Source organism: Stylophora pistillata, chromosome 2, assembly GCF_964205215.1.
Source record: "Stylophora pistillata chromosome 2, jaStyPist1.2, whole genome shotgun sequence".
Taxonomy (NCBI): domain Eukaryota; kingdom Metazoa; phylum Cnidaria; class Anthozoa; order Scleractinia; family Pocilloporidae; genus Stylophora; species Stylophora pistillata.
Genome location: NC_142520.1, coordinates 37,175,923 through 37,242,304, shown reverse-complemented (window position 1 = coordinate 37,242,304; position 66,382 = coordinate 37,175,923). Strand labels below are relative to the sequence as shown.

Below are 66,382 nucleotides of genomic sequence, written 5' to 3'. Positions count from 1 at the left end.
CCAAAACACGCGGTCGCAATTCTCGGGGAATCATTAGCCTGGAACCCCGTAAAAGCAGCCCACCATATGTACACAATTCATTCTTCACATGCAGGTATGCAGGTACATTGCACTGACTCCAATCTCCTGTTTGGACACATTCTTTGATGAGGTTCAGCTCCATATCCTCAGCTGAGGCTTTTTCTAGTTCAGCAGGTGTCAAAGCACAAGGAACACTATTCTCAACCACAGCATGCACAAAGTCATAATCTTCTCCGTCGTTACCTTGGAACCCACAATTTAGCCTAGACAAGGCATCTGCGATGTTGGTCATGCCTGGTCTGTAAACAACCTTAAAGTGATAGGCCTGTAGGCGAAGGACCCACCTTTCCACACGGGCAGAAGTCTTCGATTTCTGAGAATAGATGTACTCCAGCGGCTTATGATCCGTCTCAAGCTCAAACTCCCTGCCGAAAACATACATATTAAAGCGTTCGCAAGCCCATACCAGGGCTAAGGCCTCTTTCTCTGTTTGGCTGTATCGCCGCTCCACATCAGACAGGCGTCGCGAAGCATACCCAATCACACGCCACTCACTTCCATGTAGCTGGGTTAAAACCGCTCCAAGCCCCACCGGTGACGCATCTGCCACAATTCTTGTTCTGCTGTTTACATCGAAGTAAGCTAGGACATCCGCGTGCGTGATCAGCTCTTTTAACTTCTCGAATGCCAACTGTTGTTCTTTGCCCCATTTGAACTCAGTATTCTTGTGGGTTAACCTCTGAATGGGTTCTGCAATGGATGACAGATCTGGGACAAACTTAGACACAAACTGGGCAAGACCGAGGAAAGATCTGGCTTCACTAACATTCTGTGGAGGACCTGCCTGTCTGATTGCTGCGACTTTCTCTTCACTGGGTTCTATACCGGTCTGTGTTACTTCGTGACCAAAAAATGTCAATCTGGGTAATCTGAATTCACATTTGTCTTTGTTCAGTGTCAGACCTGCTTCCCTCAATCGATCGAGCACAGCCAAGAGCCTCCTATCATGCTGCTCCTCCCCTTGTCCGTGAATTATTAGGTCATCTGCTATATTAGCCACGCCCTCACAGCCTCGCAATACGTCCCGGATGATTTGTTGGTACTTTTCAGGTGCTGAGGTGACACCAAACATGAGTCGGGTATATCTATAGAGACCACGGTGAGTCACGAACGTTGTCACATGTCTACTCTCCTCAGCAAGAAGTATCTGATGAAATCCCCACTTCAGATCTACACGACTGAATACTGTGCTACCATTAAGATCTAGAAGCACCTCCTCTATTGTAGGGATAGGCTGACGTTCCCTCACGATTGCCTGATTGGCACACCTCATGTCTACACAAATCCTGATATCTCCATCTGCCTTGGGTATAACCACAAGTGGTGAGACCCACCCTGTTGGTCCATCAGGAACCTCCTCTATAATTCCACTCTCCAACAATTCATCTAGCTTTCTCTCGACTTTCTCTCGTACACCGAATGGAATCCTGCGGACTGGCTGCGCCACCGGCTTCACCGAATCATCGATATTTAACTTCAACTCGTAATCCCTAAGAAGCCCAACACCGCTGAAAAGTTCTTTGTACTTTTCTTTGATATCAGCTTCTGTATTGACGGCATTAACGGCATGGCTAGGCCCAAGTCGTAGCAAACCAAGTTTCACTGCTGTTTCTCTGCAGAGGAGACTTCTGCCATCTCCATTTATAACTACAAAATCAGCTTTGCAGGTCACACCAGTGTCAATGGACATTATATCTGCTGTAAGTGTTCCAAGTGTTGGCAATGGCTTTGTACTTCCATAAGGAAATAAGGCTTTGGCCTCCTTTCGGGTCTGACACTGGATTTTCTGTGACTTAAGCCACTCCCAAGTTCCTTGGCCTAAAAGGTTGCATGTTGCTCCTGAGTCAACAAGGACATTTGGCAAATGAGTACCTCCAACTACAACAGTTACTATTCCACTCTTTTGGTCAGGCTTATCCTCCACTGAAAACACATAGTTAGGTGTTGAGTCTTGTCCTGATTTAGTGCTACTATCAACATAATTTGTGTTTGTCTTTCTGCCTCTTTCATTCATACTAGATGTATTTCTCCAATCACGCCGACCGTCACCTTGTCTTTGCCCCATATGGGAATCCTTAGCGAGCTTCTTACAACACTTGACCTTGAAATGTCCAATTTCTCCACACTGAAGACACTTTCTACCTCGAGCAGGACATCTCCAATCTCTGGCTAAGTGATCCTCTCGACCACAATTGAAACAGCCCCTCTTCTCGCTACTAGTGCTCCCTTTTAAATTTACCACACTGTTAACCTGCTCTGAACTTATGTCGCCTCCCCTTGCCCCATCGTCAACAACAGTGTTCACTTGTCCTGAACCACTGTTAGCCCCCATTGCTTCCATCTGCAAATTAACTGCTTCCTGTGCCCGAGCTGTAACTAGTAGATCATTCAAAGTAACACTGCCTTCCTTTTATAAAAATTTCCGACGCAATTTTGCCGAGTAACATTTGTCAATCAATTGATCCCTGATGTACTCATCTTCCCGCTCTCCAAACTCACACGAAGCGGCTCGTAGTCTGAGCCGACAAACAAATTGATCGACGGTTTCTTCATTACTCTGACTAATTTGCCGAAACAAATGTCTCTCAAACGGTACGTTAGCTTTAGGAATAAAATAGTCATCCAGTACCTTGAAAGTTTCGGCGTAGTTCTTCTTTGCACCATCAGGCACCAGTGTGAAATAAACTTCCTGTACATCGAGTCCAGCTATGTGAAGTAACAGGCCACATTTCTGCGAGTCATTCGTGATCCCTTTACCAAGCGCGTATAACTGAAACGCTCTTTTCCATTTTCTCCATCGCTGCGAAACCGAATGCGGATCTCCTTTAACTTGAAAAGGCTGCAAACTGCCTACTTCCACAGCCACTGGGGTCGACACCCCACTACTTGTGCTCGCCGAACCGCCATCTCCCTCACTCGATTCTCCGCCAGGCATTGCAAAGAAGTATGTCCCCTCCAAACACAAAATGGTAAAAAGAAACTAGCACAAGGACATTCCTCTCCATCCCATCCTCGTCGCCAGATGTGATATTCGGATATACAGCGATAAAAACCCTCGATGTCCTTTGATTTGAATATTTTAATCAACACACTACTCACATGGCAGCCAACGAGTATCACAACAACAACTTTCCCTAGGCATCACGGGATGCCTACAAACACAACCTTTTCGCACTTCCGGTACAATACACTACAGGCAGTAAGAGTTAAAAATGCCAGGCAGCAAGAGTTAAAAATGCCAGGCAGCAAGAGTTAAAAATGCCAGGCAGCAAGAGTTAAAAATGCCAGGCAGCAAGAGTTAAAAATGCCAGGCAGCAAGAGTTAAAAATGCCAGGCAGCAAGAGTTAAAAATGCCAAGCAGCAAGAGTTAAAAATGCCAAGCAGCAAGAGTTAAAAATGCCAAGCAGCAAGAGTTAAAAATGCCAAGCAGCAAGAGTTAAAAATGCCAAGCAGCAAGAGTTAAAAATGCCAGGCAGCAAGAGTTAAAAATGCCAGGCAGCAAGAGTTCAAAATGCCAGGCAGCAGAGTTAAAAATGCCGGACAGGTCCCTTTTTAGAAAGCGTTTTTGAAAGGAATTGATATAAAGATCACGTTTTGAATTCGTCGATTGGAAAATTAGGAATATCATGTCAAATTTAACATCTTACTCCTCTGCAGAAAATAAGGAAATTCAAATCTTAATGAAGGACTGTAAAACTCAATGTTGATTGCTGATTGCTTTAAAGTTTCGCTTTCTTTAGGTGCGGGGAATTACAAAAAATCTTCCCTCGGTGGCGCTTGTTCAAAAAACTTATTTAATAGTACTAAATTCAGCATTTTGGACCAGCTGGAAACATTAGCGACGTCTTTATGCCTTTCCAGTTTTCGAGGTGAACAGAGCAACATACTGTATATCACAGTTTCATACTAGAAATTAGGTAAAGAAACAGTCCACATGAAAAGATTCAGGCGACAAGCGCATTGTATACTCACTGATGAAACTAAATCTTGAAATTGATTCTCTGGTCTGTTTCAAAGCAGTGCTATTTAGTTTTTAGATAAAAATTTAGTTTACCTTGACCAGGATTAAAGCAAAACTTGTTCTCCATAAATATAGAGCTGAGAAATTTTAGAAGTGTGGGTAAATAAAGATTCTTATGAAATATAATTTTCCCTTGAGTATATTCAATTAAGCTCATCGGCTTACGTTTCAAACAGCAAGGTTGTCATACATCTAATTGCTATCGAACAAAGATGCTCTCTTTTATCAATGCATCATAACTAAGGTTACGATACAACCGTTTGTCTGCACCAAAATAATATTCAACACGAAAAAAGAACTTTACTGTTTCTGTTTTGACTTCTAGCAAGCAATAAATTTAACGAAATGTGTGCCAGACTTTAAGTGATATCATGGTTCCGTTTACCCCGTTGCTAAATTATGGCAACGATGAAAATGTTTGTCTAATGTTAAAAGGAAGTCGAATTGGAGTAAAATAGCTTTGGTATGTTCTGCCTACAAACGTATATTTATAATTACTAAGGTTGCTCTAGAAGTATTTTGAAAACATGTCCCTTTCGTTTTTCATAATTCAATGTTTTACTGAGGTGAACTCAGCCTTTGGCTACGTAAAATCTAAATAACTCTAAGGAGCGTTAAAATCTTCCATTCCATTTGTCCGCGTTGTATAATTTTAGTCTGGAAATTTTCATTTGTTCCGGAGTAAACAAGATTCCACCATACGAAAACGACATACTAAACACTTGTATGACTACACAGATGAAGCTACATACAATACGAATTTAAGTTAATTCTGGAGCAAGGTAAGCCGCAAATATAGCATAATTCTACGGAAAACCAAAGAGACTTACAAAGTTGTTGAACAGTGTTGACGGGTTGCACTTGCTTCTTAGCACGAAACTAACAAGTTAATGGCTGTGAATTACATTTACGTTAATGACGTTGCAGGTGTGACGGGTTCTTTTCCATCATCCAACGTACTCAAGTTCTCTACTCATTCCTCGCCTATCTTCCAACCGCTTTGTCACCACAGGTAAATGAAAACGGTTTGCTTTGAAGTGACAGATCTTGAATGCTAAGGATGAGTATCATTCCAAAACAAATTTCTTATTCTATTACAGTCTCGCTTTCACTTTTTGTTTTGTTTTACTTTTTTTTTTTTTTAATTTTCAACATCGTTAAAGTGAGACATGCGACTGAACAATAGCGCAGCAATTTATTTAAAAAAAAAAGTGTCATTTGAAATGACAAAAACGGTGTGGTCCTGATAGCTTCTATTCCCAAAGAAATTTATGCTTGAATTTTAAATTTAGACTATGTGCGGGTGGCCTAACTTCTGAAATTGAAAACACATTAGACAAACTTGAGTTCTCATGCACGAGCAAGCTTTTTCGACAGTCTTCATTTTCTTGTTTCTTTTCTTATCCTGAAGCTATGCAAATTCTACAAAAATTTTAATAAAAGAATTGTGAAATGATTTTAAATAAAGTTCTCTCAGACTTCGTTCACAGTTCAAGATGTTATCAAATGTTATTTAACCTAAAGCGCGGTAACCTTTCTATATTAGTTTTAATGCGCTGGTTAATTTTGAACAAATGGATAACTTTATGTTTGGCGAGTATATCAATAGTGTTGCGTTATTGTTGAGGTTATATCGCCGAAAAATTCAAGAAATCTCAACTTGACTCGCACTTGACAAGCAGGAAAAATCTTCTTCTTCTAGATGATGATGGTTCCAAATGCGAAGTGTAAACGATTCTTGCACTAAGAAAACTTTAGAAGAAATCTTCTCGTCTTTTGGCCATAAAAAATAGCGGGATATAGATCCCGAAGTAAGCCCGGAAACTATAACAAATAATCCTTTATCACTTGACCAACATTTATTTATTAGATAACTGAATTCCTTGTCCAATTACAACACAATCAAATATCGGATGAGGCGAATTTTGGTAACTTTTGAGATATAAAGAGCAACATATTCATTACTAGAGCTTTCATATCATATAGAACTAATCATGCAGAGGTTCAGGTAGCAAACCTACAATAGAAAGGAAACTAATTCTTAGAGTCGGTTATCCGCTTTCTTGCAAAAAACCCTTTAGTTTGTTTGTCGTCAAAATTGTACCATATCCTCATTTGAGAGTTAAGCCAGCTTCATTATTTTAGTATGCAGCACTAAAGGAGTAACAGGAAAAAATCAATGCATAATGATTTGAAATTTGCTAAGGAGCGCGCTATTCAAATCATCCATCGATGTATTATATATGATCCACTCTTACCTCTCAAGATGCAAAGTCCTTTGGCTACTCACTGCTTTTGAGTTAAAAGTGCTTTCTTTCATAACAACACTGTAGCTATAGCTACGAAATAAACAGTCGGTTTCCAGCCAAAACGATCATTAATTTTACAAGAGGACTTCCATCTTCTCTCTCAAGTTTCGCAAAGATGATTCAGTTTTCATCACGTTCCTGATAACATATCCTTCGAGTTTTCCAGTAATCTAGTGTTAAGACATGAAACTCTACTTCGCTTTGATAAAGGATCGCAATTAAAAAATAAGAAAAGAATCTCTTTAGCTTCAAGGAATGTCAAGCCTTAGATTGCATTAGGTATCCGCAAAACTGCCCTTAACGTAAAGCAGTACTTCTATGGGTGTTTTATTCAAGATAAAATCGCATCATTGAATACAATCTCGCATTCTGATTGGTTAAGGAAGCGAGGTATTTAGCGTGGAATTGCGAGTTGAAAACGAGGCTAAGTGACATTGTTTCGCATCTGCGTAAGCATAACAACTATCGTCAAATTACGTATGATGCACGATCCTCGCAGTAGATAGCGCTATTTAAGCGAACCACTGACCTCTGCGATACTAGTGCAGCGCTCTACCAATCGAGCTAACAAGCCAACTGGGAGCAGGCCGTTAAGTTGATTCGTAACAAACCCGTGAAAGTGATAAATCAGATACAATGAAATATATGAAGTTCATATATTTTGAACTGCGGTATTAGAAACGTATGATGCACGATCCTCGCAGTAGATAGCGCTATTTAAGCAATAGCGAAAATCAGACCTGAAAAAAATCAGACCTGTACGGGATTCGAACCACTGACCTCTGAGATACTAGTGCAGCGCTCTACCAATTGAGCTAACAAGCCAACCGAGAGCAGGCCGTTAAGTTGATTCGTAATAAACCCGTGAAAGTGATAAATCAGATACAATGAAATATATGAAGTTCATATGAACTTCATATATTTCATTGTATCTAAATATATGAAGTTCATATATTTAGTGTTCACAGGATTTTCACGCTTTCGCGTTGTCGCGAAAGCGTGAAAATCCTGTGAACACGGCCCAGAAAAAACAATCTCCAAGCTAACAGGTCACGCAAACCCGGGTTCAATATACACCTACAGCCATAATCTTTTAGAAAAACAACAAGCAAGTTGGCTGAGTTTTCAGTCGTACCATTATGACTGTCACAGCTGCTAACGGACCAATACTCAGACCAATACTCATGGTCTTAAAATAAGTGAGGAGAATTTGCTACCTTTCTATAATATCAAGAAATGGATAGATATTCTAGTCTTCTCGGATAAGGACGAATAAACCGTAGGTCCCGTCACCTGCAGGGTTAGGGGTAGGAAACGTTAATTTCCCACGCACGAGATTACTGTGTGGTGGATATTCTCCCCTGGGTGGGATGGGAGGGAAGGTGAGATCGTTACATGGACTGAAGTGGCTGCCAGAGGCGCCTGATAATGCTGACGTCCGATCTCAACCTTATCATTGTAACTAGACACGTTTGTTGTTTAGAGTGCTTAAGACTTTCTTTCTTTCTAACGCCAGCGGCGGTCCACGCACTGAACTTTTGCGAGAAATTGATGTCAACAGCTTTGCACTTCTATCAGTAGTTGGTAATAACACAACAGCAATGAATAACGGCAGTGATGGTCTAACAGCTAGAGTTCTAGGAGGACTGTTCATCGATGTATCGTTGAACAACTCTCCAGTGAATATTTCCATCAACTTTCAGTCGAATGCTCATCCCAACGACTCAGTTAATGGCAGTCGCCTGTAGCGAATTTCTACAAATAAAAAGATTAAAGTTTTTGGACTTTTCATGAAACACTTCTTTCTTTTTAAAAGAATAAAATATCGATCAATACACGTATTTACAGTCACTTCAAGGTACTCATCTTATATTAATCACGATGTTAAACTTTCAGTGTTTTCGCTTGCACACTTCATTTCTTTCGTTTTGCCACAAAAGAGATAAAATGTGTAAATTATTTTCCTTCTCGAGCAAATACAGTGGAAATTTAAAAAAAAAGATGTTAAAAAAAAACGGCTTGTAAATTTAGTGAAATACCACCATTATCCTTAAATAGTGTGAAGCTTGTTTAAAAAGTTTGAAACCGAATGTAAAAACACGGTTCAAATAAAAGATGTCGGAGGTTCTAACGTGCATGACTGACGTTGCTCCTTATTCGCTAACGCAATGACAGTTCTGACATTTGACTTCGAAATGGCTTTTTGGGGCGCGCGCCCAGGATGAAAACAAACAATATTATTGCTGTTTTCTGGTTTTCCTATTTTAATTCAATGATGCGACTCAAGGAAAATTCATAACCTGACTCGTGAATTCCGCGTTAAATTGCACTTGAAAACCGATATGGCACTCATCGCTTCACAATTCGTGCGATATCGGTTTTCGCGTGAAATTTTAATGCGGAATTCCCTCCTCAGGTAATGAATTATCCCATAATATACAAGGGAAGATGAGGCACTTTTCAATGGCTGAGAACGGGTGCACTTTTCATGTAACACGAGTGAGATAGTCCCGTGATTATGGCTTCTATAGTCCATTTCGAATGGTATGAGCCTGCCCCCTTAAGTTTTGACCTTGCCTTTCCTCAATGAATCAGTATCTTAGTAACCTTGCTATATTGTTATGATTCACAATATAGCAAAGGTCGGAGACAGAAGCTTTTTTCTATTTGATGGCAAATAAATTTATTTAGGACTCGCAAATAGAGAAAAATGCCATGAAAATTCAGTCAAACAAGCGAAAATAAAGATATTTTATAACCACAAATGTCTAAGCTGGACAGTAAATAGTCAACGACGATAAAGTTTTTTCGTGCCAATATAATCAAGCAGCAAATTTTGAGGTTTGTAGTTCATCAAAAAATTTTTGAATGTGCTAAAATGTTTTCAATTATCACGTACTTGAATTTCATGCCTTCTTTTTTAAACACCGTTAAATAGACCCGCAAAGGGTTAACAAATTTTGTTTTCTACTAACAACAGCCTCGTCATACTTATTGAGAAAAATGCGTTTTTTATGATGATATCACCCAAGCCAATAGTGTAGGATAAGAAATATTACTAGCTTCATGCAGCACATTGTTGGTGTTTATCAACCATGAAGAGTTTTGCCTATTCTTCTTATAATAAAAAGTGAAGCCGAAAAAAAAAAAAAAAAAAACCCGTCGCCAAATGCGTTTTAGATTACAGACATGACAGGTACTAGAAGGTATTAATAAATTTTATTTACACACAAAACTTTGGACCGAAATATTAGAGGCTCGATTTCGCTTTTTCCGGGTTACCCTTTCATCCGTGGGAGAAGCTCAAAATTTTCAAATTGCCCTTAACACAGTTAAAAATCTCATTAAGTGTGACTTGCGACTGAGTAATGGCACAGAAATTTTGAGAAAAAAAAGTATTATTTGAAATAATTAAATAGAGGAAGAATTCCCAATGTAATGCAGACTTTTAGGTCTTGCGTCCCTTTGTTTTAGTAGTAGTGGTTTTTTATTTTCATACGTAGATGGTTGAAACCTCTCAAGCAAACTTTACTGCTTATGTACGAACGAGCTTTTCTTAACAGTCTTTTTACCCTTGTTTAGTTTCTAAGACTAAGTAAAATTTAGGCAATTTGTATCTACATAGTTCTCAGCATGACAATGAAAATAGTCGCCGAAAGAGAATTTCAAGTTAGTTAATGACGCTGCAAATATTGAAGTTTCTTTTGTCATTGTGTCATTGAAGTTTTTACTATGGTTGGTTTGCAAATTATTTTTTTTATAATTCAGTTAAAAGAAAAAACTGAGAAAAATACAAAAAAAAAAAAAACAAACAAACAAAAATAACAACAGCTGCTGTTCTTCCAACGGATTAGTCACCACAAGCGTATATTTTGTTTTAAAATTACTGACATGACGATTTTGAGGAAAGTATTATCAATAACAATGGCATAGTCCTTTTAGTCCTAATAATTATTTTAGTTCAATTTTAATGTTAGACCTGTGCGGGTGGTCTAAGATCTTTAAATCTCTCCAACAAACTTTAGTTCTTATGCGCGAACAATTACATTTTTGTTTCGTTTCTAACGTTAAAAGTAATGGAAATTGGGCAAAACTTTCAGAAAGAGAATTGTGAATAATTTCGTCGCAAGCTTTTGGGACATGGCGTTTATCTCACTAAAGAGACTCTAAGGTTTAAGAGATCTCATTTTGCGTCTTTCGCGGGGTCCTTTCGACAGTTCAAGATATTATCATAGGTTATTTTACCTGTTGCGCGGTAGCTTTCGAATATCCCTTCCAGTGCACGGGCAAATTTTGAGCAAATAGAATTGTCTTCTCGTATTTTTATTCAATTATGCGATTCAAGGAAATCGTTACCTTACTCGTGAATTCCGCTTTAAATTGGTCGCGAAAACCGATATCGCGATATGAACGATATCGGCTTCCACCTGCAATTTAAAGCGGAATACCATAGTCAGGTTTTCCAAAATTATTGATTCCCAGTGTCACCAGTTAAGACAGTATGAGTTTTACCGCAATCCTTGTAAGTACGTTTGCTCTAGATCTTACGTACTGCAGTCTTTTTTTCAGAGTAACGTAATTAAGTACACTTCAATTTGTCACTTTATAGCCGGAGAGGATAAACAAGCAAATCATATTATGGGTAGATTTGCAGCTCATATCAAGGAATGGATTTATTACCAGGCCTTTTTTGGCCACTGTTCCGACACTTTCATCTATAGAAGAATAAGGAAATATTTGCTTGCAAATATAATTTTTATGCTTCTTCTTCCCACTGTGTACTTTTTATTTCTTTGGGGGGCCTGGGACTTGGGGTGGCATTTATTTCGATTATAGCCAATACCCTTTAGGATACTTGTGCTTGCCAAGTGACCAGGCTCCCATGTGAGCGTCACTTCGTTTCATCTTGACGGTGGTTAAAGACGCATTTTTTCATCCCTCCTCCTCTCCTTGTCCCAGCCACTCCCCTTTTTCAGATCATTAGATTGTATTTTTGGCGTTTCATGATTGCCCTCACCTTTACTGGGCAAAACTTTGTATCAAGGATTTGATTGAACAGTATTTTTAATTAAATGCGGCTCTGGGGTTTTGCCCATAGCCATTTACTCCATTTGTTGATTAGTTATATTTTTGCCCAGTAAATATAGCTCAGGCAAGGCAGCATTTTTGGGTTGTGCATATAATTTATAAGGGAGAAAAGGGATAAATGATAATCTTGCGACGTTAGCCGTCAAGCAGAACCTGTCTTCGGAGCTTTTTATCATGAATATCCAATTTTGAAAAATGTCTATTAAATCGCTCTTCTTAGCTCCTACAGATAACACAGCAATAATCCTCCTCATCATGATCTTTATTGGAGACGTTCCCTTCCCACTCCCCTCCCCCACGTTTCTTAGCATGTACATTGTAAGGATAGACTCCTAGGCACTAATAAAGGCAGATACTACAAGAGATGCCTTTTTGTGTTTTTATTTACTCTTCGGTAAAAACTGACAATTGATCTCTAGCATTAGATGAGGTAACGTTCTTGAAAATTAGTCAAGAAAGATGTTCAACACAAACTTCATTGTTACAGTGTAAACAGAGATTAACTTTGCCTGGAGACTAGTTTTCAGCTGAGTCTCAAAAGTGATCCATCATTTTGCTATTTTTTTTCTGTTCTCTTTTCTACTTTTTTTTTATTTGTTACTTTTGTTTGGTGTTTAACAACGTTACATTATATTTCCATGTTCAATTCTAGAGTTTTCCTAATAACACTCACCTGAAACTGGTCCATGTAAGGCAATGTATTTATAATGAATTACACAACTATTGTTAAATAATGACATTGTATGTAAAATATGCTTCCATTCGATTCACAACTCTTTAAAAAGGTTAGCCAAAAATGGCTCAGCTCATTAACTTTCCTTTGCAAAGACAACCAAAATACTTCGTTATTTGATTCGTTGTTAACAAATTCGCCTATGTCATGACCTATTTGCTGTGTTTTCAGGTATCTTCTTCTAAACGCGAGATAAATGAACATCAAACAAATCGAAGTCTAGTCATATAATGTTGAAATACGGGCAGTGGCCTTTTAGGATTCTTTGCATAATTTTGTATATCTAGCTCTTCCCTAAGGTATCCGCACCCACAAATCGATTAATGAAAAGGCAATTTTCGTGGAACCGTTAGCTTCATATTCAGTCTGTACCACAGTAGCATGAGTTACAACTAGGTGGCATTTTAAGTTCCTAGATGAGGTACGTAGTATCCACAGTTTTTTACAGAAATCGTGTTTGAATATCTGCATCCGGTTTGACGATCACTAAAGCAGACCGTCCTAGCAACTTCACCATCTTCAACTGTAGGATGAGCACCATCCAACCAGCCTGACCAGTCTGTTCCACATCTGTATGCTGGCACTCTCTTTGTTGGCATTTTTGATTCTGCAGCTCCCACAAAACGGTACCATCCCTCAGGGAGTTGGCTGTCGTGAAAGTGATGACGACGTTTTCTCTCTTCTAAGTAACTGATTTTTCTATTTGCGTCACTTAGGTTTTGATAGTTATAACGTGGGTCAACTATAAAGTTAAAGTTAAGTTGTAGGTAAAACTGGACGGTTTCTTAACATTTTGTGAGTCAATCAGTCCAATAACAAAAACAGATGGTGCTTGTTCTTTACAAAAAAAGGAAAACAAAAAGAAAAGCATCTATGCGTTAAGTAAAATGTGAAGAAGTATTGCGTTGGGCAATGACTATGCAACAAGGAACTAAAATTATGATACACACAGCACCGGATGGTTGGGTGTTGTAACGTGTTCGCTAAGACAGACAGTGAAACACCAGAGACTCTAAACACAATATTTATTCTTGTAAGCCGAGTGCACATCAAACGAAGCGAACAAATACATCTGGGAACTCAGATGTAAGGTAAACTGTATAAATGAACTCAACATACATGAATTAACATCGTTACATCTCCCCCCGTTATTCAAAGAGGAAAGAATAAACAAGGAAAAAAACTAAATCGTTTCTTAGAGTCGTTGTTCGGAGAATATAAACAACATAGGTAAGTGTCAGCATGTATAGTCATGGAGGTACGCTGGTCTACGTAGGACTCTTCCCCGAGCGCTACATCTTTCTGGACACGATACATCATCAGCTGGAGGGTTCGGTGTTGCTTGTGGCTTGAACACCTCTTGGGGCTTTGATTCAACGACTGGTGGTACCTGTTCAACTTTGGTCAGGGGCAGGGGACCACGATCGGAGCTAGGTATCTCTGTGTCAAGAGGTGATTGTTTAGGGAGTTCGGCTGTGAGACGCAGGTGTCGGCGGTTCCTACGATACACCCGTCCATCGTCAGTGGTAACTTGGTATGAGCGTACACCAACTTGTTCTTCAACCGTTGCTTGGGTCCATTGTTGTTTATATTTGGGTGGATTGATACGTACGGTGCTCCCTGTGGCTGGAGTTCTTTGGTACCACTTTTGTAATAGAAGGCTTGTTCGTTCTTCTGGGCCTGAAGAAGCTGGGAAGTGGCGTCAAATTCAGGTTGTGTCAGTAGTCGCCTAGAGGTAGGTAGGAGGGTTTTGGTACGGCGGCCAAAGAGGCTCTAAGCCTCTTAGCACGTAAGTACAAACTGCTAAGCTCTAACAAAGGCAGATACTACAAGTTTTATATGTTGTTCTTTTTGGTATCTAATAAGGAAAAATTGACAACAGTAAAGATATGCAACATTTTATTACGGTGTAAACATAGACTGACTTTACCTGCAAAACAGTTTAAAGTTGATTGCAAAAGTGATCCATCTCTTTTTTTTTATTCTAATTTTTTTTTCTATTTGTTACTTTATTTACCATTTTCTTACTTCTGCATTTTTTTTATCAATAATCACCTGAAACTGGTGATGTTTGGAAAATGTATTGAAAATGAATTACACAGTTGCTGTGAAACGATGTCCGTCTATTTACACCAGTCAAGAAGCTCAGCCAAAAATAACCAAGCTCATATCACTTTCCTCTCCAAAGACCACCAAGGATTCTTGACATTTTGATTCGTTGTTAAGACATTCGCCCGCACTATGACCACTTTGCTGTCTCAGTTCAGGTCTATTCTTGTATACGCGAGACAAATGGACATCGAATGAATGGAAGACTCTTCATAGAATATTGAAATATCAGGCAGTGGCCTTTTGGGATTCTCTTCCTTGGTCCTAATTCATTCTTGATAATAGACTCGTTGCATGATTTTGTATATACAGCTCTTCCTAATCAGTCTACCATTTAAATAAAAAGGTTGGACAATTTCACGGTGTGAAACAATGATCAACAAACTTCAATTTTGATATTAACTTTAACAAAACCGTGAGCAATTGTCGGTGATTTACTCGAAAAGAAAGGAAAGGAGACTTCCGATTTCCAATTAACAAATGGTAAACATGTTTACCATTTGTTTTATAACATAACACTGATACATTATAGCTAAAGAGTTCCCTTTTATTTAACAAATCGTACGCGACCAGAAAAAAACAAGCGCGCGCGGAAAAATAGTCTTTGCATTTGCTCACGTCAGCAACGTACACCCATGGGCAAATGGGGGACGCTAAATTGACCAATCAGAGCGCGCGCTTTACTTTGGTTATGTTATAATTACTTTTCATGATCCATCGGGAGACTCCGATCGATATGAGGGGCTATCATTTTAAATATCATTCTAATCAAATAACCAAATGCAAAAAAGGTCTTAAAAAAAATCTGTAAGTTTGAGATTTTGTCCTGTCTTTCAGATTTTTAATTACATTGCAGATGACTTTTAATTAATTAGATGATGGATTTGTGTGCCACCAACGTTTAAATCGGCTGATAATATTAACGAATAGGATATAACAGGTTAATTACATCACATGTTAAATACTTTATGCAGAAGTCTTGCGAATAAATTAATATGTCCTCTTAATGCGTAAAGTAAATATACCTCACACTCATTTAGTAGCACAGTAACGCATAAAACAACTCGGTGGCATCAAATGAATCAAAGAATATTGAAATACAAGCAGTGGCCTTTCGCGATTCTTTGCATAATTTTCTGTATGCAGCTCTTCCTAAAGTACCCGCGCCTACAAATCGATTTATGAAAAGTCAGTTCTCGTGGAACTGTTAGCTTGATATTCAGTCTGCACCACAGTAGCGTGAGTAACAATTAGGTTGTATTTTAAGTTCGTAGATAAGGTAGGATCCACAGTTTTTTACAAATATCGCGTTTGAGTATTTGCATCCGGTTTGAAGATCACTAAAGCAGACCGTTCTTAAAACTTTACCATCTTCCACTATAGGATGAGTACCATCCAACCAGCCTGACCAGACGGTGCCACATCTGTCCGCTGGCACACGAGTTGTAGGCATTTTTGTTCCTGCAGCTCCCACAAAACGATACCATCCCTCAAAGAGTTGGTTGTCACACAGCACTGCTGCAAAATTGGTTATGTAACTGTTCTTCCTATTGGCATCATCGAGTATTGAGTAATTATAACATGGGTCAACTGCGAAGTTAAATAATAAACTTGACGTAAATTAATTCATCACTGTTGCGACTATAACTAATATGCAAGAAATCCTTATGGTTAAGGAGATTGAAGCTATGCTGGGGCCTGGTCTTGCTGAGGTTGACTACTAAGACCCCCAAAAAGGCTGGACTAAGACGTTTCCACTGTTATTATGAATTGAACTTTCCACGCCTTCTTTCCCGTCACTTGAAAAAAAAAACACCTTTTGGCAGATTGTGTAACAATAAACAAATAATTCGCAGTGAGGTAAATCCGAACGAAACAATCTTAATCCTACGGACAGCATTTTGTGTCAACTTTGTAAAATTAAGAGCAAGACTTCGTCTAAGTTAGGCTGGTCACAGTTGTTTAAAAAATCTCCCGTGTATTTGTGCGAATAAGAATCATATATTGTACCTCGGTATGATTCAGAATTTTCTACCTAAGCATTCTACCTGAGTGTTCATCCCTATTAACTCCATCAATCCTAAAAATTACAATTTCCTTCACTGTTACAGATTAGTTAAAAAAAAAAAATCCCTCTTATTCACTTGCCAAGTTGTTGTCGGACAGTTTGTTATTGGACAGTTCAATAAGCCAATCACATTCAAAGTTATATAGTTTAAATCATCCAACTACAATCTTCGTTCCGTACGCTTACTTTGTCAGTCGTTTGATGCCAATTTTTCCTTTTCTTAATTACTTGGCTATTCTTCTTTTCTCGGAAATTCTAATCTTTAAAAATTAATTGGTAATCATTTTAGACTTCCTGTCATCCAATTCGGTCTATAATCATAATCATGATAAGCAAATCAGACTCCTACTGCGCAGTTGTCAGATTTTGTTCTCACTCTATGATATCATACCGAATTGGACTCCACTCTGCCTAATTACCAGTACTTATAAAAACCATAAGTGTTGGAATAGTAAGAAGTATTTGATATCACTGCAAATATTTTCATTCTTTTATTTTCACGTTAATTAGTCTTCTGGCCTCGACAACATATTTAAAAACAATATAATCCTTCAATAGCCCATTTCCTAAATACCTTCGGCCTCTTTTTCAAAGGGAGTCCTGGTGCAATCCTTTCATCTAATAATACGTTTTTATTCACAAGCAAACCATTCATTTTCAAACGAATGGTCGACTTCCCCCGAGCTCAAATCCATGGTTCTAATCCGTAAATAGCCATCTGCCCTGAATCCTCCCGGTTGAGATTTTAACCACTATGATAAATTTAATCATTGTCCTCAGTTTTGTTTTTGTTTATTATATAAAACATGCCAGTGAAAGCTGAGATCTCAGTGCTTTTTCTTTCTAATGTTAAGGGCTCCAATAAAAGAAATCAATTACCTTCACAATTGCGTCCGTTTCCAGTATATCTGAGCTTACAGGTACAAATACACGATCCGTTGGTGTTCGATGACATTTTTTTCATATGGACACACGACGAAGAAAAACTCAAAAAACTTCTTTAACAAATGTAACTCCTTTGACCCACACATCAAGTTTGAACAAACCACATCAACTACAATCATCCCTTTCCTAGACTTTCAAGTAATCATCAAAAACAACGGCGAACTTAGCACAGACTTATAAACAAAACCTACTGATACCCATCAATACCTAAACTGGACCAGCTGTCATCCACGACACACTAAAACATCCATCCCATACAGCTTGGGCATTGAGGTTACGACGCATGTGCTCTGACAACGAGTTTTTTGAAAAACGAGCACTTGAGCTACACAACATACTGCTTAAACTGCCTAATCAAACTAACACTACAAAAAACACATTATTTGCTCTATTTAACATCAGATCCGTCAGAAATAAAGCTATGGCTATCAAGGATTATGTTGTGGATAACAACATCGATATTCTGGCACTTACGGAGACATGGCTTCGTCCTGGAAAGTACGATGAGTTAGAAATCGGCACATTGTGCCCTTTTGGCTATAGATTTCTTCATGTTCCAAGATTGCATGGCAGAGGGGGAGGAGTAGGCGTGCTGTTTAAAGCCAAGCTCAGAATAAATTCTATACTTACAGATGACTTTCCATCTTTCGAACAGCACTCATCTGATCAAAAGGTGTTATTTTCTACCGTAAATAAGCTCTTGCAGAAATCAACTCCCAAGAGGTATCCTATCTGTCATGACAACGCAGCGCTGGCCAATTCATTTGCTGATTTCTTCTCGGAGAAGATTCAAAAAATCCACTATTCACTGTTAGCTAAACAAGATGCAATCAGCAATGATCTCACTTTGGAGCCACCTACTGAAATTTCAACGTCATTCTGTGATTTCGTTGGGGTAACAGAAAAGCACATTGTGGACTACGTCGCCAAATCTTAAAGGATGCATTAAAGTGCTACTTCCAGTTATTAAGAAGATTGTTAACATGCCACTCGATACAGCTACTGTACCTAAATCCCTCAAGATTGCTATTGTCTCTCCTCTCCTAAAGAAGCCCGGTTCTGATCACGACCAGTTTGCTAATTTTAGACCAGTATCAAACCTAAGCCGTGTCTCTAAAATCATTGAAAAGTCTGTGGCGGTTGAACTTACCGATTACATAACGAAGCACTACTTGGGTGAGATGTTCCAATCTGCCTAAAAAGTTTTCCATTCTACAGAAACCGCCATAGTTAAAGTGCAGAATGATATCCTACGCGCTTTGATACAAACCATTCTATTGTTTTGCTACTACTACTACTCCTACTACTACTACTACTCAACTACTACTACTACTCAACATGCAATTCTGGATATTCTAAATACAATTCAAAACAACATTGATAAAAAATTATATTCCTGTGGCATTTTCATTGACTTGAAAAAGGCCTTCGACACAGTTGATCATTCGAAATTGTTGCATAAATTACACCATTATGGAATTAGAGGATTGATTAATGACTGGTTCTCATCATACTTGTCTGTCAGGATGCAATCAACCCAAATCGGTTCTATTGTCTCTAGCAAAGAGAGAATAGTGTGTGGAGTCCCTCAAGGTTCTATACTTGGTCCGCTTCTTTTCTTAATTTATGTCAATGACATGCATCGTTCCTCTAAAAAGTTTGACTTTTACCTATTTGCTGATGATACCAATTTACTATATGCAGAAAAAGATCTAAAGAAACTTGAAGTTGTCGTCAATGAAGAGATATTAAAGTTGTGTGAATGGCTGAATTCAAATAAATTATCTCTTAACGTATCCAAATCTAATTTCGTTATTTTTCATCCTTATCAACACAAACTATACCGAGAAGTAAACCTTAAAATACTTGATAATAACTCGGAGCAATTGGTATCTCTTGAACGTAAGACATATGTTAAATACCTAGGTGTTCTCATTGACGGTAATCTCTCCTGGAAGCATCATATTAACTACATTTCCACGAAAATAAGCAAAGGTATCGGTATTGTTGCAAGGCTAAGACACTTGGTACCGCTCACTACTCTTATAAACATTTACCGCTCGCTCATTGAACCGTATATTTCCTATGGTCTCGTTGCTTGGGGCCAAGCCGCCAATACTCATCTAAACAAAATCGTCATTTTACAAAAGCGGGTTCTTCGTCTAATGCACTTTTCCGATTATACATCTCACAGTGCTCCTCTTTTTAGTCGTTCGGGAATTCTACCGATAAAAATGCTTTACTTCAAATTGGTTGCCTCTCTGTTACATGACATCAAAAATCGCTGTGCTCCTCTCAATATTTCTGAACTTTTTACTTACTCTGAACAGGTTCATTCCTACTCTACTCGTTTCTCAGTAGCTGGAAGCTTTTATATAAAACAGGCGAGAACAAATCATCAGTTGTTTTCCTTTTCTAGAGTTGGTGCGAAAATATGGAATGGCATCCCCCCTGAAATTCGTAAGCTAAAGAAAGCACCTTTTAAACGTGAGCTAACTCACTTGCTTTTGAAAATTCTTGAAATTGAGGAGATGAATGTTGACTTGCGCTACCTTGACCTTTCTAGCTTATATTTGTATTTCAACTGATTAGCTTTCTCTTTGACCTGTTAAAAACTCCCTTGTGTGACTGGCTCAGTTAAAACCTTTAACATGATTATTACTACTATTATTTATTATTTATTTTTATTTGCTCATTTATTTATTTATTTCATTGTTGCGTGTGTGTGTGCGTGCGTGTGTGTGTGTGTGTGTGTGAGCCTATACAGTGTCTGTTTAGGTAGCCCGCCTAGAATAGCTTTGCTAACTGCGGGCTACAAAAGCCTTTATTTCTTTCATTTTAAAAAAATAAAGTCAATGTTGTTGTTGTTGTTGTTGTACTATTAGACTTATCTGCGGCCTTCGATACGGTAGACCATTCTTTACTGTTGTCAAGACTAGAGCAAAGATTTGGTGTAAAAGGAAAAGTAATCCAATGTAAGTCTTATCTCATAGACCGTGAACAGATTGTACAAATTGAAAACTGTAAGTCAACGTTACGCAAATTGGTACATAGCGTTCCACGAGGATCTGTTTTGGGCCCATTATTGTATGTACTATATACTTCTCCAATAGCTGATATTATTAAGAGCTATGGTCTACAATATCATTTATACGCTGATGACACGCAAATTTATGTGTCTTTCTAGTCCAGTTCGCAAGATGAACTATCAACAGTTAAATCTAAAGTGGAATTGTGTGTAAAACACATTGATTCATGGATGATATTGAACGGCTTGAAGCTCAACCAGGATAAAACCGAATTGTTACTCATCAGTTCCAGGTTTCGTCAATCTCCTATACTAAATTTTTTTGAAGTTGGTGATGAAAAGATTAGCCCAGCTCAATCTACAAGAAATTTAGGAATGTTTTTCGATCAACATCTAACAATGGAGGAGCAAGTTAAAAAGTCTGTCAGGCTTCGTACTATCACCTAAGGAGCATAAGTAAGATACGAAAATATCTCAGTCCGGAAACTGCTGAAATTGTGATTCATGCTTACATTACATCTAAATTGGATAATTGCAATTCCCTTCTCTATGGACTACCTGACCATGTGATTAACAAGCTACAGTCTATACAGAACGCTGCTGCGCGAGTTATTACTTTGACAAAGAAATGGGAACATATTACACCTGCATTAAAGAAACTTCATTGGCTACCTGTTAAGTATCGCATTATCTTCAAAATACTTCTACTTGTCTATAAAGGTCTACATGGCTTTGCTCCAACTTATATTGCTGAACAGTTGCATCAAAGGAATTATGGCTCTCGTGTACTGCGTTCCTCATCACAAATGCTCCTGATGGTTCCAAGAACATTTCGAAAGAACTGTGGTGACCGTGCCTTCTCCATTGCCGGTCCCAAGCTTTGGAACGATTTACCATATTCCCTGAAAACATCTGAATCTGTTGCAATTTTCAAGAAGAACCTTAAAACATACTTGTTCAAAGACGCTTTTTAATTTACGATTTTTTATAATGTAATTGCTATGTTAATTAGTCTATAACTTTGTAAAGCGCTACGGAGAACTAGTCGAGCTTAGCGCTATATAAATGCTTTTTCATTATTTATTATTATTATTAAACGAGGATACAGGAATAAGTTGATTAAAGAATGTATCATGAAAGCAAGGAGAACATCAAGGCAGGGAGCGCTCACAAGCAAACCTATTTCCTCCACTGACCGTGTACCACTTTTAAAAACTTACAACCTAGCACTGCCAAACATCCACAGAATCCTCAAGGAACACCATCAAATACTCTTGACATCGTCCAACACTCTGGCCATATTCAAGGAACCACCTCTCGTTACCTATCGAAAAGGGCGTACTTTAACACAGATGCTTACCCAAAAAAGACTGCGATCGCCGATGGCCACTGACACAACCCCCTCCACTGATGAATCCCCACACAATATAAGCAATCCACACATTCAAGTTCCATCTGACGCTACTTGTACAATCTGTGGCCGATCATTCCAAATAAACAAAAATCTCAAAATTCATTTCTCTCACAAACATAAAAAGCAGAAACCATTGCAGTTTACTCGTCCCGGATTCTGGCCCTGTAGGGCTGACATAAGATGCAACTGCTGCAAAACATACGGGAAATTTACAGGGACAGTTAAAAGGAGCACTACAGGAGAAACGATAACACTGCGACAACACAAGTCATGCAAGACTAGCAATGCGATATACGTGAGAGAATGTAGCAAATTGCAACGATCAGTACGTAGGTGAGACAGGTCACCCAATTTACCATCGTGGCAATCAACACCGTAGCGACATCAAAGGTGGACATAAAAACATACCTCTGTCAGACATTTTAAGAACTGTGGAGCCGATAATTTTAAACTTACGGTTATTGATAAAGTTAGAAGTCAAAATCGAGAAATCAGAAAAGCAAGGGAAAATTATTGGATTTTAAGACTCAATCCTACTATCAATAAGCTTACTACAAGAATTATAAATATTTTAATTGATCTATTTTAGTCACTAGAACACGTTTCGCTGTTATCTATTCTCTTTTTATATTATTACGTCATGACATGTTTATTGTTGACACGAATTTCAAATTTGAATCTTGCTCATGTAATTTGTATGCTCCTGAGAAAGACCGAGACGGTCGAAACGTCGAGCTAATAAACCAACAAAGCTACATTGGAGTTGGCCTCTTTACCATCACATTTCTGCTTTTATATATATATTGGAAACGTATTTCAGGTCTTCAACCCTTTTTCAATATTTGTAGTAATATAGTAGTAATATAGTAGTAAGAGCCCCGTAGTTTTGTAGTTAAAGACGTAAGCTAGTACTCTACAGTACTTAATCTGTGACCGATTATTCTCGGTCTCCCTAATCTGTTGTCTTAGCTTGTTTCATCAATTAAAATTGCCATCTCGGTATATGTCAGCAATACGACTGAGTGGAGTCCAATTGACTCTGTACTCAGACAAGCAATTGCACGACCGCACAACTGGCATCAGACAAGCAATTGCACGACCGCACAACTGGCATCTGATTCGTTGATCACGAAATTATAAATGTTGAAATCCGGCCGGTGAGAGCCATTCACGTTCGAGAACTATGTTACAGTTTTATTTTTCAAAGCTATCATTTATCTCTGTGTCATGATATAAAGGTTTTTCATTTTATGCTTTACAAAAATAAATACTGGAGGTGAACAGGCGTCTCTGAAAGAGGCTATAAGTAGGCAACGGTATCCATGAGAATAAGCATGGATAGACAGTGGTGCTCAATTAACATGCTAACTTGTTAAAAATGGCTGTTTGATCTTAGAGCTATTCTGCCTCGGCATGCCAAAGCAGGCCCATTTGCCTGGTAGGGGAGAGAAGTAAAAATCAGAAATGCGCTAGCGTTTGTATGCAGATCAAGTTTACCTTGGCATGACGATCCGTTTCCAGTGTATCTTTCCATACAGGTACAGTTGTGAGCGCCCTCAGTGTTAGTGCAGTTAGCATTCTCGTCACAAACATGGCTTCCATCGCCGCATTCATCTATATCTACAAGCAAACAATTACAAGGCAATTAAGCGATTCAATTCGCGCAAAAGTATTTGTTTAATTAGCTCGTAACATATTTATGCTAATTTAGTGTTACATCTTGCCACAAACTTCATTTTTTATTTCTCCTTGACAATGGCGTCATGATGACACCGAAACGTCGGTTTTTATCGTTAGTTTTTGCTAGTCTTTGAATTAAATGGAAGTAAAATAAAAAAAGGGGAAAGGAAAGGAAAGAAATCTGCCTCAAACATAACTCGTTTGTCACCTAACAATAACTTCTCAGGTACAATCGCAATGTTCGTGGAATAGACATGATAGAAAAAGTTGCAATACTGCAATTTTCACTTTAAATAGCAACGTGGTGCTTGAGATATATAGGCTGTGGACGATAATTTCATTGGACACGTTGGCACATTTATGCATAGCAGACAGCAGTTTCCTCTACAGTATCTTGGCAAGATTTTCCAGCTCCTTTGTACCCTGCTATACAGGTGCAATTATGAGCGCCGTCAGTGTTAGTACACATCGCATTCACATCGCAGACATTGCTGTCATCGCTGCACTCATCGATATCTGTAAACGAAAGTGACCTGTGAAAGGTGAATTCAGTGCAGTGGAAAGAAAATCTGCCATGGTCCCAAATGACGCGAGCAACAATTTGCTTCACTCTTAGTTAACTCTTATGTACCTTGACATGACCGTCCTTCTTCAAGGTATCCTTCCTTACAGGTACAGTTATGAGAGCCATTAGTGTTGGCACAGTTCGCATTTACATTACACAAATGACTGCCGTTGTTGCATTCGTCAATATCGTTAGAGGAAACCCATAAAATGATGATGTAAATTGGAATAACAGTGTTCATGACGACATTAGAAAGTGCAAATAGTGTTGATGGCAATAATGATGGCACTATATGGATTAATGTGGTATTAGTTAATGTCAAAGGCTTTTTCTTCACCGCTGCACTAAAAAAAGATACGCGCATAACACAGTATTACACACGAGTCCATTTTAGCACACTGATGCTCAATACAATTCTATTGTTGCACTCATCATTATGGGGTATTGAGGCTTTGAAATGATTAAGGCGTAATTGGTAGCTTGATGAGACAATCACTCAGTTTATTATTGAACACGAGCGATATTACTCAGGCAATAATCAATGCAAAACTTGATTTGCTAGGAGCCAAAACCTATGTAATGCATCTGGACATGACATTTGCTACCTTTCTATAATCAAGAAATGGATAGATATTCTATTCTTCTCGGATAAGGACGAATAAACCGTAGGCCCCGTCTCTTGCAGGGTTAGGGGTAGGAGACGTTAATTCCCACGCACGAGATTACTGTGTGGTGGATGTCCTCCCCTAGGTGGGATGGGTGGGTGTTGGCCCTGAAAAGCCCCTATGGGGAGTGGTCAATTAACCTATGTATGTATGTATGTATGTATGTATGTATGTATGTGTGTATGACTGTCTATCCTCAATGTGTCCATTCTTACAAGTACTGTTATAAGAGCCATTTGTGTTAGTACACTCTGCATTCATATGACAAAATTAAAATGGCTGTTATCGCTGCACTCATCGATATCTGCAAACAAAAGGGATCTGTGACGAGCCATTAACTGTAATGGACGGCTGAAAGGCTTGCAAAGGTACTAAGGTAACCACGGAGTATTTTGCCTTATCGTGTAATGCCTACTTTAGCAAACCTTGGCATGACTGTCCGTTTCCAGTGAATCCTTCCTTACAGGTGCAATTGCGAGAGCCCTTAGTGTTGGTGCAGCTTGCATTCTCGTCACAAACATTGCTTCCTTCGCCGCATTCACCGATATCTAGATGAAAATAAACGCAAAGTAATCATATGGAAAAGAAAAAAAACGGAAAATGGAAGGGAAAGAAATCTGGCTCAAACATAACTCGGTTGATACCTAATAAGAACCTCAGGTACAGTCCTGATATTCGTAGAAAAGGCAAAATAAAAAAAGCCGCCACACCGCAGTTTTCATTATGATGAGCAATGGGGTGCTTCAGATATACAGGCTGCCATATATGCATGGGAAACAGCAGTTACCTATATAGTACCTTGACAAGAGTTTCCATCCCCATTATACCCTTCCATACAGGTGCAGTTATGAGAGCCACCTGTGTTAGTACACATTGCACTCACATCGCAGGCATGGCTATCATCGCTACACTCATCTATATCTGTAGACAAGGGTGATCGGTAAATGAATGACGAAACTATTTGGATCAAATTGCATTAATTTCAATTTTTTTTTGCCACCTCTGCACTAAAAAAGAACATGCATGACAGAGTGTTACACATGAGTCAGTTAGGCACACATTAATTGATGCTCAATAATATCATATTGTTGCACTCATCAGTATAACGTGATTCACAAGAAGAAAGTGAAAATAATCGAAACAAATAAAAAAACTTATAGGGTAATTTTAGTGTACCTGAGCATAAGTGTCCATCGCCAGTATATCCCGCTCGACATGTGCATTTGTAAGATCCATACGTATTCGTACAGTTTGCATTCACATCGCAGTCATTGATATAATCTTTACATTCATCCATATCTATAATTTAGCAGGGAAGCACTAGCCAAGTAACAACAACAGAAAACAGGTGTCTATGCTAGAACTGATACTAGCCAATGATACTAGCTAATGATAATGACAATAACAACAATAATTATAGTAAGGATAACTTAAGGAGGCTGCTAAGACTTACCCATGTTAGCCATATCGCAGTAAATCAACACTGACTTCCCAGTACCAGTTGGATCCAGCCAATAATTGCCACTGATGGCGGTTTTACCTTCACTCGCCTTTGCTTCGTGACAAGACAATGCTGGTAATTCAGGGATAGAACCCAAGGGAGCTGCGACGAAGATATGTTTTTTTTTCATTTATAAGTTGCAATTTCTTAAAAGTGAAGCACTGTAGAAACAAGCAGGTTCCTGCAAGGTGCCATGGCCACAAGTTTCAAAAGAATACTAATCACAAGGATATAAAGATATGTAAAGTCTTACCTCTGCCGTTCAAGCGGCGAATGTAAAACCATCCAGGTACTGAGAGGAAATTCTCTGGTCTCGCCTCTTTGGTACGCTTATTTATTTCACATATTTGATATTTTCGATTGTAGTTATAGCTTTGGCACCTGACCTCTTTTCCGCATTTGACATCGCAGAGGTGAGGAGCCGCTACTGACCATCTTTCGAAGACAGGGCGCTTGAGAGCCATACCTTGTATGTTTACTTCTGACCTGCATTGATCATTAGCTGTGACAGACTTCACGGCAAAGGCGAAGAGGAGGGACATTAATTGGCGGAATATCAAATACATGCTTCTCTGCTTATACAGAAGCTGAAAATATTATAAATAGAACTCCATAAGTAGATGTCACATTCTTCTCCTCTACCAGTCTATTTTGAATGGAAAAACCGAGTTTTGATATAAGCCTGGCTGCGTATCAGATGAATGCATACTAATTATAATAAAAGTTGCGAAAACTAAAGATTGATAATGTGAGTACACAGTTTACGTGATGCTTCAAAAAAGAATCTTAAGCACACTTTTATCTTGTATTAGAGTATTGCTTTTCTAGTGAAGATGATTTTAATAAATTAATGAACTCTTTGTTTCATGCACATCATTTTGCCATCTCCACCCGCAAATAGCAAAAGCTAGACGAGGCGGGCGGAGAGGTAAGGTTACAGCAGGCATAACAGGTAATATAATAACTGTAAAGTAACAATCTAACTAACTAACTAACTTATAATCATTGTAATGTAACTAAATAAACTATCTGGATAAATAAGAATTACTGAAAAACAAGCTAAGGTTACAAAATATACAGTCTTACAGAATAATATTATGTGAAGGTGTTGTCTGATCGTCCGGGTGAGTGAAGTCCTGAGAAGGAATGTTGTCGGTGGTAGTGAGCTGACGTTTCCACAACCTGTGCGGAAGTCATCATCAGAGTCAAGTGAATGATTGTTGTCAGTAGAATGTTCTTATTCCAGTTCGTGTGAAATGATCGGTTGGTTTTGCCGTGATGTTATTGGCTGTAAGACTCAAGTGACGTAAGTCAGTCGTGATTGGTCTATTTCGATCTGTCGGTAAAGTTAGGTCGTTCTTTTTCGGTCGTTTGTGATGTTTATGTCGTGAATGAGTCGTTTGTATGGAGCGGGTAGTTGTTCACATCTGTTTATGGGAGTCTGTTCTAAGTTAGTAAACCAGCTTTCCAGAGTCAGTCGTTGAAAATAGTCAGTGCTGTAGGTTAGGCATTGCGCAGAGTCCCAGTCAATGTTGTGGTTGGTAAGACGATGGTGATCAGACTGTTCAGATACCTGACGACTACAAACTAGTGTCATTTGATGTGAAATCACTGTTCACAAGTATTCCACTTCAATTGTCATTACGATGCACTGAGACTGCAATCCGACAATCTACCGACCCACTACCGCTACCGACAGACGACATCATGGACTTGCTAAACATTTGCCTAACGTCTACTTACTTTCAGTAAAACGGTAAACACAACAAACAGTTACACGGCACTGCCATGGGGTCTCCAGTTTCCGTTGTTATAGCAGAAATTGTGATGCAGAACATCGAGGAAAGCGCCCTTTCGACTTGCCGACACAAGATACCGCTTTGGTTACGTTACGTTGACGACACATTTACCGCCGTTCGACACGATGAAATTGACGCATTCCACCACCACCACCTTAACGAACAAAACACCGACATACAGTTTACCAAAGAAGTCGAAGAAAATGGCAAACTTCCTTTTCTAGACTGCCTGGTAAGCCACAACGACAACTCATTACGGACGACAGTTTACAGGAAACCGACACACACCGACAGATTACTAGACGAGTCATCCTACAACCCTACATCACACAAAGCCACAACTATCAGAACTCTAACACGACGCGCACAACTAGTATGCGACTCGACAGATAGCTTATCTGACGAGAACAAATACCTTCACCGTGTTTTTACGAAGAACAACCACAACAACGACTTCATCCGACGAAACACTCACCGACCCACTACCACTACCGAAACAAACGACACCGAAACCCCTACGACTACAGCAACCATACCGTACATAAAAGGCATGTCTGAAAACCTTTCGTGCATCTTACTACCCTTCAATATCCGCGTCGTCCACAAACCCATCACCACACTACGTCAGTTACTAACCAACTCACAACAAGACAAAGACGAACCGAGGAACAGACAGGGAACGATTTATAAGGTCAATTGTTCCGACTGCCAAGCCTCCTACATCGGTGAAACTGGCAGAAACCTCACAACAAGACTGACTGAACACAGACGGGCGACGAGGAAAGGTGATGTCAGCGATCACATTGCTGATCACCATCGACTTACCAACCACAACATTGACTTGGACTCTGCGCAATGCCTAACCTACAGCACTGACTATTTTCAACGACTGACTCTGGAAAGCTGGTTTACTAACTTAGAACAGACTCCCCTAAACAGATGTCAACAACTACCCGCTCCATACAAACGACTCATTCACGACATAAACATCACAAACGACCGAAAAAGAACGACCTAACTTTACCGACAGATCGAAACAGACCAATCACGACCGACCTACGTCACTTGAGTCTTACAGCCAATAACATCACGGCAAAACCAACCGATCATTTCACACGAACTGGAATAAGAATATTCTACTGACAACAATCATTCACTTTACTCTGATGATGACTTCTGCACAGGTTGTCGAAACGTCAGTCACTACCACCGACAACAGTCCTTCTCAGGACCACGCTCACCCGGACGATCAGATTACACCTTCACATGTTACCCCCGGGTTCAAGCCATTTACTGCAGACAGGAATTAAGCAATTTCCGGAACATGTAAACAAAACCTAAAAGCTACCAGACAGGACAAGACGATGCATTCTAACCCGAAGGAATGATTAGTGTTCCACTATGCCTTTAGTCAAATAGTTAAGGTTGAAGTCAGCCAATAATAGCATTCGAAACTGAAAACAAATTATAAAATCAGTGATTCATAGTGTTAGAATAGTCACAATTGGTCATGGACAAAGATCTGCAAAAAGGCTTTACAATCTAAGTCGCGTTACAATTTCTTTTACAGGTCAATCTGAATAACTGAATATTCTTTTTTCTTTTTTTTTCTTTCTCTCCTTTTATTTATCTTTCGCCTTCTTTTATTGCTATTTATTGAAGCTCTCCCTTTTTACACTTCGTTTTCTTGTTATCCTTTTTCTAACTATTATATTTGCCACAGTTAATGCGGAAGTTACGTATGACAATGTTGCGTTACTTTATTGAGAAAGTATGTAAAAAGATGGCCTCTAGAATCGCAATACTGCGTAAGATTCGAGCCTGTTTACCTCTTAAACAGCGACTTCAGTTTTATAATAGCATTATACGCCCTGTTATGTCTTACGTTAGCGTGGTTTGGGAAAATTGCGACAGAGTCGGTTTATAGGGTCTTAAGATTGCAAAAACGTGCGGCAAGAGTTATTTCTTATGCCGATCGCACGATACCATCAGTTGCTTTGTTTAACAAGCTAGGATGGATTCCGTTTTATGAGCAACATAAGATAAATAAATGCATAATAATGTATAAGCGAATTAATGGGCGTTTGCCGAATTATCTAAATGAACACCTAATTTTGAATAATAAGCGGCACTCCCGCAACACTAGATATTCAAGCATTAATGCTGTATGTCCTAAATACAAAAGAGAATCAGAGGGAGGACGCTCTTTCGCTGTTTTGGCTACAAGACTGTGGAATAGTATACCTATTGAAATTAGGAAACTAGATTCTATAGCATGTTTTAAGAAGAACATGTTTGCCTAGATTTTTAAGGAACAACAATGTTTGCATCATTTTACTATTTAATAATATTTTCTTAATTGAATCTTGTCTTATTTTAAATGCTTATTTTAAATGTTTACATATTTTAGCTTACATATTTATCTTATTGTATATAGTTGTGTAATCTGTGAGGGCCACAAGTTTATTAGCCTCTGGCTATTAAGTGCTACCCTCTTTAAATAAAGGCTTTCATTCATTCATTCATTGTCCGAGTTTTTGCGGGGCTCGGCCCGAAAGCTAGGCCCCGGATGACCACAGATGGCTACCAAGCTCAGCGTGATGACCATAGCTTTCATGCAAGATTTTCACGGTGTGAAGAGTGTCATTCGCAACCTCACGGACATGGATACAGCTTTTAAGGTCTACGAGGTGACTGCCACGGTCAAAGGAAACAGGAGTAAGTTTTTGTTTTGTTATACATTTGTTTTGTATAATTCTGTTTAAATAATTCGGTACTCCGGCCACCATTGTAGTCCATTAAATTATAGTTTTTGTTATTTTTCGATTTAGCTTTCGTTACCACACACTCGCATGCATTTGCTTTTCAACACCTAATCAGGGTGCACTGTGATAGAATTTGATCTTAAAAACTGTGTACGTAACGACTCTGTGAAGGAACTTGTTATTCTACGCCGTGACGCGGTATTTGCAAAGCTGCAGTAAGGTAGTTCTGCGACCACCATTATGATTACTAATATTAATATTACAATTGGTATTGTTATCATTATTATATCGTTTTTGTTTATTCAGAAGCTTTTTGCTCGTGCAATGACCATTTTTTATCATGAAATCGCATAGCAATTTTGCTTAACATCGCCATTAGCTTCACAACTTGTGGCCAAACTATCGCTCTTTCTTTGTCTGTCTGTTCCTTTTAAGTTTAATTGTTGTTTTTGTTGTTGTTTGTGTGTGTGTGTGTGTATGTGTGTGTGCGTGTGTGTGTGTGTGTGTGTGTGTGTGTGTGTGTGTGTGAGGGGGAGGGATGGGGGTGTCTGATAGTGTTTCTCGGGCTTAATATTATTTTATCAATCCTCTTTGTTTTTTTTTCTGTATGTCTATTGGTGCTTTTTGAGTAATCGGCTTTTGAACTGACAGCTGCCTTTGAAGAGTGCATGGAATAGGTCAGTTTCATATTAAGAACATTATGTACAAATATAATTGAACAACATATAAGCTAATTAACTCTGAAACATGATATATTTCTTCTATTGTTTCCCACATTTATAACATTTTCTAAATAATTTACCTGAATCACTAAACGGAAGGTGATTCTTTTAACATAATTTATTATTTATACATTCTGGACACTTGTTTATCATGCCGTTCTCTGCGGCACTTGAAATATCGTTGGCTTGTGCATTATGATAAAAAAAAAAATTCTCTTCTGTGGTCCGCTCGGATAAATTTTTGGTTGTAGAGTATTCAACAATCAACTACTTCACCTTTTGCAGCTCTGATCTGACTAATGTGGTGAAAAATAAATTAATCAATTTTCATCGACTTAAACTTCTCTATGATGCTATATGAGTAAGTACATTGTCTAATTTTTAAACTAGTAGGATGGCACTGGAACAAGCGTAACACGAAGACCTTCTACCTTATATTTTACGTGTACAACATTCAGGTGGGTCTCACCATTACCTCAAGGATAGTTAATCCAAAAAGGACTAAAACTCGTTTAAAAGTCAGTTAAAGGGTTTACAGTCACCACCCAAACAATTTTTTTCTAGGTTTTCCAGACATAAATTGCTCTAAAACAAACTGAGCAACATCTTTTCTGTTGACCTCCTCGAGCGCCACAGCTAAATGGGAAATCATTTGAGCTCGGCTCAAACGACAACGAGTCCTCCACATGACTAATAATTTAAAAGCCTTCTCCTGAGGACCCATGCTCAGTCCAGAAAGCTCACCAAGATCCTTGTCCCCCACCCCAAGGAATGTTCCGAGCTGAGACCACTCCTCTCCATTCAGTTTATAAGCAACTCGCCGTAGTTCGCGGTCGCTCAGACCATCTGTGAGAGATAAGTAAAAGAAATGGAAAAAAAGAAGTGTCTCAATGCTATTTTTGATTTAACTCATTAATGGCCCCTGCCCATCTTAGGGGCACGACCAACGTTTCCCACTGAGATCTCACCCATTTCAATCGCTAATTATTCTTTCCCTCTATGCCCAAAATGATACATCTCGTCATTTGATTCTTCGACAGCTTCAACTAATTCTATATATATGAAGCCTTTGAAATTGTATATTTTTCTCTATGGGCCGGTGATTATGACCGACTACATTGAAATAAATTGTACCCTTTAGTAAAGAACCTGGAAGTTGGTTCTACACTTGGGGATAATCATGATCGATAACCCATACGTGACATCCCGAATTTGCATCTATTGCAATGATTAGTGGATTAAGAATTGTTAACAAAAATATGTTTGAAAAACACACCGGATTGAGCTGTGTCGCTGCCTTTCCCTGGTTTTGGAGATACACCTCCAGCTGAATCATCTGAGTTGGAATCGAGACTTATCATGCTACCATGGTGACTTGACGTTTTCACATTAATCAATTCTTGTTCTAGTTTCCTCCGTTCAGTTTCTGCTTGGCTTAATCTCTTGTCCATTACACTCTTCATTTGACGAATCTTTGAAAGGAAACAGTAATTTCGATCATTCATTAACTTTCTGTTGGTTGAAAAGGGATGAAGCAGATGTTTATTTGATTCCCAATATTGAAGCGTTTTGATGTTTTCAAGGTCCTCTTAAACTGAGTCACATAGTAGAAGCATATATTCAAACATAGAATGACAGACTTGGATTTGAAAAATGTGAGACTTAACGTTCATAATGTAATGTGGATGTACAACAACGGGCAAACACGGGCTAATAAAATTAGTGGTGGACAACAGCACTCATAGTCAAAAAACATTCTCGTAAAGTGATTTTCATAGGGTTTTAAAAGTGCTTTCCCTAAGAAAGATATAATAATACTTACTCTAGGCATGTCGTCACGTGAAAGCCATGTGGTATGCAAGTTTAACTATGCATCAAAAGGTGTAAGTTTGAACCCTGCCCAGGGTCATTGCGTTGTGTTCTAAGGTAAGACACTTCGAGATGGCATCACCCTTTCTAATCAGGAATATGATTATGTACAACCTACGTGTGCGAAAGAGTTGACAAATAGCTGGCTACCCGACTATGATGGACTAAATCAGTTACCGTTTTGAAAAACTATAGAGACTCCTTGTGCTTTAAGCGATGGGAATAGGAGTGAGCTTCAACAGCAATAGGACAGTGAGGTCGTGCATGAGATGATAACTTGATGCATTAATCACAACGAGTGGTTGATAATAACTTACTATGTTTTGAAGTTCAACTTCTTTCTTTTGCCAAAGCTGTTTTTCCTTGTTGTGTTTCTCCGATAGCTCTGAATGAAGCTCCATGCACTCTTTCCTGGTATAAAAAGGAGTGACATTAAACTTTTCAGAACTTCACGCTGTTTATAGATAAGTATTTTTGTGAATAAAAATAAAAGAAAAAAAATACCTCAAACGTTTTGTCCACTTTGCCTCGACTTCGTCCAGCTCTCGCTTTAGTTTGGAATTGTGACTGTTTCTTAGATGTTCAAGTTCAGCCTGGAAAGAATAATTTAAGGGAACAGTTTCCATGTTGAGGTCTCTAATGATGACTTCGGTAATCTCTTACTTTCAGGGCGAATTACTCTAAAAAGTGTACATGTGCAGAAAAACTTTTTAGCCTTTCAATGATTCTCTGAATGTAATGTCACGAGCTACATGATAAACCGACGGTTTAACTTCTGTAGAATCAACTAACATCAAAAAATACGCAGGACAACAGCAACGACAAAACGAAACTCGTATAACTATTACCCTTGGTTAAACTAACCTCGGATTCACGAAGCTCTCTGATTTTTCGCAGAGCAGACAACAATCTAACGATCAAACCTTCAACCGGAAAATGCCACAACAGAATTAAGAAAGTTTTGAGTTAGTTAACAGTTTCTCACCTCAAGCTCAGATACTTTGTGCTTGGTCTTGCTGAGTTCCTCATCTAATGCATTTATCTGCAAATCTGACTCGTCGTACACTCCACTTCTCGATCCATTTACCACGTTACTCTTCATCTCAGTCAACTCTCTCACGCGTTTCTCCAAAAGCTCAGTTTTCTTATTCTTGGCAGAAATTTCTAGAATGAGTTCTTCTTTTTCGCTTTTTAGAAAGTTGTTTATGGCTTCTAATGATTCCATTTTTTTTCTGCGATGACGCAGGTATTGGCTCCTTTGCAAGTTCTTTCAGCCGTTTGTTCTCTCCCTCGAGTCGTAAAATTTCCAATCTGAAGTTTTCTGCGTCGGAGGAAAATTTCTCCCCTGCTGCGTTTCCTGATGAGGATTCTACTATTTTGGTGAGCAGCACATCAACTTCCTAGTAAAGAGGGCGTGAGTGCATTATGTTACGCACTGAAAATTATTTGCTAAATTTACGGAAATCATCAGTACGAAGTGTCCCTGGTGCTTTGAGCTGAATTCGAAATGAAAGGAAGAGAAAGGTGAAAAATTTCCGTGCAAATGACTAATGCTAAGACCATTTTGGAAAAATAAATAAAGGTGCAAAGGAAAATGATTTGTTTTGATCCAATTTTAAGTTCCCCCCCACCCACCCCGTGGCTGTTCTATGATTTTCTTTTTTTTTTTTTTGAGGAGAAGAATGGTTAAAGTACGTTGGGTCGACTCTTGGGCAACCCTAGCTAGTGTCAGTAATTGTGCAATAACGCGTTCGTTGTATTAGAGTAACTGTGCATTACGATAGATGAGCGCACGGACCTAAATTTTAGAAAAGGGTGGCTCAAAGGATAAGGTTTCCGGTCAAGTAGCAACTAACGTTTTTGTTTAGCATTTACAGTGCTTATAATTTAAGTGCGATTTTGTAGATATAAAACGATAACTTTACCACTAAAGTGCGTTTCTTCTATAATTTAAGTGCAATTGTGCAGATAAACAATGATTACCTTACCACCGAAGCGCGTTTCTATAAGTATAATCCCTTGAAGGTACTTACTACCACATGCTCTTTACAGAAATTATTAGAATTAATTGCGTCTTTCCTAATGTTTATTGCAGCTATAGTACACATTTTTAAAGGTGTAGCTTTTACAGTGCCAGTGCCATTAGCTTACGGTTGCGTGCGTGGAGTGACAAGGTGAATCTTCCAGTGGTTGGTGCAGGTGCAAAGAGGTGCATTACGCTTCGGTAACCAACCTGCTCCAATTGGAATATTCTTCGATTTTTCTTTACCGTTTCTCGTGCAACTTGTAGTTGTTCCTCGCCTGTTGAGCCTTCCCTTCGCTTATTTCCACTCCACTGTGTTGTTATTCTGTGAGCCTGTGTGGGAAAGTCTACAGAATCTTGCTTCTCTTTGAAGATATCCCGTTCTTTCAGGATTGAAATACTCTCCACGGATTAAATCGACGAAGTTTAAATCTTGATTGAGCGTTCAGCCCAGGTCTTCCGTCTGATGTAAAAAGGCTTTTTCTAGCTACCAGCTCATCTCTCTCTTGATCAGCAGTTGACTGCATTCGTTGCATAAACTCGATTTTAAGAAGCAAATCTTTTTGCTGTTGTTGAAGCTGTGTCAAGTTGTCCTTGTCTGAAGCTATTTCGTGAAGAGCCTTTATTTCTTGCTGTTTAGAGAGGATGTCTTCATCAGTAATTTCTTTACCGACTAATTCTTCAAATTGCTAAAAGAGAATAAGAGCTGATTAACTTCTTATCCAGCTCGAATTAGGCCACGTATGTGATGCTGGCAATGTTACTTAATAAAGCATCAAAAATCTTACTGCTAAGAAGAATCAAATGTATAGGAAAGAAACAGCTAGTTCATTCCGTGGAAAATATATTCACTGAACTTAGGTACTACTAAAACTATCTTACCTTGATTTTTTGTTTGCCTTTCCTTGGTTCTTGACATTCGCGCTTCAGCTTGGAATTCTCTTGCTGTAAGAGCGCATTTTCATTTACCATTCTCTCTCGCTCCCATATCAGAGTTCCAACTAGTAACTTGCAAGTACCCCTCGTGGGGTTTAGACACATTTAACAAAACCACTGTTCATTATTGATTTAAATCTGGTATCCTGGCACCAAAATAAAATTAACATCCAGCAGACAAAGTTAGGAGAGAAAGCTACAATATTCATTTCTTAGAAATAATTCTCTAGTAGAGGTTTATTAATGATACTCATAGACGTACAGGCACCTTTGGACTTGGAGGGGGGACTGTGACCTCCATGCCTGAAAAAAATTACACAATTTCCTAATGTGTTAGCATTAAACTGATGTAGAACTGCCTTAAAATTGATTGTACTGTTGCCTGAATTCTAAGCATTTCGCCTGACAAATGTTGAAATTTTTTTAAAATTGGGGGGGGAGGGGAGATTTGCAAATAACCCATCCCCCAGGATTGTAATGCCTCTAATGCTACCCTATAATTATTTTAGGAATGGTCTATAATAGTCACAATGCATGTAAACAATTTGTTCTTAGTGTTTGAAAACATTATCAGGCCTCTCACCTGACTTGAAATACTCTGAACAGAACATGTTGTAGGAGTGTGAGCCATGCGAACCCGTTGGAAGCTTAATTGGCTTTGGAGCTGCTTGTACTCCAGAACTTATCTTTTCCTTTTGTCTAGCATTTCCAATCCATTTCTATATAAATGTATAACATTAAAATAAAGTATTTCAAAATGCCTTAAGCTAGAATAGCAACCCTTCCCTTTTTGCTCTCTTTCCCTTGCTGGCCCTATAGAGGCCCAGCCAGGGTAAATTCCTACAATGGACATGGCCCAAAAAGTAGCGATAGCATGTATATGAAAGTCTGAAACATTTAAGATCTTGTTCACCAAACTTCCGACAACAACAACAAGGTGGAGAAATATAGACAAAATAATGACACCGTAGCTTTTTAAATTGAGACAAGCAACACAGGGAACCCCCTGGCAGGACCTGACCCTATTTAAATACCCATGCAAGCTGCACGCAGAAGCTCTGAGCTTGTATACTTTACTTGATCAATAGATTGTATTCAATCCAGAACAGAATGATTGGCCGGCAAAAAATTAATAAAGGTAGATCTTCTTGGTATGTACATGGATGTTGAATGGATGATAAATGTAACATTCAACCACTCTAGATTGAGGATGTAACCTAAACTTCGAGCCAGGATTCGATCGTTAGCTATCAGGTTACCTACTATTAACACTTTCAGGTTAGCCTACTTTTCAGCTCCAATTAGCCAAACTTGTGCTCCGGTTAGCCTCAGAGCACTCAGGTTAGCCTAACCAGCTCTTCTGTTGGCCAACAGGGCACTAGGGTTAGCCTACGTTTAACTAAGGCTGCTTACGTTAGCTCTCAATAGGGTAACACAAAATAATTATTCTTTATAATTTATAATAACGGATGAGTAAACGCCTATCTTCTTTTACCGGTATATTCTTGATCATTGATTATACTGCAGACTGCAAGCGTATTTTCGAGCATAAAACGGCACAAAAAAATTATTTAAAAAAAAGGGAGCTTCCTTTTAATTAACGAGGCAAACAAGAACCACAACGCCTCATTATGAATAGCACAATCGTACAGTGAACTTCCTTGACCTTGGTATATGACGGGCAAAATTCTGTTTAAGAATCAATACTTCAAAAGATAAGTTGGTGCAGTACACAGAGTAAGGGAAGTATAATTCTGAAGAACAATATACCGCTACATCGTTTACATAATTATGTCGGTGCGCTTTGAAGAAAGAAGCAGTCACCACAATGATCGCTATTATTATTCAACGAGATGTATAAAAGTGGCGGGGTATTCCGCATACATGAAACATGGTAGTGTTTCAGTCCAACTAATAAATATCTTACCGTTACTTGATCAATAGTCAGCCCCAGTTTCCTCGGCTGCCACATCAATCTTTTCCGTATTACCAGAACTGCATGTTTTCATGCCGCCGTCATAATATTCTTGTAGTTTTGACCTTTGTACATCGCTTATTTTATTATATGTTCTTTTGCGAGCTCTACTTGTATCCTTGTCAGTCATAGTGACGAAGAAGCGCCAAAAGTACACGACAGAGCCGATAGTACCTAAACGTCCAAACCAAGAAGAGCTAGCGAATTCGTAACTATTCGGTAAAGGATTTCCCCTTACACATCCGAAGTCAAGGGATTTGATTGGTCGAAATGTTTATACATATTTAATGAGCTACTGGGAAGACTTAGATTATCATTTGAGACGGCTTGAACCCACTGATCTAAATTTAGATTATATGGGTGTTAGCCATTTAGATTGTGTAAGTAGGGTGAATAGGTGCACGTTGGCGATGAGGCTACCATAGCAGATCATTGTATGTCATATGCTTTGAGTGATTCGAGTTACAGCTGTTTTCAGCAGAAGTGCCAACATACCCATGGGGACCACTGTTTTCAATGTGAAGAGTTTGGTACTGTTCTAGATGAGATTCAAGGGGCTGTTGAAGAGGCTTCTTTTCACACGAAAGATGATCATGACGAAGCCATCTACTTGGTAAAATACAGCAAGGACGTAATTCATGCTTGGAAGGCTCACCAACTCCGTACAGTGAGGCAAGACCAGTCTAGATTGAAGATTCTCAGAGAGCTAGATAGTGGTTCAGTCCTTATTACCCAGGACTGGGCCATGAAATTTCTACCGCGCAAGTATCGTGAATCTCAGTCAGACTGGTTCGGTAAGCGCGGCATCTCTTGGCATATATTCGTTGTCGTGCGCCGCCGAGCTAACCAGTTTGAGTCACAAGGATTTGTACATATCATCCAGAACTGCACCCAAGGAAGTTCCTCTGTGGTCTCCATTATGGCACATATCCTTAGAACTTTGAAATCAGAGCACCCAGAAATCAATCAAGCATTTTTTCGTCAAGACAATGCAGGGTGCTATCATGGCACTTATACTATATTGTCAGTGCCAACAATAGAAAAAGAAGCAGGAATTCACGTTGCTGAGATAGGCCTCTCAGATCCCCAGGGCGGAAAAGGGCCTGCTGATCGTATGGCTGCAACAATTAAAGGACACATAACACGATTCATAAACGAGGAGAACAATGTTACCAATGCGAAGGAAATGAAAAACGCGATTCTATCCCATGGGAGTCTACCAGGGATTCGTGTAGTGATGTTAGACAGTCTTGGGGAACCAGAAACTGTTCCCCCAACGCAACAGAAGATTAATGGCATCAGCAAACTGAACAACTTCAGATTTTATCCCGGTGGAATGAGGGTGTGGCAGGCATTTGATATAGGCCCCGGCAAATGCATCTCTTTGGAAGGAACAAATGGTAAACCTCACGTTCTCTTCTATATCCAGTTTCTAGCTATAATGTAGCATGATCTCTTTTTAGTTTTGAGACTGAAAACCCCAGCGAGGGAAAGCTTGAAATCAAGATCACTTAAAAACATCAAACCTGTCGTCAGTTTTATTTAGAACACAATACTAGAAAAATAAACTTTTACTATGTGAATCGCACGAAATCTCACTCTGGATAATGGTTAGGTGTGTTTGATTTTGTTGTTAATCTTTGATATTATTATTTTCCACAGAACGCCATTACCAAAATATTTCGGTTACTTTTTCCCCCGGAGAATTTAAAGAGATCGCCCCAAGGAGAAAACTTAAAGAGCCCACTAAAACTTTTACAACGGATCCCGCAGAGGAAGAGGACCATGGCCGTGAAGCGAAAGGCGATGGTCAAGTATTTCCATGTCCAAAAGAGGGCTGCACACGTAGTTTCCAACGGCACTCTTCTCTGGAAAAGCATCTCGCGTTCGGAATATGCACAAAGACGGTTGAAAGAGAGACACTTCTTCATAAAGCGAAGGTAAGTATGCTGCAAGGCTAGTGGAAGGTTCAAGTTCCGTGCCAACTATTCCTCTACTTCCTGAAACCTGTCTTCGTAGCACTGGATATGTGACACCGTCGGAAGGCTTCGCTTTAAAACAAGTTAAGAAAGCTTACGGGTTTAACGAAAAGCAACGAGAGTATCTGACTGCTAGATTTACCATCGGACAAGAAAGTGGCAAAAAGGTCAACGCGGAAATGGTTGCAACAGAAATGAGAAGAGCAAAGGGATCGAACGGGGAGCGCTTGTTCAGTGTCTCTGAGTTTTTGACAACTCAACAAGTAGCTTCATTTTTTTCCAGAATGGCAGCAAAAGTGAAACAGCAGACAGCCCCCTGCGCACAAGCTGTAACTGAGCAAGATCTGGTTGCTATGGAGGAAGAATCTAATTTTTCAAATGCTAGGGAGTCTATTTTTGAGCAGTTAAATGTAACTCATCCTATTAATTACCAACAGTACAACATCTGTTCCATAGTCGAGAGTAACACACTCAAAAATCTCAAACTTGCAATCTTAAAACTCCTTTGCGAGTTTCAATCTTGCATTACCACCTGGGGTTGATCAGAGAAGAAAGACATCTTACATCGCTCTGCTCGAAGACCTTGTTAGATGCTGCTCTTGCAGTGCAGTTTATAAGGCAAATGGCCAAAGGCAGCTTAAAAAAATTATATGAACGTTGATATAAAACGAAAGGCAAGGAACATATTTTGGATTGGAGGAGCTATTGTAGTTCCCGCGTAGTGTGAGCTCATCAGCACCAACTTACCTATGAGGGTCCTGGGGCCTCCCCTCCGAGGAGAGCTTCCTTTTACCTGTTTCTTAGTGCGCCTTTCATAGTAGAGAAAGACTGCTGATAGGGTGTCCTGGGATATGCTCCCCCCGCAAATTTTGAAATCTAGAGCTTCTGAAGACATCGGAAACACGCTTCAGTCCTACGAAAAATTTGTCAATTTTTTATTACAAGATTAAAATAAATAATAATGATAATAATAAATTGCTCTTGGTGGGGCTACAGCCCACTCAACCCCATAGTTCCGCGGCCCCCGTATTAAAGGCGCAAGCCGGAAATGAAAAAGTCCTCTTCGAACGGCATTAGGCAGTCAGCCTGGAATCAGACAGGATCAGGCCGGCTGAATGTTTTTCGATAAAGACTCATAAAATAATTGATAAAAATAATGTAAAACGAGATATATAGGACTGGATGCTTTAGAATGGTGTTTTGACGAAAAAAGGATCGTGTCCGCTTTATTCGGCAACTTCACCTTTGATCCAACGTGACAATTGTCACGCAATAGAAACATTTTGCTTTTCGTCAAGTCAGTATCGAGAATTAAAAACAAAAAAACCATTAGTTTAAAAAAGAGTTAAACGCTATTAAATACTGGTCTTTATTCTTGTAAATTTTATGTTGTAGCCGTCAAAGGAGCCCTTCCTACACCAGAACCGTCAGGCGGTAAGATTTCTACAACTGATTTCCATCATGCAAATTCGTGACTTCTGGCCACAGTGCGTCGCAAAGCTTTATGTTTTTCCAGCACGTTTCTGAGTTACCCAAATTTTTTATTTCATATTTTCTTAGTATAAGGACCAAACTTTGTGCCAGCATGTAGTTTGACATGATGCCACACATACCAAGAAGCGTTTTGAAGGCTTGAAGTTGGTCGATTTTTCGCTTTTTGCAACAAGCGCCTAACAGCACTTTGTTAAAAAAATCATGTGAATTTTAAAATTAAACCAAAGCTCCTTAAAATTCCACAAATAAAAATCAAATGAATTATATACTTTGAACTAAAAACCCCCAGGATTTCTTAGGAAACATCCTCCTTCAGTACTAGCACGCTAAAGTTGCTCAATTTTACTGTATTTTTGCATAATTAATTAAGTAAAAACCCGAATTTTCGTTTTTCCCCATTTCCTCGGACACATTTGATTTTTCAAACTTTGAAATATTTTTTTTGAATATATCTCCCTAAAGGGGTTTACCAGGTAAATCATCAGAATTTTTAATTCTTTTAGCCTGGCCAGCGATTCTCGATATTTACAGTCACGACCTCTTAAATACAAACTCTTAAGGACTAACAAAGGCAAATACTACAAGTTTAATGTGTTTATTTTTTTCTTATCTAATAAGGAAAATTTCTAACATTCTTTGAGGGAACATTCTTGCAAATTAATCAATAAAGATGTAGAACATCGATTACTTTGTTATGGCGTAAAAAAAATTAACTTCATCCGTTGAACAGTTTTAAGTTGATTGTAAAACAGGTCTATCTCCTTTTTTTTTTCTTTATTCTAAGTTTTGAATTTTTTATTTTATTTGCTATTTTCTTAATTCTGGATTTTTCGTATCAATACTCAACTGAGTATTGATGTATTCTACACTCACCATTAGCTCCAGCTTAAAAAAAGCGTTGTCTTCAAGGATGAAAGGGATCACACTCATCTCGTAAAGCAAGATAATAAGAACGCATAATACGTTATTGTTCCTCACAACTTACGCAGTTATCAGCGCCGCAAAGAGATAATTAATATTATCAACTTAAATAAACTATTTACTTTACAAGCATTGAACACATACACGTATTCAACCTTGTATTTTACTCAGGTATGAGGCATTTTCATATCAGTTTTACGTTATAAATTATTTCGCCGACACGAGTCAACAAGTTCTGGCAATTCCATTGAATTAAACAATGAAAGTCTTAGACCGCTATATTAAATATGCTAAAATAATATGTTTTTGCTAAAATAACATGGCGTCTGGTATTCTCAGAATACGAATGAAAAGAACCCATGCACGTCTTTAAGTGAAACCGTGTTATTTGAGTTTTAAAAAAGTAGTTCCGAAGACAGCTTTTGTACATTGTGAGACCTTTGGAAGACTTCGGCGTCAAAAGCAATCATGAATGAAAGGCGTCAAGCCATCCTGGTTATTATGAGTGAAATACTGAATTAAAATTGAAACGTAGATTTTATTTCAATAGGGCTAATATCTTTTTTCTATCATTCTATCAACGCTACAATCTGCAAAGGTTGTAAGCGTTTGCAGTTGCAATAGCGGTGAGTGCAAAACCTTTGAAGTGTTGTCAATATTTGCCATTTTCCAAATATGTTCAAAGCAGCTGCCACTGTAGACAATTTTGCCTGTTATTAAAAGATAACGGCTCACTCTCGAGTAGTTGTCGTTATTAATAGTAGTTTATATTTTATCTTGAAAGTCTCGAATTAAATGTTTAATGACATATCACACAGGAAGAGAGCATTATATCTAGTGGTTATATTCCGCAATAATTCTTAAAAACGAAAACGTCCACTTCTTTGTAAAAACAATCATGCTCACCCTGAAGGTATAATCAAATAATTTATCATATAAGGGGAAAAATTACTGAATTGTGATTGGTCAAGACAGAGGGCATTTTTTCTTAATTTTTGTAATTGCCCCGAGCAAAATTACTTGAAAATGATTGGCTCAGTGAGAATCGCTTAGCAACGGCTGCCAAGGTAAAGAAATTTCTGTTTGTTTTGTAACAATAGCGTCCCGTTTTGCGCGAGATCAGTAAGAAAACATTTTGTCCCTTATATCATAAACAAGTAATCACATGGTTCCTCCCAAAATTAAGGATTAATATCACTTGTGTTTTCGGAAGTTGCAGAAGTTGCCCTCGTCGCTGCGCGACTCGGGCAATTTCAGCAACTTCCGAACGCATGCGTGACATTAATCCTTAATTTTACTCGGCCCCATGCGATTATCTGTACTAACACGTAATTGTGCTCTAGGGCCCATACACTAAGCAACGTCACAAAGAAATGATTATCAGCTCTAAGGGGCAGTTAAACATGTCGAACCTCTGTTCGAAACAGGTGCTGGTAAATAGTTAACTATAATGCATTGCCATATTGTAGTAAAGCCTTCTAGAGATGAGAACTTAACCCACGTACGACTAACCATAGTTCAGCACAATTCCGTGTTTTTAGTTTCTTCGTGAACTGCAAAGGCCAAGATCTCCATAAATCGTAGAGTTTGTTCGCTGCGACTGCAGTCGTGACCAAAACTATGCCCAGTTTCTTCGTGAACTGCAAAGGTCAAGATCTCCATAAATCGTAGAGTTTGTTCGCCGAGACTGCAGTCGTGACCAAACTACGCCCAATTTGAACACTGTATCGATCAAACTATCATTGTAATGACATTTTTTTTCTTACAAGGAATTTTTAGAGAGGAATTTAACAACTAATATATAAGACTTCTCAATCAACATTTCTCGGTTTGCAACCACGGGTGTAGTCACAATGGTCATTCTAAAAAAAATGACTTTCCACCGCTGACTTAAATTGTGTGTCTCTCCCTTCGGATTAAATGGTTCCAATCCATTGACAACTAAAGCAACCGAAGCCATTCCAGAACCACACTAACAGAACTGCCAATAGCACGGCCTACAGCACTGCTAACAAAACCGTTTGTGGCGTCAGTTTCGCCTGATCCACAGCGTCCCAGAATCTCTGAAATAGATCCCTGGGGAAATCACCTACGGAATCCCGAGCGAAACTTCTGCAACCCTCAACGAAACCTCGAAATCCCCAAAATCCTCGTGGCCAATGTAGTGCACCGCGGTTAAGTTGAAAACCATTTATTAACGTCCGTTACACATTATAACTCTTAACCGAAAAGACTACAACAATAATTATATAAATACGCGCTAGATATATACATGTAAATCCGTGTAGGTCCGAGTGTATTACATCACTAGCCTTCGTTTCCACACATCGGCTTACCTAAGCCATTGCTGCTTTGAGTTGGCTGCCGGCGGAAAAATGATGCTCGGACGCCAGAGCGAATACTCGCTTGCGGCAAAGTGAGAGAACCTCTGCATGCTCAAAGTAAGCGCTATCCAATTTTTTAACAAGGTTTGGTGGCATATTTAAGAAACACACATTACGTGATAAGTTCTAAGTCGCTACTTTTACTCGATATAAAGCCTTTGTGCTTTGAAACTAGAGTCAGAGATAAATTCTTGAAATTTTTATTTTTTTTTTACTACGGACTCGTGATCGAAAATTGTAAAGTTGAGATATTGAGAAATTGTGGAAATTCAGTTTTTAGTCCAGAACCCTCGATGCAAAAATTTACATTTTAGAGCAGGTGCCCCTTGGTCACCAAAAGCGATTGAAGAAAAAAACACTAGTATCTAGAATAAAAAAGTCTTGAAGATTTCCATTGCTAAGACAGAAAAGACGTACTTTCCTACTCCAATTTAAAATTAATTCTCTACCATTTAATTCTCTAAAAAGTATTTGTTGACTTTGCTTTATTATCAAAAATTGAAAGGAAAGTTGCGTCGAATCATTAATCCAAAGTGAACCTCATAACTATGCTCTTCCCGAGACTTGCATGGGCGCTATCGATTCCTTTTATCAAAGATGTTGCTACTGGCCATGGCCTTAAACAGAACTCCGGTACTTTACACGAAGAGAACTCAGAGAAACCAAACTTCCACACTGGCAGAATCCATGTTTTTTCCATTAGTTTGTTTCAAGACACCACAAAACCTCAAAAGTTTCGGGGAAAAGTAAAAAAAGTTCAAAAGCCTCAAGTTTGTAAACCCAATCATCATTATTTTTAAAGCAAATAACACACCTTCAGTGGATGACGATCAAAGAGGATGTTTTTAGGAAGCATCCTTGTTCATAAAGTACACATTTGATTATAAAACTTTGTCTATGTAAATTTTATAATGGGAGAATTTCATCGCCCAAAGAATTCGTGCGACATCTCATTTTCAAATTGAATAGGCATTAAAAAGTGCTGGATAATAAGACATGAGTACGTATTAGAAATCAATCTTTACTTTTGTCAAAAACCTCTTTTGTGCGAAATGCAAGGAAATATTTCCCGACACTGCTTGGAACAAGAAGTATAATAGTAACTACCTTGGAAACAAATTTCAACTTAAATATTGATTATTTCTCTCTTGCGCAACATTAAAGGAACAAAACTACTACAACCAGACTCAGGCAGTTATTTCACTGCCTTTTATTGGAGGTCGAGCGAAAGAAAGGCCATTAAAGATTTTTTATTGTTTTTTTTAATATTTGCCCAAGAATTTCAAATTCATCGCTTTTTGTCACCGGTGTCGAACCGTCAATGCTGTTCTATTCTGCTTACCTAAAAACTTGAAATTGAAGTTATCACAAAATATAATCCTCGTTATCTTGTCCAAGTTTAACAAATCATTGCAAATAAAAGTGGAATAGCGCTCATGTTATCGACTTAAAAATAGATTTTTATTCCTGTTGGTTTGAGAACTAGATATATCATGAGAATTTTAATAGCTTAGTCCTCTGCGAAAAGTGAGGAAATTAATATGCAAGGACCATAAAACACAAAACTAGTCGCTTTGAACCATAGCTTTTTTCACATCCGGGTGATTAACCATCACATTTTTCTCGCAAACGTTTTCTTTTTGCCTCTAAGAAATGAAGAATTAACGATGAAATGCTTTTGTTCTTCAAGCGTCTTAACCTGATAGTAATTAAGAAAACTGGCGTACCTTTTGAAGTGCAACTCCTTCCTCCACAGTTTTTAGTACAGAATTCTCAACCTCTCAAAATGATGCTTTCATCCGCAGTTGTCGTCTTGCAACTGTAATTGCAGTCACAATAGTCAATATGTAACCTGATAACGATAATTAACTTCATGTTCCTGTCTAATCCTTCAGCTTAAAAATACGCTGTTTTATTTGCAGCCGTGAAAGTTTAGAACTTGTTGGTAAATGATCCAACTTTTCACAGCAGTTTGGGTGACTTGAGTGTAACCTTAGGTTAATAAGAAAGATATTTGGTGTTTTTCTAGACTTATCATTAGCTCCAACTTAAAAAAAAAGCGCTGTCTTTAAGGAAGAAAGGAATCAAACTCATGTCGTAGGGCAGGATGGTAAGAACGAATAACACGCTATTGTTCCTCGCAACTCACGCGGTTATCATCGTCACAAAGAGGTAATTATCAACTTAAATAAAACATTTATTTTACAAGCATTGAACCCATAAAGTTGCGTTCTTAAATTATTGAGCCAAGAGATTATTTTTCAAGCTAAACAAATGAGGTCCTTAATGTATGAGTCCAGATAATGAGGATTCCGTGGTCTAGATGTCGTGGTGTGACTCAGTAACGGTAAAATACCTCCACCTCATCAGGCGAGAATTGGTGAGTCCCAGCCAAGATTGTGCTTCTGCTTTTTACTCCACTTGGTGTCCCGTAGGAGTTCCCTAAGTTTGTAAATGAATTACGGTTACTGTTAGCATTATTGCTAATGTAAATGTCGCTCGATCCAAATCGTGGACCATAACTTAAGCTCCTTCTGATTGCGTTTGCTGGATATTTCACCATGCTTTTGAATGGTGCAAGTCCTTCTTTGTTGACGAGAGAGAAAATGAAAGCCCTGGGATCGGTAGTCGAACCACCACTGGATCCTGAAGACAAGCAAACCATAAAATATCAAGGAAGGGAACATAGACTAAATGAACACTTTAGAAGTGGACTCAGATCTCTTGATGAACTCTATTAATGTTGCATTCAATTTCAAGATTTCATATTCTTTTATTTGATAACTGTTTTACCAGTATTTTTCTGCTAAAGACATCTATCTTCCTGATTTTATCATTTTTATCTTCAGTTCTGTTTTCACCGTTTTCGTTATTCCTTAAATGCGTTTATTTCTAGAGTCGTTCTTTCTTTTCCATTTTCTTTTCGAGAAAAGAAAGTAGAATACGAGTGAAGGGTAGGTGCGTTTTTTGTTCAAGACTCGTAGAACTTAATGTATGCTACTGCAGAATGCAAGCAGAAGGCAATAGCGACAACTGACGAATCACCCGACCCTATACATCACACTGCTTCGCACAAGCTTACGGTAAAAGCAATAAACGATGCAAAACGTGTCCTTTCATTCACAACACTGAGAAAATATCGGGACCCAAACGATCCATTAAGATCACCGATCACTTCACGTGCACCTTCGTCAATGTAATTCAGTATTGCATAAATTGCACTCATTGCAAAAATATACATCGGCGAAACAGGCAGAAGACTAGGTGACCGATTCCGAGAACACCCTCGCGACATGGAAAGGAATGACAGGGACACATCGAAACCAGTGCGGCTAGACATTTTAATTTACCTAATCATTCTAAGCAACATATGGCAATCTGCGGTCTTTCCTTACACTTATGTAGCACGGAAAGCCGTAAAACTCTTGAACAAAAGCTCATCTTTCAAACCGGCAGTCTAAATCTCACAGGTATCAACGAACGTTTTTCATTCCACTAATTTATTCGTGTTTTTCTCGTTGCCATGTTCCCACCAATAACTTAACTCCATTTTCTGCCTTTAAAAGCACATACAACCCATAGTTCCTCTATTCGCTCCGACGAAGGGCTAACGCTCGAAACGTCAGCTTTTGTAATCGTTACGGCGGCAAATTTACCATTTCAACTTTGTTGATATATCCAAAAAGCAAGAATAGGTAAGTAAGACTTGGTAATTTAAGTTTGAAAATTTTGCTCGTTTTCTTTTAATACATCACAACCACGATGAGTAATACAGAATTAGATATTTGCTGTATTATGGGCAAACAACTAGTCATTGAAATGGCCTAGTGGCATAGCTTTATGTTTTTTATCAATCACTTAAAAAGTTGATGTCAACACTACTTACAGCTAGTTTTGACAATAGAAATTTTCCCTGGCAGTGGCTATGGAATGGTAAATTCGTGTATATCATCGTATTCTTACCCCAGTAAACTTCGCTGTATCCTCCAAACACGTACTGACCCTTTCTAATTATCGTAACTGTGTATGGCTTCCCGTCGCAGTTGTTGTGAAAATTGCTTGCTGACCATCCATGAATGGAGGCGCGCCAACATAGATACCATCTGGAATGCGAACCAGCCACTGGCTCCAAGAATCGACTAAGGTGACTGATGAGGAATTCATCGCTCCCCAGGATATATGATGAGATTTGCAATCCTGGAACATTTAGACACATTGGAAGGTCTTTAATAATTGTAATGAAGTAATTACAGAAGAAGAGAATACAGTCGAATGCGGGAAATTCCCGCAACTCGAAAGGAGATCGATTCACCCAGATTTTTCTTATATGCGTACGATTGTGGTAAGTTTTAAGATCGTGTTTATCTATACGTCATAAGACAACGAAAACAGTGTTTTAGGTTCGAAAATCTTCTCAAATAGTTTAACAAGTAATAAATAACATAAAAAATGAATTGACTAGTGCGGATAGCAAGCATCAACCCATAAATTTAGGATTCCCAATCGCTCAGATACGCAACCCTGTGAATTCTCCCTCCTGACAGCCACAATTTTTCTTATAATTAGTCACGAAAGTTCGGTGTTCAAAGATCAAGATAAAAACTTCTACCTGATAAGTTTGAGAATTCTGATAACCTGTTTGCCGGATGATGTTTGGATATTATAAAGAGAAGATAAATGCGAACGGCCTCTGGGAGTTCAGTCGAAGAAGTAAATGTTTATATAAATATATTGATACATAGATAGTTAGATAGACAGAGAGATAGATGCGGGGATAGACAGATAGATAGACAAGTTAGCAGTAGATATATTAACTGATAAATAAAGAAATAGTCATTATTTGAGGGAACATTCTAAATCATTTCGAGAAAGTTATTTTATTGCTTTTGTTGTTCTCTGGCACTTGAAAAGACTAGCAAATTGAATGAACTGCTTATGCTACCTTGACTACATCTAGGCTGAGCTTCTGTCCAGGTTCCATTTTCAGTGCAGAAAATTTCCGATGGTCCGAAGAGCCGATATCCAGGCTTGCATTTAAATAAAACGCGTTTCCCTTCCCAAAACTCCTGGCCAGTAGAAAAGCCGTGTTTCAAGTGTAGTAGATGGGGACACACCCTTCGGCCTTAAGAAATTTAAAAGTGGCATGAGTAAATCTATTTACACGGATAACTAGAGCTTTAAGACGATTGTTTCATATAGAAAACAAAGAAAAAGAAAAGGAAAACCCACTACAAAAAAAGCAAGCGGATGTATAAGGATTTTCCGAGGTACTGTTTTCGCTGGAATTATCTTTATTCACCCAAAATCATTGCAAAACAAGTCTATAAGCTACTTACAGACCCCAACCCCAGTCAGTAGCAAGTATTTTCTATCTATTTTATTTGCCTTAGTTGAAACTTGCCGAAAATTAAAGTTGAGTAATTGAAGGAGCTTTAATTTAGAATTGAAAGAGATAAAAAATGGTCTTACAGTAGGAGAGAATTGTATGGGTTTTAGTAAGGACAAAAGAGCGGTACATGTACGGAGCCTCAAAGTTCCAGTGGAGCCTCTTCTCGTCCAAACTCTTTCTTTTTGGCACGTTTATATTTTCATAAATCATCTAAATTACTTAAGCCTCGAGTCCTCGAAATCGTCGAAAAGACATTGAATGGAATAAAGGCTGATAGTTTCGAAAGAAACTGTTTGGGGCTGCGTCGGTGGGAGTAACGAAATAATTTGGATATATCAACAAAGTTGAAATGGTAAATTGGCCACCGTAACTTTGTTGATATATCCAAATTATACTGAATGGAATACGCGACTTTGCTAACATTAAGTCCAAATGAATGCTGGGATTGGCCAAACCTGGTCTCTCAAGAGTTTTTTGCTCGCTCGAGCTCGATCTTTGTTATTGTTGATTGAGATGCAGAGTCAAATCTAATACCCTCCAATTAGAGAGGAAGAAATGTGCATTTGCAGTGTTAAATGAACAACAGTAACTAGTATGATTATCACGACGTTTTTTTCTAAAAAGATTCTCAGAGATTTGAGGTCTCGGGTCAAAAATAAGAATTTTGAAGTCTGAAGTGGTTTGAAGTCCCTTCTCGGCTTTCGTATCTCCTTTTTATATATCACTATTCACATTTTAGTTTTAAACGCATAAAGATGGCTAAGATATCCACGTGCAGCCGAAATCAGGAGATGTTTACGCGATTGATGTTTTGCCGCAAGAAACCATTCGAGAATCATTCATATTGACATGTTATAACTGGCTGTTCACACTTAAGCGGTCCAAATGATTCGGTTTGAAAATACGTTTTTGTAAATAACTGGCGTGTGTTTCAATGTTTCACCAAAATTTTTCTGGGAAATTGTAAGTTAACATAATGATGCTTAGTTTGACATGTGTAAAACAAGTTTTTAAAAATGGCTCCGGAAGATCTATTGTATCCTTAAAAAAAGAGAAATGCAAAGACCGGTTAGAGGTTGTCATTATTTTTCGGTACCTTTTGGTACAGTGTTACATCCCGATTTTCTTCTGACCCATTATGGATCGGAGAGAAAGAAGGTTTGCCAACAAATACCTTTTAAAAAGTTTGCGAGGCTTTTCGCGACTCACCAACGACAAATCCCAGCGTTCATTCTGACGCCAGTATTTGCTAAGTCTAGTATTAACCTTCAAAATCACATGTCGCTTCTTATTACTAGGAATACTAAGACCGCTGATCCTTACATGAAGGTTGTATACCACTCCAATTGCCAGATGGCAAACACATCCTAGAAGCCGAACCAACGAGATGATACTGTGGAGCACAAATGAACGAGACGAATTGACCTGTCCAGTATCGTTCTCCTCGCATCTGACCGTTTGATGGAGTACCAGGATAACCACAGTTAACTAAGGCTAAAAAATAAATCAAAACAAACGATATGATTTTAATTTTTTATTCACCTATTTCAGGTACATGTGTCCCACCTAGACATTGAGATTGATTGATACATTTCGTTTTATATGGAGGCAAGGCTATGAAGGAGAAGCGACACTCGGACTGCAAATCGTTCTTGTACAGTAAATACAGTTAACTTACCCAAACTTGTATTGGCTTCCGCTGTCGCATTCTTTTCATTATAGAAGGTACATATGTAGATCGCAACATCGCTTGGCTGGAAACCATGGATAACAAGTTCACTCGTAATCAGATTTTGCCCATTGAACACCGATGTAGAATAAACGTGTTTTCCATTCTTGAGCCACCCAACTCGAGGCAGCGGCGCGCCACTAGCGGAGCAGTTTAACTTCACAGTATCGCCAACATTCTGAACATGAATTTCACTGGGAGGACTGGAAACAATGAAGGGTTCCACTGAAAAAAGAAACATAACCGTTTGAGCGCTTAGACACAAATTGTCTTTTTCATAAGTGTCACAAGGGTCGTTTTTGTCTTGAAGTTGGTGGCAGTTTTAGTTTTATCGTAGTTTTGTCCTCCTTCGTCTTTCCTTTGTCATCGATAGATCCTTTGTGTCTTGCTAGTCAGTGACCTTTGCCAACTTACCTACATCTTTAACAACGACCCATGTAACAGCCATCACATTCCCCAACTTATTGGTTCCTTGACACACATAAGCACCGTCATCGTCTTTTGTTGTGTTCTTAATTATAAGCTGCTTGTCGCCAATAACATGCCTGTTTACGGGAAGTTGCTTGAGGGATCTTGTCCATGTGATTACAGGAGAAGGATAACCAAATATGTCACATTTGATAATAGTGTCCCATGTTTTATAAGCGGTGACGGATTTCTTTGGTTTCGCTTTAAACCTGGTTGGAACTGCAAAATAAATTCGAAAAAGAGATCACAAAAGACGTACAAAAGACCTGTATACGAAAAAATAAAAAAAAATAGGGGTACACCAAACAGGTGAGGCAGGTAAACTTTTCGCAAAGCTAGCTCTGCTTTATTGAAGCTCTAAAAGCCGTAGGTACTGTATTGGACCATTTTAATGGCTAGCAAAAATATTGGCTAGCAAAAAGCCGCCTCCCGGTTAGCTCAATTGGTTAGAACGCCGGATTGTATTGTGCGGGACGTCAAGGGTTTAAGCCCCGGCCGGACCAATACTCCTGGTCTTAAAATAAGTGAGGAGAATTTTCTACCTTTCTTTAATCAAGAAATGGATAGATATTGTAGTCTTCTCGGATAAGGACGAATAAGCCGTAGGCCCCGTCTCCTGCAGGGTTAGTGGTAGGATACGTTAATTTCCCACGGACGAGATTACTTTGTGGTGGATGTCCTCCCCTGGTTGGGATGGGTGGGTCTTGGCCTTAAAAAGCCCCTATGGGGTGTGATCAATTAACCTATGTATGTATGTATTGTGCAAACCTGTACCTTCCACAGTGACATTGACTGATAACTCAGTTCTGCCCAACAAATTCTCCGCTGTACAGGTGTAAGTCCCATGTTCCTCGAACACAATTTCCTTTATTTCCAAGTTGCGTTCCTTAAACTGCCTTCTAACGACGTCTTTTATCGGATGTCCATTCCTATACCATGTAACTACTGGCGGAGGAAACCCACCCGCTTGACAAGGTAATCTCACATTTTGTTTCTCCTTGATTGTTAAAGAAGCTGGAGGCTTTGTGATGAAGTGTGGTAATTCTGAAATTTAAACAGCTTTTGATATCATTGTGGCCTTCATTTTGCAATGAAGAGACTGAATTTGCTATCATGTTGTATTTATTTTGCGATTGAGAGACTAAATTTGCTATGATTAGACATTCATTCAGTAATTTTGAGACTAAATAACCATGTTCGAAACAAGAGAAACTGAGAGCAATAAATAATTGCCACTCTTTAATTCTATCAGCAGCCAACTGTCCATGTAATAGATCTTCCATTCACGAGGAGCAGAGGCGACAGACGTTATAAGCACCGGCTTGTAATTTATCGAGTCATGATACGATTGCCTCCAACTCAACAGCATTTTTGCATGCAAATGTCATAATCATGATTTATGAAAAAGACACGAATACACATCAAGAATCAAAGAAAAAAATAAGATCGAAGTATTACATGCAGTCTGAAAATTAGCAGTATTGCTAATCAATTACAATTTCATCAAATACCATTGTGGTAAAGAATCAAGCCATTACCTAAGAGATCTCCACTGCTAAAATTTGTGACGTGTTGCGACGATTTCGCAGGGTTTACCGGTGGTTTTAATGATCCCGAGGGTCCAGGTGGTCCCCGTGGTCCTGGTGGTCCTCTAGTGCCCCGCTTTCCTTGCGGACCAGCAACGCCCTTTGTTCCCTTCTTTCCCCTCTTCCCTTTTTTTCCAGGAGCGCCCCGCGGTCCTTCCGGGCCTCTAGGGCCAGACGTTCCCGGTGAGCCGCGAGCACCTTGTTCACCGGGCAAACCAGGAGGACCAGGTGGACCTGGTGGTACTTTACGACCTGATGAAATTGAAAAGAGACATTCATGCAATGGAAGACATTCTTGAAGGAACAGTACCAAAGCCCGTACTTGTTTGCCATCTTTTATTCAAGGTCGAGAATTTTTTTTTTTTACATATATTCCAAAGATCAAAATGTCTGCAAACGAGACAGAGGCTATTCATATAAAATATCTTTGTTTTAAAAGTGTGTGGCCTCGAGACTGTGAAGTTACAGTGGGTTTTGAAAAACTATTAGCAGCAGACAATCAATTTAACTTACCATTCACACAAATTACTTTTTGCGGGATATGTTCTTCTGTCAAATTCTGTTGATGAAAAACAAATGAATAAGTAAGAAAACTTTTGGATACCGGTTTGAATTATCCACCTATATTTAATCATTAATTAAGAACATTAAGCTTGGTAAAATTTAGATAAATTAAAAAGATGTTTTTTCGTCAAGTCATGAGCGTAGAGCAAAGAAAAAATCGAGGAATCGATGCTCAACCACTGAGCCAAAGAGACTGTATGGTGAGCAAGGCCCATTACGAACTTCATATATGACACGCGTCTTGCATACAGCTAAGATCGGTAAAGTTGAATCGTCATGGTTTGTATAGAATAAGAAAGATGGTAAGTTTTGAGCTCAGTAAAGAAATATGGAAAAATGTGTTTTAGTCTGGTCGCGAGCATGAGAATAAGGTAAAATATTTATTTATAACAATTTGTTTTTAAACATTCGTAAATTTAAGGACTATCAAGAAACATTTATGGTGGATTCGTCGCTGTGTTTTTCTCAATTGAAGTAGAATTCTAGCTAAACGCAAAAAGTAAGGCATTAACATTGCTTTTCAAAGACTTAAGTTACTTTGGCATCAATTAATAAACGTAGTTAGAAACAATATGAGTGACGACTTCTAAAATATCGAATTCGAATGTCTGCAGGAAGTCGATTGACGGGCCATTCATTTGATTGCTAAGCTTGAATAAGTCTGTAAGAATCGATACCTCTCCCTTCGGACTCATATTTAGACTGATTTCTTCCCTGGAAACAGAAGTAATTTGTGTTTAACTATGAGGAATGAAATGCTATTTTAATGTTATTAAAAACATAAAGTGCTGGATACTGATACAAACGGGTCTTGGTTATAAGTCAGTTGACACTGGTAGACAAATATAGATCCCTGAGAAGAGGAATCCTTCAACAATATCGCCATAAATCGAGGACATTATGCTGCCGCATTCATTGGTCAGCGGATTGCATTCGGATGAACACAAATATGGCGGTCAGGACAAGTTCCCTATAAAATATTGAACGATTTAAGTTCTGTGGACCTTCTTTAATTTATCGAGAAAAAAGCAAAAGAAAAACAACTTTGAACAGGTCTCTTGGTATTTTTAAGACTAGGCAGAGCGACCTATAGCAATTTGCTGTCTGATGTAAGGCAAGGGACATTAATTCTGTACCAAGCTTCAATATCCCCTCAAACTGGCTTCTTTTGTGATCGTCTAAGATGTCAGACATTTTGGAAATTGTAGCTTAAACCACTTACATTAAATATGGGAAGATCTAAGCAAATCGTACTTGAAAAAGGCTTTTTCTCCCGGTTGAAAACACAGTTCAACGAACGTACTATACAGATCTCTCTGATCTGCTTCTTAATTTTCGCGCGAGAAAATAAATTTATTCGAGGCTCTACTTTAGCATGAGGGGGTCTGGATTGAGTTTATTTCCCGTCAAACATTGCTGAATAAGAAAAACAAACATGGCGACAGTTTGAAGGTTTCGCGGAGGGCTTTTCTTTTAACGCTTTCCCTTCTGGTGCGTTCTTAAGTAAGGTCTCAGATCACAGACTCCACAGAGCAAAGATAGCAATTTTCAAGCTCTTTTGGAAGTATTTTATTGTACAGAAATGTCTCTTTTTATGGAAGATTTGCTTACTTCGAACTTCCCTTTATTTAATGCGAGCCGGAGCTAGTTGACTTCTTGGAGGGTTGCTTCTCAAATGGACGATCCTTTGTAATGGATTACGCTATATTTGAAACAGACTAGAGGTAATGGCTAGCCTCGAATATCGAACATTGCTGACATTGCGGGAAATAAGTAGACAAACAGCTTTTGAATTATTTTTATGTTAGAAGTACAGCTTAATCTCTACTGAACATGTTTCGAGTCGGAGCTAGGGAATAATCTGACTCGTATTTGTTGTATTTTGGATTCTTTTGGTAATCCCATACATTTCCTTACACGATTTCGCCGCCATTAACTTCTCAATACGCACGCGCGTCCGGCATTTTGACCCAAATTTCTTACAATGAACCTCTGCCTAAAAGTAAACGAGGAAATTTCTCACAGGTGGTTGCTGGTTTTGAATTTCGGAAAAGTGGTAACAAAAAGATGTCCACTCCTCAGGTGACTTTGAAGAATGCAACATTCAAACTGCTTATTTACATTACCAGACCCCTTTCAAATATGAATAACATTTTCGCGGCATTTCCGGTATCAAATGTGAGAAAAATGTAAAAACAGATGTTAAATAGTACTGCATGTTTTTTAGCGAAGGAGATTACTGATAGCCAAGATGCTCCTTTTGAGATACTTGTTCTTTGTTAATACATAGACAGGTAAAAACGAACGATATAATATCCCGACGTTTCCGCGACTTCATGACGCCATTATCAAGGGTACAAATGAAAATAAAATTAACAAATGCGAGTTCAAGAGTTACAACTAATTTGCATAGGGGGGGTAGCTACACAAATACTTTAGCACGGATAGAATCCGTTTACACGTTCAAACTCGGTGTTAATTGTTTGATGTAACGCATCTCGTTGACGAGACAATCGAATTTGTTCATGCACTTCTTGAGAACTTTGAAACAGCTAAGAAGGTCCTCAGGGACAGCACCTGCGTGGTCGTTGTCGTAGTGCTTGCGTACTTTGTTCTTTGTTGTTGTTGTTTTTTTTTTTTTTTTCAAACGAAAGTAGACGGAATGGCCTGATACGGATGCGCTTAGCCATCATCACGATTTTCGTAACTTTACTGCCCTGCAGGTTTCGGCATTGGTTAGGTGCGAAAAGAAAATTGAATTTCTTTTTTGTTTTTTGGAACAGCTGCTGGGAGGGGAACTTAAGTCATTACTGCTCAAAGGCGACAATCCCACCGTGCGTAATAAGTTTACCATTTCAATTGGTGGGCCGCTCCTGCAGTTCAACCTTTGAGATCGGGCCGGCAATAACAGATATCATAATTACGTCCAATCGACACGTATCTGCCAGGTTGGTGGTGCGATTCCATCCGCTTGATTTCGTTAGTATGTCCTTTTCCTTCTAAGGAACAACTGCACTCTTTGGAATAGCTATTACAAATAAGAGGGGCACAACAAGAAGCAAAGTATCCGCTATTTCCTGAGTATTGAAGCATCAAGCCAAGTACCATTTATACTATCATACAAAATGCCCGAAAGTTCTCCCAGTAGGAAGCACTGCGGATGCTGAGACCAATCATTCGGTTACGTTAGCATTGTTTTTACTAAGTTAAAGTGTTATACTCTAGTATCAAGTTTACAATTCCAGAATTTCAACTAAGTGGCCATTACACTACATGTCATAATTGCGCTGCACACGGACGAATTTACTCTGGGCTTTGTTTCATCCATACAACGTTGACATTAAAAGTGATTTAGCGAGAAAGCAGGCCTCTCTATCGTTACAGAATTCCTTATTCGGTAATGTCACTCGAATATTATCATGATAGGACAAGGACTGTTACGGACATCAACCGACGCCGGGGCGTGTATAGTTAGGAATCAGAGCTCTTAGCTTTCATACGAAGGAGATCTAGACTCTTGTTTTGTTTGCGTAATTACCAAGCGCCTTACAAAGCAATGTTGAATGTGTCATGTTAGATCAAAGTTTTTAAAACTAAGATACTCAAATCCATCTTTATATCTAACTGAAGGAGATTCAAGAGTGAATTAGCATAAACGTGCAAAAAATTTATAGATGCCAGACATACATCTGCTAGAAATTATGTCTCACAGATGTAGGAATAAAATTTAATGTAGTTCCATTCAATTACAAATTAACTTTTTTCGTTTTGAGTTGTTTTGTTGTTTTTGTTTTTTTAATTTTTTTTTTTTTTTTTTTTATTGACCGATGATAAGAAATGATTCAGTCATGTAGAAGAAATTCAATAAAAGAAAGTGCTTTTCAATTGATGCTCTGTATGTAACCCAGCTATCGGAAGATGCAAATCAGGGATGGGCCTTCTACCTACACGAAGAAGCAACTTTTTTGTGTAGCCTTAATCCTTCCTATCCCCTACTTAAAAAGATATTTACAAATACAATGTGGCGGTGGCAAATAACGGGTAAGTTCCGAGACTGACCCATATTCGAAATCGGAGATAGAAACTGAATGATTTTGGTAACACACATACATGTCTTCATCATCAAAATTTCCTATGCATTTTCTGTGCCACATGTACTCTTTTCAAAAATTTTGGGATAGTATAAGGGGGAAATTTGCGTGGGAGAATGCAAGCATTTATAAGTTAAAATCTTACCTTCCGGACAGCTTGGGGGTAAGAACAGATGCTGCTACATTTGTGGCATATGGACTGACCATCGGAAGCTCTTCTAAGGCGGAAATTGTCCCTCATTTGTGATCCACTTCGATGCGGTTGAGCATGTGATGTCTTAGTAATCACCTGGTTAGCAAACTGATGAGGAGGATTTTCAAGCAATGGATTCTCTTCAACTGTTGTCAGTCGTGAATCTAATCTATTGAAAGAATAGCACGTGAAACCAAGTGAGCATAGCGTCAAAAGTAAATTGAATGAAAGGCCAAATATCAGAACGTGGGATTTGTCATTCGCTTTCCACTCCATTTTCTCCAAGCTTCGTCTGACACAAACTGGAAGATTGTTTAGTGGTACACTTCATTTATATCCTGTCTCTCGTTGTTTTGATTTCATTCCTGTTTGAAAATGATCCATTGAGATCGCCCCAGGCAACTTTATATAATATCAATGAGGGCTGAGTTGTTTTTCATGATCAGCTGGAATCATTGAAAAATTTCATGGATTTTGTATCGCCATTTCCGTTCCTATATTCTAATTAAAGAACGAAGCTAAAAAACATATGTTCATTATGAAAATGAAACTCTGTTTAGGTGTCAAGGATTTGAATTTCAAAAATGGAACAAGCGCAAATGCCATATCTAACAGCAAGACTTACCTTGGAAAGTTTGTTTCTAAGCAAGCATGTGATTTTATGAAGAATCGATGCATGTATCCCTAAGATAGGAGGTAATGAACTACTAGGTCATTGCAGGATGTTATCCAATGAAGCGCTGCTGGATGTAGGACAGATTTAGAAAAATAACCGAAACTTGATATTTGGGGAAAAAAGTCAGAACGTCCGAGAACGCGTGCCAAGAATCAAAAGAACGTGGACAAAGAATTTTCTTCCTAATCCCCACTGCGTAATCACTCGGTAGAGACTACTATTGCATCCTTTTATGATTACAAAGAAATCTCCTTACCTCAATTCTTTCTGGCATAATGTCAAGTTGTCGAAAAGACTTCGAAATTTAATGGGCTAGAAATTGGGCTAATTTACGACACATTATGTAAACCCCAAATAAAACTGAAAAAAGGTTGCTCACTGACACAATGTTCAATAAAGAATTCCACGAAGTCAACGAGATATAAATTTGGCGTTCGAAGGTCATTGAGTTGGCCTCACTTGACGGAATCCAGCCGGTACTGATCTTTGTTAAATGATACAGCGATACACTACTAAAAAAAGAAAAACAAATCAGGGCTCCTGAATACTTTCTAAATTCCACCAGATTGGAATCACAGTACAAACATTGCTGTTTACAAATTTCGATTGCATCATTGGATACTTTTGCCGCACACATTAACTTTGGTGACAAGAGTCATCGTAGAAGGAATCTCAAACTATTTTTGTGTGATATGGGTGATTTACGACTTTAAAGCACATGTTGCGACAGGAATTAAGCAATTTCCGGAACATGTAAACAAAAACTAAAAGCTACCAGACCGGACAAGACGATGCATTCTAACCCGAAGGAATGATTAGTGTTCCACTATGCCTTTAGCCAAATGGCTAAGGTTGAAGTCAGCCAATAATAGCATTAGGAACTGAAAAAAAATTATAAAATCAGTTATTCATAGTGTTAGAATAGTCACGATTAGTCATGGGCAAAGATCTGCAAAAAGGCTTTACAATCTAAGTCGCGTTACAATTTCTATTAGGTCAATCTGAATAACTGAATATTCTTTTTTCTTTTTTTTTTTCTTTCTCTCTTTTCATTTATCTTTCGCCTTTTTTTATTCTTATTTATTGAAGCTCTCTCTTTTCCCGCTTCGTTTTCTTATTATCCTTTTTCTAACTATTATTTTAGTCACAGTTAATGCGGAAGTTACGTGTGACAATGTTGCATTACTTTATTGTCCGAGTTCAGTTTTTGTGGGGTTCGGCCCGAAAGCTAAGCCTAGGATGACCACGGATGGCTACGAAGCTCAGCATGATGACCATAGCTTTTATGCATGCATGATTTTCACGGTGTGAAGAGTGTCATTCACAACCTCACGGACATGGATACAGCTTTTAAGGTCTACGAGGTGACTGCCACGGTCAAAGGAAACAGGAGTAAGTTTTTGTCTGTTTCGTTATACATTTGTTTTGTGTAATTCTGTTTAAATAATTCGGTACTCCGACCACCATTGTAGTCCATTAAATCCTAGTTTTTGTTATTTTTCGATTTAGCTTTCGTTACCACACACTCGCATGTATTTGCTTTTCAACACCTAATCAGGGTGCACTGTGATAGAATTTGATCTTAAAAACCGTGTACGTAACGACTCTGTGAAGGAACTTGTTATTCTACGCCTTGACACGGTATTTGCAAAGCTGCAGTAAGATAGTTTTGCGACCACCATTATGATTACTAATATTAATATTAGAATTGGTATTGTTATTATTATTATATCGTTTTTGTTTATTCAGAAGCTTTTTGCTCGTGCAATGACCATTTTTTATCATGAAATCGCATAGCAATTTTGCTTAACATCGCCATTAGCTTCACAACTTGTGGCCAAACTATCGCTCTTTCTTTGTCTGTCTGTTCCTTTAAGTTTGATTGTTGTTTTTGTTGTTGTTTGTGTGTGTGTGTGTGTGTGTGTGTGTGTGTGTGTGTGTATGTGTATGTGTGTGTGTATGTGTGTGTGTGTGTGTGTGTGTTAGTGTGTGTGTGTGTGTGTGTGTGTATGTGTGTGTGTGTGTGTGTGTGTGTGTGTGTGTGTGTGTGTGTGTGTGTGAGGGGGAGGGATGGGGGTGTCTGATAGTGTTTCTCGGGCTAATATTATTTTATCAATCCTCTTTGTTTTTTTTTTCTGTATGTCTATTGGTGCTTTTTGAGTAATCGGCTTTTGAACTGACAGCTGCCTTTGAAGAGTGCATGGAATAGGTCAGTTTCATATTAAGAACATTATGTACAATATAATTGAACAACATATAAGCTAATTAACTCTGAAACATGATATATTTCTTCTATTGTTTCCCACATTTATAACATTTTCTAAATAATTTACCTGAATCACTAAACGGAAGGTGATTCTTTTAACATAATTTATTATTTATACATTCTGGACACTTGTTTATCATGCCGTTCTCTGCGGCACTTGAAATATCGTTGGCTTGTGCATTATGATAAAAAAAAAATTCTCTTCTGTGGTCCGCTCGGATAAATTTTTGGTTGTAGAGTATTCAACAATCAACTACTTCACCTTTTGCAGCTCTGATCTGACTAATGTGGTGAAAAATAAATTAATCAATTTTCATCGACTTAAACTTCTCTATGATGCTATATGAGTAAGTACATTGTCTAATTTTTAAACTAGTAGGATGGCACTGGAACAAGCGTAACACGAAGACCTTCTACCTTATATTTTACGTGTACAACATTCTTGTGGGTCTCACCATCACCTCAAGGATAGTTAATCCAAAAAGGACTAAAACTCGTTTAAAAGTCAGTTAAAGGGTTTACAGTCACCACCCAAACAATTTTTTTCTAGGTTTTCCAGACATAAATTGCTCTAAAACAAACTGAGCAACATCTTTTCTGTTGACCTCCTCGAGCGCCACAGCTAAATGGGAAATCATTTGAGCTCGGCTCAAACGACAACGAGTCCTCCACATGACTAATAATTTAAAAGCCTTCTCCTGAGGACCCATGCTTAGTCCAGAAAGCTCACCAAGATCCTTGTCCCCCACCCCAAGGAATGTTCCGAGCTGAGACCACTCCTCTCCATTCAGTTTATAAGCAACTCGCCGTAGTTCGCGGTCGCTCAGACCATCTGTGAGAGATAAGTAAAAGAAATGGAAAAAAAGAAGTGTCTCAATGCTATTTTTGATTTAACTCATTAATGGCCCCTGCCCATCTTAGGGGCACGACCAACGTTTCCCACTGAGATCTCACCCATTTCAATCGCTAATTATTCTTTCCCTCTATGCCCAAAATGATACATCTCGTCATTTGATTCTTCGACAGCTTCAGCTGATTCTATATATATGAAGCCTTTGAAATTGTGTATTTTTCTCTATGAGCCGGTGATTATGACCGACTACATTGAAATAAATTGTACCCTTTCGTAAAGAACCTGGAAGTTGGTTCTACACTTGGGGATAATTATGATCGATAACCTATACGTGACATTCCGAATTTGCATCTAATGCAATGATTAGTGGATTAAGAATTATTAACAAAAATATGTTTAAAAACACACCGGATTGAGCTGTGTCGCTGCCTTTCCCTGGTTTTGGAGATACACCTCCAGCTGAATCATCTGAGTTGGAATCGAGACTTATCATGTTACCATGGTGACTTGACGTTTTCACATTAATCAATTCTTGTTCTAGTTTCCTCCGTTCAGTTTCTGCTTGGCTTAATCTCTTGTCCATCACAATCTTCATTTGACGAATCTTTGAAAGGAAACAGTAATTTCGATCATTCATTAACTTTCTTTTGGTTGAAAAGGGATGAAGCAGATGTTTATTTGATTCCCAATATTGAAGCGTTTTGATGTTTTCAAGGTCCTCTTAAACTGAGTCACATAGTAGAAGCATATATTCAAACATAGAATGACAGACTTGGATTTGAAAAATGTGAGAGTTAACGTTCATAATGTAATGTGGATGTACAACAACAGGCAAACACGGGCTAATAAATTTAGTGGTGAACAACAGCACTCATAGTCAAAAAACATTTTCGTAAAGTGATTTTCATAGGGTTTTAAAAGTGCTTTCCCTAAGAAAGATATAATAATACTTACTCTAGGCATGTCGTCACGTGAAAGCCATGTGGTATGCAAGTTTAACTATGCAGCAAAAGGTGTAAGTTTGAACCCTGCCCAGGGTCATTGCGTTGTGTTCTAAGGTAAGACACTTCGAGATGGCATCACCCTTTCTAATCAGGAATATGATTATGTACAACCTACGTGTGCGAAAGAGTTGACAAATAGCTGGCTACCCGACTATGATGGACTAAATCAGTTACCGTTTTGAAAAACTACAGAGACTCCTTGTGACTTAAGCGATGGGAATAGGAGTGAGCTTCAACAGCAATAGGACAGTGAGGTCGTGCATGAGATGATAACTTGATGCATTAATCACAACGAGTGGTTGATAATAACTTACTATGTTTTGAAGTTCAACTTCTTTCTTTTGCCAAAGCTGTTTTTCCTTGTTGTGTTTCTCCGATAGCTCAGAATGAAGCTCCGTGCACTCTTTCCTGGTATAAAAAGGAGTGACATTAAACTTTTCAGAACTTCACGCTGTTTATAGATAAGTATTTTTGTGAATAAAAATAAAAGAAAAAAATACCTCAAACGTTTTGTCCACTTTGCCTCGACTTCGTCCAGCTCTCGCTTTAGTTTGGAGTTGTGACTGTTTCTTAGATGTTCAAGTTCAGCCTGGAAAGAATAATTTAAGGGAACAGTTTCCATGTTGAGGTCTCTAATGATGACTTCGGTTATCTCTTACTTTCAGGGCGAATTACTCTAAAAAGTGTACATGTGCAGAAAAACTTTTTAGCCTTTCAGTGATTCTCTGAATGTAATGTCACGAGCTACGAGATAAACCGACGGTTTAACTTCTGTAGAATCAACTAACATCAAAAAATAGGCAGGACAACAGCAACGACAAAGCGAAACTCGTATAACTATTACCCTTGGTTAAAGTCACCTCGGATTCACGAAGCTCTCTGATTTTTCGCAGAGCAGTCTAACGATCAAACCTTCAACCGGAAAATGCCACAACACAATTAAGAAAGTTTTGAGTCAGTTAACAGTTTCTCACCTCAAGCTCAGATACTTTGTGCTTGGTCTTGCTGAGTTCCTCATCTAATGCATTTATCTGCAAATCTGACTCGTCGTACACTCCACTTCTCGATCCATTTACCACGTTACTCTTCATCTCAGTCAACTCTCTCACGCGTTTCTCCAAAAGCTCAATTTTCTTATTCTTGGCAGAAATTTCTAGAATGAGTTCTTCTTTTTCGCTTTTTAGAAAGTTGTTTATGGCTTCTAATGATTCCATTTTTTTCTGCGATGACGCAAGTATTGGCTCATTTGCAAGTTCTTTCAGCCGTTTGTTCTCTCCCTCGAGTCGTAAAATTTCCAATCTGAAGTTTTCTGCGTCGGAGGAAAATTTCTCCCCTGCTGCGTTTCCTGATGAGGATTCTACCATTTTGGTCAGCAGCACATCAACTTCCTAGTAAAGAGGGCGTGAGTGCATTATGTTACGCACTGAAAATTATTTGCTAAATTTACGGAAATCATCAGTACGAAGTGTCCCTGGTGCTTTGAGCTGAATTCGAAATGAAAGGAAGAGAAAGGTGAAAAATTTCCGTGCAAATGACTAATGCTAAGACCATTTTGGAATAATAAATAAAGGTGCAAAGGAAAATGATTTGTTTTGATCCAATTTTAAGTTCCCCCCCCCACCCCCCCCGTGGCTGTTCTATGATTTTCTTTTTTTTTTTTGAGGAGAAGAATGGTTAAAGTACGTTGGGTCGATTCTTGGGCAACCCTAGCTAGTGTCAGTAATTGTGCAATAAAGCGTTCGTTGTATTAGAGTAACTGTGCATTACGATAGATAAGCGCACGGACCTAAATTTTAGAAAAGGGTGGCTCGGTGGTTAAGGTTTCCGGTCAAGTAGCAACTAACGTTTTTGTTTAGCATTTACAGTGCTTATAATTTAAGTGCGATTTTGTAGATATAAAACGATTACTTTACCACTAAAGTGCGTTCCTTCAATAATTTAAGTGCTATTGTGCAGATAAACAATGATTACCTTACAAACGAAGCGCGTTTCTATAAGTATAATCCCTTAAAAGTACTTACTACCACATGCTCTTTACAGAAATTATTAAAATTAATTGCGTCTTTCCTAATGTTTATTGCAGCTATAGTACACATTTTTAAGGGTGTAGCTTTTACAGTGCCAGTGCCATTAGCTTACGGTTGCGTGCGTGGAGTGACAAGGTGAATCTTCCAGTGGTTGGTGCAGGTGCAAAGAAGTGCATTACGCTTCGGTAACCAACCTGCTCCAATTCGAATATTCTTCGATTTTTCTTTACCATTTCTCGTGCAACTTGTAGTTGTTCCTCGCCTGTTGAGCCTTCCCTTCCCTTATTCCCACTCCACTGTGTTGTTATTCTGTGAGTCTGTGTGGGAAAGTCTACAGGATCTTGCTTCTCTTCGAAGATATCCCGTTCTTTCAGGATTGAAATACTCTCCACGGATTGAAATCGACGAAGTTTAAATCTTGATTGAGCGTTCAGCCCCGGTCTTCCGTCTGATGTAAAAAGG

At 38.6% G+C, this 66,382-nt stretch overlaps 6 protein-coding genes across 12 annotated transcripts in view; 1 reads left to right on the top strand and 5 right to left on the bottom strand.

Moving 5' to 3' along the window:
- Nucleotides 1–14,867: 14,867 nt before the first annotated feature.
- On the bottom strand, nucleotides 14,868–26,773 carry LOC148739339 (uromodulin-like). Of its 3 annotated transcripts, XM_088751211.1 has the most exons (7): nucleotides 26,461–26,773; nucleotides 26,160–26,309; nucleotides 25,883–26,005; nucleotides 25,505–25,627; nucleotides 23,899–23,992; nucleotides 17,289–17,317; nucleotides 14,868–15,931 (listed from the first exon to the last, which is right to left on the bottom strand). In XM_088751211.1, exons 1-7 carry the CDS (start codon nucleotides 26,771–26,773, stop codon nucleotides 15,561–15,563), a joined length of 1,203 nt encoding a protein of 400 aa, XP_088607337.1. In that variant the 3' UTR covers nucleotides 14,868–15,560. The 3 variants fall into 3 exon arrangements, with proteins under 3 accessions (XP_088607337.1, XP_088607336.1, XP_088607338.1); XM_088751210.1 differs by lacking the exons at nucleotides 17,289–17,317; nucleotides 23,899–23,992 and adding an exon at nucleotides 25,132–25,254; XM_088751212.1 differs by lacking the exons at nucleotides 17,289–17,317; nucleotides 23,899–23,992; nucleotides 25,505–25,627 and adding an exon at nucleotides 25,132–25,254.
- A 4,724-nt stretch (nucleotides 26,774–31,497) lies between these two features.
- LOC148739338 (uncharacterized) lies at nucleotides 31,498–34,729 on the bottom strand. Its single transcript, XM_088751226.1, has 5 exons — nucleotides 34,348–34,729; nucleotides 33,867–33,955; nucleotides 33,680–33,773; nucleotides 32,770–32,965; nucleotides 31,498–32,339 (listed from the first exon to the last, which is right to left on the bottom strand). The coding sequence occupies exons 1-5, from the start codon at nucleotides 34,585–34,587 to the stop codon at nucleotides 32,032–32,034; spliced, it is 927 nt and encodes a 308-aa protein (XP_088607352.1). The 5' UTR covers nucleotides 34,588–34,729; the 3' UTR covers nucleotides 31,498–32,031.
- Nucleotides 34,730–34,884: 155 nt separating this feature from the next.
- Nucleotides 34,885–37,894, bottom strand: LOC148739337 (uncharacterized). Its single transcript, XM_088751253.1, has 2 exons — nucleotides 36,268–37,894; nucleotides 34,885–36,074 (listed from the first exon to the last, which is right to left on the bottom strand). The coding sequence occupies exons 1-2, from the start codon at nucleotides 36,424–36,426 to the stop codon at nucleotides 35,772–35,774; spliced, it is 462 nt and encodes a 153-aa protein (XP_088607379.1). The 5' UTR covers nucleotides 36,427–37,894; the 3' UTR covers nucleotides 34,885–35,771.
- An 838-nt stretch (nucleotides 37,895–38,732) lies between these two features.
- Nucleotides 38,733–40,817, top strand: LOC148739336 (uncharacterized). Its single transcript, XM_088749462.1, has 3 exons — nucleotides 38,733–39,696; nucleotides 39,959–40,236; nucleotides 40,713–40,817. The coding sequence occupies exons 1-3, from the start codon at nucleotides 38,733–38,735 to the stop codon at nucleotides 40,815–40,817; spliced, it is 1,347 nt and encodes a 448-aa protein (XP_088605588.1).
- Nucleotides 40,818–43,644: 2,827 nt separating this feature from the next.
- LOC111329449 (uncharacterized) lies at nucleotides 43,645–59,472 on the bottom strand. Its single transcript, XM_022934161.2, has 10 exons — nucleotides 59,047–59,472; nucleotides 54,760–54,805; nucleotides 54,199–54,498; nucleotides 53,435–53,704; nucleotides 52,607–52,879; nucleotides 52,142–52,417; nucleotides 51,787–51,957; nucleotides 50,017–50,196; nucleotides 49,038–49,271; nucleotides 43,645–47,720 (listed from the first exon to the last, which is right to left on the bottom strand). Exons 1-10 carry the CDS (start codon nucleotides 59,368–59,370, stop codon nucleotides 47,413–47,415), a joined length of 2,382 nt encoding a protein of 793 aa, XP_022789896.2. The 5' UTR covers nucleotides 59,371–59,472; the 3' UTR covers nucleotides 43,645–47,412.
- A 2,555-nt stretch (nucleotides 59,473–62,027) lies between these two features.
- LOC111329448 (uncharacterized) overlaps nucleotides 62,028–66,382 on the bottom strand; it is a 32,899-nt gene continuing 28,544 nt past the window's right edge. For 3 of the 5 annotated variants that reach the window (XM_088751106.1, XM_088751108.1, XM_088751109.1), the window contains 6 exons: nucleotides 66,115–66,382; nucleotides 64,868–65,281; nucleotides 64,394–64,482; nucleotides 64,208–64,301; nucleotides 63,298–63,493; nucleotides 62,028–62,868 (listed from right to left, as the gene is read on the bottom strand). The exon at nucleotides 66,115–66,382 is cut by the window's right edge and continues 215 nt beyond it. In XM_088751106.1, coding sequence (XP_088607232.1) covers nucleotides 62,561–62,868; nucleotides 63,298–63,493; nucleotides 64,208–64,301; nucleotides 64,394–64,482; nucleotides 64,868–65,281; nucleotides 66,115–66,382 — 1,369 coding nt within the window. In that variant the 3' untranslated portion in view covers nucleotides 62,028–62,560. Of the gene's footprint in view, nucleotides 62,869–63,297; nucleotides 63,494–64,207; nucleotides 64,302–64,393; nucleotides 64,483–64,867; nucleotides 65,282–66,032 lie in introns of those variants that run through there. The other 2 variants (XM_088751107.1, XM_088751110.1) reach the window with 2 other exon arrangements.

Coding starts and splice junctions, on each gene's coding strand:
- LOC148739339 (XM_088751210.1), bottom strand. CDS start 26,773: ATGTATTTGATATTCCGCCAATTAATGTCCCTCCTCTTCGCCTTTGCC. Junction 26,006..26,159: donor CTGCGATATGGCTAACATGG/GTAAGTCTTAGC, acceptor GCTAAATTATAG/ATATGGATGAATGTAAAGAT. Junction 25,628..25,882: donor CGATGGACACTTATGCTCAG/GTACACTAAAAT, acceptor CCTTGTCTACAG/ATATAGATGAGTGTAGCGAT.
- LOC148739338 (XM_088751226.1), bottom strand. CDS start 34,587: ATGGAATCATTAGAAGCCATAAACAACTTTCTAAAAAGCGAAAAAGAA. Junction 33,956..34,347: donor ACAAAGTATCTGAGCTTGAG/GTGAGAAACTGT, acceptor TATTCTTTCCAG/GCTGAACTTGAACATCTAAG. Junction 32,966..33,679: donor AAGTTGAACTTCAAAACATA/GTAAGTTATTAT, acceptor TTCCTTTCAAAG/ATTCGTCAAATGAAGAGTGT.
- LOC148739337 (XM_088751253.1), bottom strand. CDS start 36,426: ATGTGTCTAAACCCCACGAGGGGTACTTGCAAGTTACTAGTTGGAACT. Junction 36,075..36,267: donor AAGGCAAACAAAAAATCAAG/GTAAGATAGTTT, acceptor ATTCTCTTTTAG/CAATTTGAAGAATTAGTCGG.
- LOC148739336 (XM_088749462.1), top strand. CDS start 38,733: ATGTCATATGCTTTGAGTGATTCGAGTTACAGCTGTTTTCAGCAGAAG. Junction 39,697..39,958: donor CTCTTTGGAAGGAACAAATG/GTAAACCTCACG, acceptor TATTTTCCACAG/AACGCCATTACCAAAATATT. Junction 40,237..40,712: donor CACTTCTTCATAAAGCGAAG/GTAAGTATGCTG, acceptor AATTACCAACAG/TACAACATCTGTTCCATAGT.
- LOC111329449 (XM_022934161.2), bottom strand. CDS start 59,370: ATGGAGTGGAAAGCGAATGACAAATCCCACGTTCTGATATTTGGCCTT. Junction 50,197..51,786: donor GAGTGGTATACAACCTTCAT/GTAAGGATCAGC, acceptor AAATTTCTTAAG/GCCGAAGGGTGTGTCCCCAT. Junction 49,272..50,016: donor TCAGCCTAGATGTAGTCAAG/GTAGCATAAGCA, acceptor TAAATGTTCCAG/GATTGCAAATCTCATCATAT.